Source organism: Scardinius erythrophthalmus, assembly GCF_964197995.2.
Source record: "Scardinius erythrophthalmus genome assembly, chromosome: 14".
Classification (NCBI taxonomy): domain Eukaryota; kingdom Metazoa; phylum Chordata; class Actinopteri; order Cypriniformes; family Leuciscidae; genus Scardinius; species Scardinius erythrophthalmus.
The window spans coordinates 30,067,811-30,139,899 of NC_138234.1; the positions used below are offsets into that span (position 1 = coordinate 30,067,811).

Here is a 72,089-nt window from a genome sequence, read left to right on the forward strand (position 1 = left end):
AATTCTGATGTAGATTTTGATGCTGTTGCTGATATTGTTACTTTTCACACAATAAACTCCTAATTCATCAATGGTGTTATTTTTGATTAACAGAACTGTTTTTGTGTTTAAAGATGCTGTTTTCATATTTAGCTCTTTCATATGTAAGTGCGTAAGATCAACACTGGAGGATCTGGTAATTTCAGTTTGTACCAGTAAATCTCCTCTATATTAAGATCACAGGTTATATTCACATCAGATCCTAAAGTTACTGGTGTGTTTGTTAGACTCTCTGTGGCTTGATACAACATGAACAGATCTATGAGAGAAAGAAAAACACATTTATAAAGATATAAAATCAAAAGAAAACTGACTAAATCAAATGTGACGTGAGAAACTCACAGATCTGCAGCTGTATGATCTTCATTGTCTGATCCAGATGAATAATATCTGCTATATGTGATCATTCTAGGGTGACCACCTGCTAATAAGCCCAAGGGGGGACAAGGGGTATGTTTCTGAGGGACAATGTGGGACACTGCCTGGCGCGGCGGTGCCCACCCCACTGGCAGTGATAGTGATAGTGGTTTACCCATTTCTAACACATACCACCTTACATATTAATAATGCCCTATTCTACTAAACATGTAATTGCTGATGTATGCTCATGAATAGGCCAACCAATGTGTATTTTTTTTCTAAATAAATATTTTGAACATTCAATGAATTGACAGATGTACTTCCACTTAAGATTTACTATTTAATTTTATTTATTTTCCATTACAATGTATTCACTTTATACTTTGATTAACAGGAATTGTAGTTGCTCAACACCACAGGAAGAGTAAAAAAAAAAAAAAAAAAAAGTATTTACAAAAAAAAAATACGACTGACATCGTATTCCCCTCCATGTCCGATTGAGAAGGACGTTTTGCAGGTCACAAAAAGCCCTCTCTGTATCCCCCTCAACACCTTTGAGCCACAAATATTCATTTTCCCAGTCTTTTTAATTGATGATGGCGGTGCCTCTCAGACTCAGCCTCTTTATCCATTTTTCGAATTGGAAAGCGCGCATCTAAAAGTTCCTTCCCAGTGTGTCTAGTACTATGCGCGTGCGTGCGCTGTCATGACAACAACGAAAAAGTTGACAACAACCTCAGCAGTTCAACTGAGGGGTGGGTGCTGAAATGTCAAGTACCGTAATGTTCGTTTGTCTGCTTGGGGCTCGAGGATATAGAGCGACCAACTTTTTTTTGAGCAAGCATAGATTATGCGTGACACGGTCTCAATTTGCGGGACGCATGAATTGGGCTTCAAACGCTGTGCGCGCACGCGCTACGCGGGACGGGTGGTCACCCTAGATCATTCACACATCTCGAACTGTGAGTGGAAACACAAACCTCGACCACACAGACAAGATCTGAACTCATTTTTCACTTTCACTTTTATTCATTCAGGTGTTTGGTGTTTTTAGCCCCCAACGGCGCCTTCCAGGCAGCGAGGGGATGGGTAGGTTTAAGGTTGAGGTTAGGGTTAGCTGCCTGGAAGGAGCCGTTGGGGGCTAAAAACACCATTGAGCATTAATTAATTTGTGTGTGAGTGTTAGATGCACATCATAGATGTATATGTCTTATATTGAACAGCTTTGTTACTATATCTTTCAATTAGGGATGGACCGATACCAGTTACTTCGGTATCAGGTCCGATACTGCGCTTGTGTACTTGTACTTGTACTCCAGCAACAACAGAGCAAACAGAGAGCAGAATGGATATGTCAGAGAAGGCTGTCTATGAAGTAAATGTATCGAATTAACACAATATAAATAATCACACTATAGCCACTGTGCAAGAGCTGATATTATTACAGGTAGGCGATACAGTAATTACATTTCAATAAGTTTTCTGTGCACAAACATCCGAAGAGCGCGCCCAAATAGCATATTAAACAGACTTCTCTTTCATGTCTTATTGCGCATAAACAGGCACAGTAACCTTGTGAAACGGTTGGTTATGTCTTAAAAGGATTAGTTCACTTCAGAATTAAAATTTCCTGACAATTTACTCACCCCCATGCCATCCAAGATGTTAATGTCTTTCTTTCTTAAAGGCAGGGTAGGCAGGTTTTTTCTAAAAAACTTTTTCCCAAATTTGTTTAAACTGTCTTTATATACCAATACATAATTAAAATGTAAGTACTCTGAAAAAGAGAGTATAAAAATCGAGTGTCTGTAGTCCTCTCAGGGCTGCAATAAACACAGCTCATTATTTCCATTCACTCCACCCCCTCCCTTCTGGGCTTCTTCCAAAGCCACGCCCCCAAAACACATGAACACGCGACCGCTCAGCTGGAGGACGCGTTTGCCAGCGCCGAGCGGAGAGGAGCACAGTGCATGTAGTGACATCATGTCAGAATCACATGTAATAAAATACCTAACTTTATCATTATGAATATAAACAACTAACATGGCTATTAGTACTCACTATCAAGCTAGCATATCGATACTGGTAAAGTTTAAATATTCATAAGCCAAGCCAAGCCATAGTAGGCTTTGTTTGCGCCACTTCTTCTACTGTCTTCCTTTCTTTGCCTTGTTTGCCTTCGCTGACTGTATATGCAGGTACTGGGAATTTTGACTGCTCTTTCTCTGCCATAATTGTGATTCTTCCTAGCTTCCGTGCCTCTTCCCCTCCTCGAGTCAAACGGGTGCGCGCATGTGGGCAGCTCCTGTAGCAGCAGGGGTGGTAGCCATGGTAGCGAGGGAGAGTGACAGTCGCCCAGCCAATCATTTCATTCGTTCCGAATGGAAATAAGTAGCTGTGTTTATTGCAGCCCTGGAGGACTCCAGACACTCGATTTTTATACTCTCTTTTTCAGAGAACTTACATTTTAATTATGTATTGGTATATAAAGACAGTTTAAACAAATTTGGGGAAAAGTTTTTTAGAAAAAACCTGCCTACCCTGCCTTTAAGTAAAAAAGAAATGAAGTTTTTGAAAGAAAACATCCCAGGATTTTTCTCCACATAGTGGATTTCAATGGGGTTCAACCATAGACTGTAAAAAAAGATGGACGACGCCCCTTCACTCTTTTCCATCGGTGAAAAGTGAAGCCGCCAAAGTCCTAATATGGCGATGACATCTTGCGCAGATTTGGGACCCAAAAAGTTTGCGCAGTAGTGAGCCGGAAATAAAGCCGCGATATCAAGGTCCCGCCATCACTCTCGTAGAAACCGTTACTGCAGAACAACTCATTATGTCGGTGTGAAATAAACAGTTACCGACATGTAGAAATTAAAGTTGAAGCTCCAATAAAAAAAATCCCCCAAATAAGTCAGTTGGTGCCTCAGTGACTACTTCCTTTAGAGAAGCTGTCAATCATGACGTCACATTCCCGTTTTTATAGCATCAAATAATTAAGTAAGACTTATATATAAAAAACGAACACTTAAACTTACATCAGGGTGATAAAAACTACCTAAAATGACATAAAACATCTTCAGAAACAATTTATTTGAAGTGTAATTTGATTGTTTAGTTTCCATCGCGTCCATTAGACTACATGGAGAGGGTGGGGTTAATGACCTATACTGGGACCAACCACTGGGGGGGCGATCAAGACGCTTTGGCTTCACTTTTCAGGACTCGTGCGGTACGCTTGGGTCAAATGGGTTGAAGGTCCAAATTGCAGTTTCAATGCAGCTTCAAAGGGCTCTACACGATTTCCATTGAAGCTGCAATTTGGACCTTCAACCCGTTGGTCCCCGCTGAAGTCCACTATATATGGTGAAAAATCTTGAAATGTTTTCCTCAAAAACCTAAATTTCTTTTCGACTGAAGAAAGAAAGACATGAACATCTTGGATGACGTGGAATTATCAGAAAATTTTACTTCTGAAGTGAACTAATCCTTTAAGTGAACGTGAACAGTTGAGAAAGAAAACGCGCGTGTAACAGTGTGTTGGACACGTGCAGCTCTTAAAGTGACAGCAGCCTGATAAACCTACTGCTGTCTTTGTTCTCAATGTTAATCTAACAACAAAAGACAGAGAAAAATCACTCGCTGCTCTTGACTGAATGACTTTTGTAACTTTAATAATGATTAATCTAGATTTATTTAATACATTTATATACACCAACTCTGAATCAACATGCGCCAATGCTTAATTTTTCTATATATCCTAATCATTTGTTAACAATGTATATTCATTACTTCAGTGAGCTCATTGTTACTGCCTGAACTTATTACACTGTTAGCTAACTGAGTGATTTGTATATCTGAAATACATAACTTGACACAGTCACCTCTGATAACAAATCACTCTAAATTGTAATGTTGACACATGCATTTTCTGTAAAGCTGCTTTGAAATTATATGTAGAGCAATAATAGAACCAGTGAAATTAACAGTAGCTCCTACAATACATTTTAACAGACATTATTTGGCATGAAAATAACTGAAGAAAATTTATATTTGCTGAGCCAACAAAATTGATTCATATCCTTTTGGTTTCTCTGCCCAATATTTTTAACCCTTTCACACGCAAGTTTAAAATATTGCAGATGATCCCCCCAGCGTGAGTTAGGGCGACTGTTATTTTAGGACGGATCCCCTTATTATTTCCATGGTGATGCATCATGCTTGTCACAATAGCACTGTATGACAACACAACAACAAAGATTGTTATTGCGCTCCCATAGACAGTGTGTATTTTACAAACTATAAATGTGTTGTATGTGAACAGCAGACAAGATGGCCCAGATGGCCCCACGTCACAACAGGAGTCCCTTTGTCCCACTTTGATGAAAAGTCAAAAGGGTGTGATAAGACCCTATACAAAGGAATACCACAAACAAGTGATCATTTTTTTATTAAAAGATTTATTTTTTATTGTGATAGTACAGAGTGGACAGGAAGCGAGGTGGAAGAGATACGGGGGACAGGATCAGGAAAAGTCCACGAACCGGGATTCGAACTCGTGTCGCCCGAAGCGCAACAGCGCTATATGCCGGTGCACTGCCCACAAGGCTATCAATGCTGACACAAGTGACCATTTTGACCAGGATTGTCAGAGGTGAATAGCAAAAATGAGGACATCCACTTCCCACTGATCACAGACTGATTTCATCACCATTTGCCCATTGTTCAGCTCAGCTCTCCATTCCTGAAACCAAGGTGTGAATGACCATGTACTGCCAAGGGCCACCTAATCGATTCTGGCTAGAGCACAGTAAGAACAAAGAAAGGCCCAAAGATAAATACAATCTCTATACTAACATTGGCTTGAAACCACAAAAAAGGACAGAAAACTGTAAGGAACATGTCATATACATCTCCTTATTCATCCAGGGAACTGTGCGCACTCAGTGGAAACCGCTCCTGGAATAACCGCCAATGTAATCTCACCCACTGACACAGAAATGGACATCTGGGTGATCTACCTCAACCAATCTGCATCAAGTTTGGACTCTACGAGTTCAGAACACTGCCACAAGGGCTTTGAGAAAGGTTTGGAAAATAAATAAAGCATTTCCAAGGTTCTGAAGACACTGTTTTATTTAACTGTGTATTTTGGGATAATGCAACAAGCTCCACAGGATGGAAAGGTGGGACGTTGATGGGCGGACACTTGGAATGCTACGACCCAACCACAGCATTAAAGTAGAAAGGCGGGAATTAGTAATCCCCTCCCCAACTGGAAGGAATAAAAGCTTTCCCAAGCGAACACACCCTCGTTCTGAGTTTCTGACCTGACGAGGGAAGGAACAACAGCACGACCGAGGTTATACTCTCGCAAGTAAACCTTCAACCGCACGTACCTTCAAGCAGCCCAACCGCATCTGCAGAGGACTCCAACATTCAACATCTGTCCTGCACGACTCTTGCCTTTGTAACCTCTAGCCTGCAAAGGATCCGGCAGATTGACCACCGCTTGACCTACAGTTCTCCGGATTACACAAGAACCAGCAACGAACCTCCAGTACTCAGTGCGGCTCTTCAACGGTTAGAAAGCGATCCAGTCTACTGCCACTGTGAGCGGAAAGATACACTGATCAACTGACCACCTGAAACGTAAATATAAGCCAAGTTTGTTGCTATATGAGATTGCTTTTTGTGTAGAGACTGTTTATCTAGGGTCAGAATATACAGATACTTTAGACACGTTATCTGTATTCATAGTAAATGCTTATTTACTATTTCATTCCAGCATCCAGAAAGATTGCAATTGACACCCCCATAGACTTCTAATTACCCATTCATTGCTTTGTCCAATCCGTTGCTCATCTACTTGGCATTCATTTGGTAAACGTCCATTTGTGTAGTAGTTTCTGTTTGATTATTGATTAAATTTTCTTAGTAGTTTAGTTATTTTCCTTAGTAGTATTTAGTGTGTGATATTTTACTCTTGCATATCTTTTTGTTAATAAATTATTTTTTATTGCAAACTGTGTCATTCTTGTGTTGATAATCAGAGGCTCTACAAGCGCGACATAATCTCACTAAATCCTTCAGATTGATCAGATGACAAACTTACAACAATTTATTTAATTCTAATTTAGTCAACAATCTTCCATGATTGTTCTTTATTGTCAAGGTGAAATTCCTTGCCTGGTGCCTCATAATATATGAAGGAATCATCTGACACTCTTACACTCACCTTAGGTGACGTGCGACCAAAAACTCAATATTAATACTAAATTTTAATATTTAAGACCATAAATCACAACAGTATATTTAAATGTCTGAAACCTAAAATAAAGATTATATGGTTGAGAACACTGAACAGCCAAAGCCCAAAACCACATTTGAATTTAGCAGTTGATCATGTGATGCACTGAATGTTATAGTCACACCTTTGTGATCGTACGCTCCAGGGACCAGCCGAGACTATCACACCCAGTCAAAATGAAAAACAAAAAACAGGTACTCGGTATAGGCAAGTACTAAAAATTAAAGTATCAGTATGTTCTGAAAAAAGTGGTTTCAGTGCACCCCTACTTTCAATGCTTTATCACCATTTTATCTTTATTTTGAACTTTAAATAAACATGAATTCCAAATATACTTGCATACAATTCTCACATAACACATAAGCAGCTCTCTTCACAACATCTGCAGCTCTCATTACAATTTCTTCACACGTCTGAGGTGTGCTTTCCATGCAGTCAAAGAACTTCCTATTATGTCCGGCTACACTTACAAAACAAAGGTCAATTACATCAGAAAAAAAAAAACCCCTGTTTAAACCTATAGTCTTTTAAATTATATGACAAAATCATGCATCAGAAGTGAAAGGGAAGTGGGCAGTGAAATAAAATATAAGCCATATTTAAGCAAAATCACATAAGCATGAGTAATGTTGCTAAAAAAACTTTGCAAAAACAATGACAATTTAGTAATACATTATACTGACGCAGTAATGCAGTAATAAATCTGTCCCTCTGAATTTCTTTTTATTGAAGTCTCTTGAAACTGAATAGTATGTAACACACTTAGGATTTTGGCAGTTTTACAGCAGCATACGTGCAGTCGACTTGACTGGGCCTGAACGTTTTACGCACCTTTGAGAAGTTCACGTCAGCATACTGAAAGAGCAATGAGGAAAATAGTATTAAAAATTGTAAAAATAAGAAAACACATTGCAGTTGTCTTGTACACTCTTGAAATTAAAGGTACTAAAAAGAGGGGATTTGCAGTGATTTCATAGATAGACGAGCCATTTTTGTTCCCCTAAGAACCTTTCAATGAACAGTTCCTAAAATATATTGTTTTTCTTAGTGTGAAGAACATGTAAAAATTCTTCACTTTTCAACCCTAAAGAACATTTTCTATGATGAAATTATTGCATGGATGTTAAAGGTTCTTCATGGAACCATCAACTCTTCATTTTAAAGTGTAATAGAGAAAATGAATCTATAAGTACCAACTTTTTTGTTTTCTTGTTTTTTGGAAATGAGAGATGTCACATGTAATTTACCAGTGGTTGGTGTGATTCTTGAGGTTGAACTGCTTGTGTTTCTTGTGTTTGCTGTAGATCAGTGGTATGAAGTTCTTGTAATCGTCCTCCAGGTATTTTATTTCCAACAGCAAACACCTTTAATAGCCCTAACAGTGAATTCAGTTTAGTAACAAAATATGTGACACAATCTCAACAAATTAGAACTTAAAGGGGACATACACACACAGTTTCTGCCAATCTCATGTTAATCTTGAGTACCTATAGAGTAGTATTGCATCCTTCATATCTCTGAAGAGTCTTTAGTTTTATCAGATTTATAAAATACAGATACAGCTGTAGCGCTTCTTTCCAAAAACAGCCGAGCTCCTAAAGGGGTGCTGTGGGCGGAGCTAAAGAGTCACGCACAATACATCATCGCATCATAACCAAATAACTTTTGATTCACTATACGTTCGTGTTGTTTACATTATATGCACTTGCGCACTGATTGACAACAAAACACAGACATTTGATGCAGCCTTACTTGCCGCATGTGGTTCCGACTCATGACCATCTTTCAGTTTCAAAGGATCTGCAAATCCAGCGTCGAACTGGGCCTTGTTTATAAAACATTCGTCACCGACTGTCTAAAAAATGCCAAAGCGCAGTGCCTTGAACGCACACTAAACACACATGCCTTGTCCAAATACACACACTTGTGGTCTTTGCACTTGACCACTTGTTGCATGACGCAATTCCTCTGTTTGGCCCAAGTGTTCAAGCAGGTGTAAAGACTGCAAGTGTGTGTAGAACTTTTGATTACTCGATGGGAAACACTTGTAGTCTTGCAAAAAATGCAATTGTTTACAGAGCTTTTATTTATTACATTTTCAATACTTTGCATTTTAAAATAAACTTCTACATGTCTGTTCAGTAGTCGCTATGTAACTAACAGAAGACACATTTAAAATTGCAGTGCTTCTAATTAAGTGATTAAAACAATTGCAAATGTTGAACAAAATAGGCCTACACATGCCATACTCATCTTTGCACCAATAAAATGTGCAACACTTTATGTTTTTACTACCAAATTATATGTATCTAATTAATTAAAATTACAGTGGAATGCTTTCCTCGATATCTAGCAATTTTCAGGGCACATGAGTTCCTGAACATAGTGCATGATGGGATACGCTTAGCTTCGGAGCGGTATTCGAGATAGTGTGCATTAAGGACTCTGCACTTTGGCATTTTTAAGACACGTCACAGTCTTGCGCACTTCCTTCCTGTCACGTGCACGCGCTCTCAAGTGGCCAAGACCGCAAGTTTGGGTATTTGGACAAGGAAACACCATCCGAGGCTAAGCGTAGGATATCCCATCATGCATTAGGTTTGGAAAATTGCATGCCCCGAAATTGCAAGGAAAACATTCCACTGTACGTTTAATTAATTCAATATTACATGTAATTTCGTAGTAATTAACAGTAATTAACAGTAAGATCACAAGTACGCTCTCTCTCTCTCTCTCTCTCTATATATATATATATATATATATGTATGTATGTATGCGTGTGTGTGTGTGTGTATTTTTTACAACATTTGCAACTGCTTTTTATCACTTAATTAGACGTACCACAATTTTAAATTGTGTCTTTTGCTAAATAGTGACTACTGAACAGACATGTAGACGTTTATTTTAAAATGCAAAGTATTGAAAATCAAAATAAAGCTCTGTAAACACTTGCATTTTTGCAATACTATAAGTGTGTCCCATCAGGTAATCAAAAGTTCTACACACACTCTCAGTCTTCAAGCCCACTTGAACACTTGGGCCAAGTACAGGAAATACATCATGTAAGTAGACAAGGGGTCAAGTGCAAAGACCACAAGTGTGCGTGGGTATTTGGAAAGGCCCATTTACGAACCCTGAATGAGTGTATTTGGCAAAGAAATACTCCGTCATATGTCCAACTCGTCTTTTGAAACTTTGGCCATGTTTAGCGTGAGAATCCAACTCTTTAACAGTGTAAATAAGTCAGAATGCATGCATGAAACAGCATTAGACATTCCCTTTAACTGTAGAAGCTTATTATATTTGTATTTTTATGGAGTCACACTGTTGTAACTTAAGTTTAGGAAAACAAACTCACCAATAACCACAATGACCAGAACAGCATTCAGCAGAGCAGAGATGATAGTAAATGTCCTCCATGGTGTCTGATTCTGCTGAATGTCCTTCACTGCGGTGTGATTCTGCTGAACGCACTTCACCTCGGTGTGATTCTGACACTCAGTTAACTCGGTTAATTGAGTTGGGGCTGTAAATAAAAATCAGTTTAGAGCAACTATTGAGAATCTTAAGTGTCTAAAAAAGGTATGCAATGGATAACAAGTATGAAGCAATAATTGAAAGATCACTCACCAGTGATGTGCAGTCTGGTGCCGCTGCTGAATCTTGTTCTGTCTGAGTTCATGCAGTAATAAACACCTAACTCATCGATAGTGATGTTATTTATGATCAGACGATTTGATTGCACAGAATATTTCTGTTTTAATATTTTGTTGTAGTAAAACGCTGTTGGTGGGTTTGGTGGGTTTGAGAAGGAGCGTACTATCATAACCGGAGGATCTGGTAGATTCAGCAACAGCCATGTCACCTCTTCTAAACCAAGTTCACAGTTTATAGTCACATTTTGACCCAAATCTGTAAACTGTGTCGTCAAAGTCTCTGCAGCTTGACACCATATAAGTAAATCTGCAGGAAATAAACAATCATACACATAATTATTAGGGTGTTAAAACATCATAAATATACAGTGACATGATTACAAAGTATATAAAAGATATTTATCATTTGTAAGACTCACAGAGTGGAAGTTGCATAATCCTCATTTTGTTTAATCAACTGGCAGAGCACTTCCTGATGATGCTGTCTTGTTTGTTTCACACCTCTTTGGAGATGAACTTCACCTCAGACTAAGAGCTTCATTTTACCCACATCAAGAGGAAGTTAAAGTCAAGTTTAGACTGTCCACAAGTGCAGTCTTTTATTCTATACGTTCATACACTTAGATAATGCATATAATCTCTTGCCTTGCTGAAAGTATGAATCTCATGTGTAACTGTAATAATAATAATAATAAACTTTATTATAAATAGCACCTTAAAAGCAGCTTCTCAAGGCACTTTACACAATAAAAAAATACAAAGAGAGAAAAACAAATAAAAATAAAAAGATAGAAATACAAAACGTAAAAAACAAACAAACAAACAAACAAACAAACAAACAGAAGAACACACTGGAATACAAAATAATTAAAACCATCAAGGAAAAGTTAAGCTAACCAGCTTGAGAGGAGCACAAATAACGCTTGGGAATTTATATAGTTAGGAGCGCAGACAGATACTGAGGGGCAAGACCATGCAGTGCCTGATGTGAGAGCAGAAGGATTTTAAAATCCTGGACCTGACCCGGAGCCAATCCAGTATTGGAGTGATGTGTTCATTTATCCTGACTCCAGTCAAGATCCTAGCAGCAGAATTTTGCACGAATCAAGCGAGCAAGTGGTGGCTTTCATATGTGACACCTTCCTAGTAAGCAACTCTAAGTCAATTTGAGGTAAAAACAGTAAAAGATGTGCCAGAGAAACTAGGCAAGCAGAGTGTTGAAGAGGAAACAGGTGTGGCATGAATTATGGACATTGTCAATTTTAGAACTGAAAAAATGAAGGAGATTATTACACAACTGATCTGAAACAGGCAGAGAGGTGCCAGTGTTAACTTTGAGGAGTCTGTTTATAGTCTATGACATGTACTGTATATTCGGTTTTGGTTTGGTTTTATTGTTTCTGTTCCCTGCATGTGTGTGTTGACTTTGGGTACATTTACACGACAACGATGTACTAAAAACTGAAAAGTTTTTGCTTTGCTTTTTTTTTGCGTACAGACGAAAACATTGTAAAAATGATCCCATTCACAAGGATGCACGAAAATGACTAAAAAAGCTGTATCATTCATGCCAGGCCAGTAGATGGCGATGTCACTTTGTAAAGAAACACTACGCACCTTTTTTTTTTTTTTTTTTTATTGACATATTTATAGAACATTAACAAAAAGGCATTCGTAGTTTCATATTTTACAAACAAACCTGAGCGTACATACAAATATTACAACACAATATACATATGATTCCCATCAGCAGGTTAAGTAAATTGAAGCCAAGGTAAAACATAATAGTAATAATAACAAAAAAAAAAAAAAAAAAAAAAAAAAATAGAAGAACAAATAAATATATAAAGTAGGGGAGTAAGACATTATTCATTTTATAAAATCAAAATCTTCCAATAAGGAGTACAAATACATTGCTTTAGGACTTTTCATCCTTCTCACGGTCTCCAAATATACTCTAAAAACCAATAATCTTGGAGGGATTTTGAAAAATTTACATTTGTGTATATAAAATTTCAACAGAAGCAACACATTATTAGTTACAAAAGATATCTTTTTATCCTTTATTAATAGTCCAAACTTAACAAATTCCCACGACAATATCAACCTTACAGGTATTCTTTGTTGCATCCATCTCAATGCATCATTCCAAAATTTGTTTACCAAAATGCACTGAAAAAACAAGTGTTCAACCGTTTCTATCTCTACCTTACATAATTGACATAAATTTGAATCACTACGCACCTTTAAACTGAACATATAATACACATGCGCATGACATCACCGCTTTCACAAATTCTGGATTTTGTAGATTACATGAAGGCAGTGGCGTGCACAGACCTCCTCAGTCAGGGGCAGGGGCGGAAGGACCAAAAAGGGCACTTTTAAAAAAAAACATTTATTTTTTAAATAACTCACCTGTATTTAAAGCAGTACCCGTCTGTCTGTTGTGTTTTTATATATTTTAATGACTTCCTCAATTATTTGGAATATCTCGCTCGATGGAGAGCAGCAGAGTCAGAGAGCCTCTCTTCATTACCAATGAAAAGATGTTGATACAATTAGAATGCATAACACATCAAACAAAAAATAAAAAAATAAATAAATTGGGAAATGTTGATAATATTACTAAATATTATTTACTTTACCAAACAAAACAGAGAATTAAGAAGGTAATTATGAGGAATTCATGTTTAGTTATGTTGATGTTATAAATTTTATGTATGTATGCATTAAAGTGTTAGCTATCATGAAATCAGTAACACTTTACAATAAGGTTTCATTAGTTAATTTGTTAACATGAACTAATAATGAACTGCACTTCTACACCATTTATTAATCTTAGTTAATATTATTTACTAAAACTATTAAAATCAAAAAAGTTGTATTTGTTAACATTAGTTAATGCACTGACTGTGACATAACATGAACAAACAATTAAAAGTTGTATTATTAATAACCAAGATTAACAAATAGGCCTACAGTAGCCTAACAAATGTTTTGCTCATGATTAGTTATTGTTAGTTAATATGGATAATAAACAAATGAACCTTATTGTAAAGTGTACTATGAAATCAAAGATATAAATTCCTTACAATTTAGAGCTGGACATGGACTTAAAGTTTCCTTTCACTAGATGTATTTCCCCAAGCTAATAACACTTGCTATGGCCTTGGATAAAAACGAATGACATTGTCAGACTCAGAATGCAGCTGAAATTGAGTTATACTTTTATGATTGTTAAGCATAACTCACATACTGCCGCAACTTTTACAGTAGCACGGTATGTAACTTTTCCGTTGTGAAGGCGACAATGGTATCGTCAAAAGCTTGTGTTTTCTTAGACCCCCAAAACGCTGTTGTCATGCAAATGAACAGCAGAAACACATAAACAGTCAGTAGGGGTTCAATCTTCAGCTGGCTGGCAGGAGCCGCCACTGGCATGTCACGTGACCTGTCAGTGGCTGGCTAGTTGTCTGGCAGTCTGCCTTTGGCAAGTTTCAGAAACCATTGATTTTTGGGCAATTTTTGTGTTTTGTGTTCCTCCCTCTCTAGCTCATTTATTATGCATGTTGATATGATTATGTTGTTTTGCATGATTGGCGTTTTAGAGAAATTAATCTCATGCATCTATTCTTTAGTATGAGTGATGTTTTGGGCATGGTTATCGCAAATTAAACCAGTCAAATGGCCGTGATCAGACTGGCAGTTTACTGACGCTTTGGTGGACACTCAATCCAGTCAGCGCGGCTGAACTGAGAGTATAACGCGTTGCCTGACACTCTCGCTATAAGGAAATAAATTGTTTTCTTATTATGAATATAATCTCATGCCTACGGTGGCCGAGAGAGCTCAACGCGCTGCAAATGAAGAAAACACATGCAAACAGAAAAAAACGCATGCAAACAGAAAAAAACACATGCAAATAGAAAAAAAACACCAGCGAATAAGAAAACATCTTCATCAGTTTTACAACTCACGTGCGTCCCAATACTCACAAAACAACCAAATACGGAAACGCGCTGCAATTACAGAAACGCGCTGCAAAAGTTCACAACAAAACCAAATACAGAAACGCGCTGCAAATAGAACAGAACACAACGGAAATGTTTCCGGGGAACCCAGCCTGCCGGATCCAGGCCGTATCCAGATCTGATGAAGGACCTGCGCCTGGACCCGATCCAACGCAGTGCTGAAGTGCCAACTAGTCTCTCCCTATGGAGGATCCCTTTACCACTCCAGATAAAGCGTTGTCGGGAAACTCAATTCGCGTACCTACCCCGAATTGATATAATTTTTGATACAGAATTTTATTTTATTTTAAGGAAACGCCAGTACTTTGTTCAGGCTTGGTTTGTAGGTTTTTTTGCAAACCTGCACACATATATTCAAACGCACATAACTATAGAACCAATTCTAAATGCGCATGTGAACGCCATCAGCGTTTCTCACAGGTTCGCGTTTAAAGTCTGTGTAGAGAGAATGGTGTCGTCTTAGCGGCCCCAAATTTAATAACAAATGATCATTGCGACGGAAGCGAATCAATCAAAACTAACTTTAGCTGGAAAATAACTTTATTAAAGAACCGCTATAAAGCTAAAACAATCTCTGTTACCTTAAATTATACGTTTATCTTTGTAAAGCTGCTTTGAAACAATCTACATTGTTAAAAGCGCTATATAAATGAAGATGACTGACTGACTGACTGACTGACTTTCCTCACTGAGTTCTTGGTTAAAAGGGAGCCAGATTTGCCATGTCCGTTTAGTGTAATCGACTATTAACCTATTAGTTATTTAGTGTTTGATGCTGTTAATGCCATGGCAATATCGCTGATCTCTCTGTTTGAATTAGCGTTGTGGTGTCAGAGGCATGTAAGGCTGCGCCAAAACTGCGCTATAGTATCACAGCTGCATAAGCATAATAACTGACTGTAAGTTTTTTTTTTTTTTTTAACCAGTCAATTTTTTAGACTACGTCACTTTCTCTAGCGAAACTTGGCAACATTGAAGACAGCACATACTACAGGAAGAAGGTGGGACATGACATGCCAACACTCCTCAGTCCTCAGCAATAAATGCTAGAATCATCATATTTTTAAACCAACAAGACGGGACAAATTGAACAATAATTTTAAAATCCACTTCAAAAAGGCTGTTGTTCATGGAGGTATGAACATTGGAGTTATTTTTTAATATACAGTGGCAATAGATATTATTTTACATTTATGCATTTGGCAGACACTTTTATCCAAAGCGAATTGCATTGCATTTCAAGGTACACATATTTAATAGTATTCCCTTTGGAATTAGATGGTTTTCTGCATGATTTAACCATAACACATTAATTTATCTTCATTAACATCTAAAGGTTGCAAAAACAATGCACACTGAAACTTGAGCTAACAAAACACAAAGAATTATATATTTGTGTATTTGTATTTTGTTATAATAATATTTCATATCTATGAATGCATTTAATTATATCTTTTCAATTAAATCGTTTAAAACAAAGTCTTTATAATAACGTTGTTTTAAACTTTAAAACGTTACAAAACAATGCCTTGCCGCGCCCACTTCCGGCACCAGACTGTTAAGCTGGCGCTGTCGTCCTCACACTGCTATGAACCACACTGTAGTGATGGTAGAAATGAAGCTTTTCAAAGCTTCGAATCAATTGAACCAATTGCTTCGCAAAATGATTCACTGTTTTAAAGCGTTCGAAACGCCACACGCTGTTGACCCCTACTGGCCAGAACAGTGTGAATGCAACAAAAACTCAGGCCAAAGTGCAGAAAAACGAGAAAAACACGTATTGCAAACACATAGCAAACGTTTTATTGGAAGTAAAATCTATAAAATGCAATAAACTGTAGTTAGTCAAATCAGCTAATACAATTAAATATCAAGTGTCTGTATAATATGTGTCAGGGCTTGTTTTGTTTGTTCCATGGCTCAGCTAAATAGGTCAATAAGAGACTTAACTACTATTATTCCTTTTAATTACACTATGTCTATTTAAAACGTCTACAAATGTATAAAACTGATCAGAGATCAGGTAAAACCAAGGGTAAAAGACTTGATTAATGGGTTCACAGATGATCGCTCCCCTCGTTTACTGAAATCACGTGACTTGATACGCGCTCCGAACTACTGATTCGAAACAAAAGATTCATAAAGATCTTGAAGCTTCATGAAGCAGTGTTTCGAAAACGCCCACTAGATTTTAGTGAGCCATACTACTCGTGTACTGTAGTGAGGTGCTACTGGAACAATAGGCTATTCCGATGCTAGTGCTACAAAAACGGTTCAGTTTATTTCAGACTGGCGCCATCAACAAGCTCCTTTTTCGGATTACGTTAACCTCGCAAACATGACGGCTGTTCCTCGAACGTGATAATCGTCTCCGATATTTTTGCAAACAAAATGTTTTCTGTGGACACTTAACCTGAGCACGTGGCGCTGGTGATATGAGAGAGCCCAACAGGATACTTCAGAGAGAAATCCCCGTGCGACATATTTATTTGTCTGTGATTGATATATTAATGTGTAACGTTTTGTATTAAGCTTGATTTGATCTGTGAGAAAATGTTCCCAGCTCCATGTGAATTGAATTGTATGCTGTCTGCTAAGCATGTAGGCTAGCTAAGTGTAAAAATACTGCACACTACAATATTGTATTTGTATTTGTTCAAAGTTCTGTTTTTAAATTTAAGAAAGTATTGCAAATATTATGTACAATAAATGTTCGTTTCGTCTCATTTAAATTGGACACTGTCGATAGTAAAGTGCTACAGCATTCGCTGCGTCCGAAATCGCATACTAGAATTTGAGTTAACTTCAGGGCTGCTAAAAAAAAGTATGTTCTATATAGTATCATTTACACACCAGAATCTCGCTGGAAGTATAAGGTCATCAGGTACTTTTTTTGTCTACTATTTTATCAGTAATGTGAATTTGGACATTCTGCTTTTTGTCACATACTATTTTTAGTCTACTATATAGTAGGGAAGTATGCGATTTCGGACGCGGCTCTACGCTAGTCGCAGTCAGCTGGGCTTGCGTGATCACATAATATGTGCCCACAGGAAGAAGCAGCAATCAACATTTAGGGTAACGTTATAGAACTGTGTTTTACTTAAGTTGCCTAGCCTGCAGGTTCGGTTGGTCATGATGGCAATCTGGTATGTTTGTCTGAATATTTCTCTTGCATAACCTGTTTTCCCGGAAGCTAAGGGACAGGGTAATGCTAAAAACAAAACAAAAAAACTTGGCTGACTGCCAAGAAAATGCTAAGCATAACATCGCTACGTCATAACGCTATTTAGTGTTTTACAGTCTATGGTTTTAATCTATTCTGGGTCAGTGTTAGGGTAAATTGAATATGGATTCGAAACTGTTTTTCCAGTCATTCTAAAATTCTCCTTTCACTCTGCGTCTGCAGGACTATTTTTTTACAGTCTATGCTGCAGGACAACCGCCATATTGCTCTCATCGACATTTTTACTGCGTGATAAATATAAGCTGCACGGCAAAACGGTTCATATTGTCTCAAAATTATGACCAGAGACGGATTTTAAGTGTGCTGTTTAAAACAAATATTTGTGCAGTGTGCGTATGACAAAAAAACAATTACGTGCCAATCTTTTCCTCCTCTTTTCTACCTTATGTAGCCCCGCCACTTTTCAGCGCTGCGCTCGTTGTCTTTTGACTTTCGGTCTGTATTTTCACAGCGGTTCTGCGTGTTTATTAATGAACGGCTCGTTTTAAAAACTTCCCGACTGACGACTGACATTTAACCCTTTCATGCATGAATTATGATAACCTCAGTCAGGATTTTTTTCCTATGTGTTTTTATTGCTCTTAGGGCATGAAAAACAAGAATTGATTTTTATTTATTTATTTTTTACAAATTTTTCAAAGAGATCTTCAGATGTCCACTTGAGTGGACAGCATGCGGTTAAGGTTTAAACTGAAGATATACTGTATTAAATATAAGACAATAATCAAACAGATAAAGTATGTGAATTTAACAAACTAATTAATGCAATTATATCAAATAATGTGAAAACTATAAAATATATACAAAAAATATAAATGCAAAATATTGCAATGGCTTCATACAACTTCATACAAGTTGCACTTCGTGTATCTTTGATATCAGAACATGAGGACCGTGATTCCATCAGAATTTTCTACAGCCTGTCAAGGTACAACTGTGGAAACCACTCAGATGCTCCCTCCAGTGCACCAGAGTATGGAGATTTACCCTTATTAGCTGATAATTCTGATTATGTTCAAGATGGACATGCACATTTCTATCATAGCCCTCCTCTGAGAAAACCTAGCGATACGTTTTTTTCAATCTCATCTGAAATTATCAGTGTTGGGGGTAATGCATTACAAGTAACATGCATAACGCATTCAGATTACTTTTTTGATGTTACAAGTAAAGTAATGTGTTACAAGTAACATGCATTACCTAATCAGATTACTTTTTGATCTAACAAGTAATTAACTACAAGTAATGTGCATTACCTAATCAGATTACTTTTTGATGTAAAGAGTAAAGAAACGCATTACAAGTAATATGCATTACGTAATCAGATTACTTTTTGATGTTATGAGTCAAAAAACGCATTACAATAACGCACATTACATAATCAGATTACTTTTTGATGTTATGAGAAAGGAAACGCATTACAAGTAACATGCATTACGTAATCAGATTACTTTTTGATGTTATGAGTAAAAAAACGCATTACAATAACGCACATTACATAATCAGATTACTTTTTGATGTTATGAGAAAGGAAACGCATTACAAGTAACATGCATTACGTAATCAGATTACTTTTTGATGTTATGAGTAAAAAAACGCATTACAATAACGCACATTACATAATCAGATTACTTTTTGATGTTATGAGAAAGGAAACGCATTACAAGTAACATGCATTATGTAATCAGATTGCTTTTTGATGTTATGAGTAAAGAAACGCATTAAAAGTAACATGCATTACGTAATCAGATTACTTTTTGATGTTATGAGTAAAAAAACACATTACAATAACGTGCATTATGAAATCAGATTACTTTTTGATCTAACAAGTAAAGTAATACATTACAAGTGTCATACATTATGTAATCACATGACTTTTTTCGATGTCAATGAAAATTACATTCTAATAATACAAATACATTTATTTACAGTAGAAAAAGTCAATGCATATTAAGTTTTTAAGTTTTAAATTTCAAAAACAATATTCACATTATAATTATGAATTGTAGCTGAAATATAGCCATTGCATGCATGACGTCCACTACAGTGGACATGTGATTAATCAGAGTTTTCTCTCAATCTAAAATCAAAACTTGGAAAATTTTACTGTGATATGACTCATTAGATATTGCTTTATGCTGCAATATTTTTTTTACCTACAAGAGTCTCCTAGGATAGAAGGAATGGATGGATATTCTGGAGCAACTTGGCATGTCTGACTGACCCTTGGCCATCTTGGTTTGGAGGGGGAAAAAATCGAAACACAAAGGCTTGCCACTTGGTTGCAATTTATAGGATGATGCACCAGGGTCCAATGAAGAGATTGATGTGCAACTTTGCCATAAAAACCCGTGCAAATTCAAGAAAATGCTTTTTTAATAGCTGTCCACTGTAGTGACCACTATGCGTGAAAGGGTTAAGTCATCTGCTTTAAACATCACAGTCCTCGTGATAACTTTCGTTACATTTACATTAAGTAAATCCACTTCAAAATGCACAAATCACTATTCCAAGTTTTACAACCTTGCGTTGTAAATATAACATTCAGAAACTGACGAATCAGTTTAACGTTTCATTTAAGACAAGCTTTATGATATGCAACTATAGGGTGACGGAAAATTAGGAAATCGGCTACAATTAACCATGGAAACTTGCAATTAGCTTAATCATAATTTTAACTAAATAAAGTTATAATGTGATTATAAGAAGATGTTTATTATAACTATTATTGTTATTAAATTATTTCGTACATCTGTTTGGAAAATGACCCATTTTTGCTCTGCCTTTGGTTTATCCTAGGAAAGTTTACATTACCTTGACCCGTGTTTCATTGGATTATGTGTTGATAAATGTAAATTTAAACTTTTTTTGTGTTTAAAGTTCAGCGATAATTTTCTTTCATCTGACGGTCTTCTGGACAATTCAAGGTGAGCATTAAAGTTTAACAGTCATTCTATATATGTATGTATGTATATATATATATATATATATACATATATATATATATATATATATACACAGACCCTCTCCAAAAAATGTGAATATCATGGAAAAGTTGATTTATTTCCATAATTCCATTCAAAACGTTAAACTTCCATAGATTATAGATTCAGGGCCCACAACTTAAACGATTTCAAGTATTTAGTTGTTTATTTGTACATAATTTGGGCTTACAGCTCATAAAACCCACGAAAACAGGATTTCAAAAAATTAGAATATTAGGCTACATGAAATCACACAGTAATTACACAGTAATCCCATGGTCACTGAACCAGGTTTTGGTTATTTTGGCAGTGTGGGCCGGTGCAAATCCTGCTGGAGAATGAAGGAAGCATGAAGTGCTCTGGAAATGTCCTGGTAGACGGCTGCGTTGACTCTGGATTTAATAAAGCACAGTGGACCAAAGTCCTCTTTTCTGATGAGAGCAAATTTTGCATCTCATTTGGAAACCAAGGTCCCAGAGTCTGGAGGAAGAATGGAGAGGCACACAATCCAAGATGCTTGAAGTCCAGTGTGAAGTTTCCACAGTCTGTGTTGGTTTGGGGAGCCATGTCATCGGCTGGTGTTGGTCCACTGTGCTGTCCACTCAACGCAGCCGTCTACCAGGACATTTCCAGAGCACTTCATGCTTCCTTCAGCAGACAAGCTTTATGGAGATGCTTCCATCATTTTCCAGTAGGATTTGCACCGGCCCACACTGCCAAAAAAACCAAAACCTGGTTCAATGACCATGGTATTACTGTGTAATTACTCTGTGATTTCATGCAGGGTACCCGCGGGGTCTTAAAAGCATTGAAAAAGTCTTAAATTTGATAATCTCAAATTAAGGCCTTAAAAGCCTTGAATTTGGTATACAAAGTCTTGGATTTCGTTACAGAGGTCTTAATTTTTTTTATTTTTTTTTGCCTTTTCTATGATTAAATTCATACCGTAACAAAATTAACTGTTACTAATGTAGACTAATTAAAAATTAGTCGCGTAACGTTGAGTGCACCTCGCGCTTCACGTCATTAAAGAACGCGCGAAAGCGCGCGCACCCGTTACGATGGTTACTAAACAGAGCTTTTCTGTTAAAAGAACATGTTTTCTACCCGGTCTTTTCAGTAGTACGTTATCTGGCCACAGCCATCCACGCGCGCTCTCTCTACGTTGTTCAAGCAGCGCGGATGATCTGAAAACACAGACAAGCTGGAGTTCAGCGATCTTCATTTGAGAAGATCTGTCACGAGCCGCTTGAGCTGTTTGTGCGACTAAATCTGCGATCAAAATGCAGGCTGATATACAGCAGTGTTTTTAATGTTGATCATTATGCGAGCAAGAATCCAATGTTTCCCGACTATCCACACGATTTCAAATGTGACATTGATTTTATACAACAGTAAAAAAAAAAAAAAGGGTAACATTGAGTGATGTACTACATTTTAAACAGTATTGTCAGGCTTATTGCTCTATTTTGCAACAAAATCTGTGGCTTTGACAAAGACAATGAGTTACCGCCACCTACTGGCGATTTTAATATCATATTTTTATTAATATTAAACGTTTTTTAACATTGAATATTTATTGAACATTGTTTTATTTAAAGAATTATTTATTTTTTAAAGGTATTATAAAGGTGAAAAATGAAATGGAAAAATTGATTAAATGGGGCAAATATTGTCCCTTAATGGAAAGATGTGACTGCAGTCGTGGAAGAGAGGGGGTACGGCACTGTAAAAAATTGGAGAACTAAGGAAAAGGGATATGTAGAATTGCACAAGTGCTACTGCTAAAGAGTGCAATGTCAATACAGCCTGTTAGCTTAATTTTAATTTCTCATAAGCTTAATCGAATTGGCCTAAAGAGAATAATTATGACATTTTCTGTCTAAAGACTACACATAAAATAGCTACCAAAATTAAAGTAACTGCAGTTTGACTAAAAGTAATGACTAAAAGTTGACAAAAAATGCAAACACATTTCGTCAACTAAAACTATGAAAGGCAGAATGACTCAAATGTGACTAAGACCAATAAGCATTTTCGTCTGAAGATGAAGAGTAAGACTAAATAAAAAATGGCTGCCAAAATTAACATTGGCCTACACACGTGCACCCTACAACGCTGCTGCGTATGTATTTTATATGACTGATAATTTACATAAAATGTTTTATTTAATTCAAGTAGTCTACTTGTACATAATTATTTTTTAGGGTTTAAAATGTATACAGATTTGACATTTTCCACTCATACTTCTGTCGGAATTAGTTCGAAGTTGGCATTGAATTTCATTTGAAATGGTATTAAAAAGGTCTTAAAAAGCCTTGAATTTAAGTTGGAGGATCCTGGGGGTACCCTGTCATGTAATATTCAAATTTTTTGAAATCCTGTTTTTGTGGGTTTTATGATCTTTGTTTTTTTTATTTTTTTTATTTTACCTCTCTTGCCTGTTTAATTTATTTCGTCTTCTCTCTGTTTTAGTGTGCTCAGAGACCATTGTGGGTGTTATTGGTGGCTCCATTGTTATTCCTTGTTCTTCTGAAGAGCGTCAGCCTTCAATTCAAGACATCACTGTGCATTGGAGACAAAGCAGCCTGAAAGTGTATGACATAATTAAGGGTACAGGATCAGTAGAGGGGCAGAATCCAGCATTCAAGAACAGAGCTGAAACCTTTCCTAAAGAATATCTGAACGGAAACTTCTCGCTCAAACTCAACAGTATACGAAACACTGATGAAGGAGAGTATACATGCTTTATCATAGAGGAATCAAAAACGCGGGATGCCTATCTTAGCATTAAAGGTATGTAAAAAAAAATGATTGACACATTTTTTTTTTCTCTCAAAGAGTAACAGGATCTTAATGCTATAATTGCATGACCACACTAGTTATATTTCAGCATACTCTCTTATGGAGCAACATTCAAGGATGCATTCATGTTTTCATGTTGTTTTTCTTTTGAACTTTTCTAATGACAGAGAAACAACCAATAAGAGATAGCTTCAGCAAGGGAACAAAACCACAACCTGAGATGACTGTAATCATTATTTCCATTCTTTGTATCGGCTTTATCTTTTCTTCAGCTGTAAGTACATTCAGCATGAACCTCATATTGTAAGTAGGCTGCAGTTTCTAATTAAATATTGCAATGATGTATGTGTTCCAGAACTTCGCCACAGAACATTCTATGCAACTGCATGTGCCGGTCCCAAGCCCGAACAGAAGAAGGAGGGGCTGGAGAAGGATGCCTTTACACTGATAGTAAATACATGCTCAGAGTGTGCTCACTGTTTAAACTTCTTGTTCTTCTTCCGAGACATTTCTGAATAGTATCTCCTCCTTGAGCTTTCAAGCTACAGTAGATAAAAAGTCTACACATCCCTCTTAAAACAGATGTTTTTTTTTCATAAAATAAATAAAATCAGAACTTTTGCCCATTTAATGTAAAAACTTCAACCTACCATAATGCCATAGTGACAGAGAGAGAAAAAACTAGTACATTTACATTTTATTTTCATCTTCTGCTGAACAAATCTGAATGGCCTACCATTGCAAAAATTACTGTGTATAATTATTTTGTATATATTATACACACATATGTATGTATATATTTAACAAATATTTGCATGTGTATACTGTATATTTATACATCATTTATATTATATAAAAATATAAATATTTTATATATAAATAACACATTTTTCTTAAATATATACATGCATGTGTGTGTATTTATATATACAAAATAATTACACAGTACACACTTATGTTAACACAAATTTTTATTTTGGATGCTATTTAATTGTGATTAATTGTAATATAAAAATAGAATATTCTAATATTCAAATAAAACTGATATTATTACATTTAGTTGACTACATCTGGAGGGGTGTCCAGTCCTACCGTCCTGCAGAGTTGAGCTCCAACCCTGATCAAACACACATGAAAAGTCTAACTAAAGTCTTCAGGGTTACTTAGAAAATTAAAAGTTGTATCTCTTCAGCAGTGAAAAAATACAAGAAATATATATGCCTCAATTTTAGGACACTTAGACATGTCATACGTTCAGCATATTTAGCATATTACTTTTTTTTTTTTTTTTTTTTGCATCAAACAAATAACAGAAACATTGATGACTTGGGCCTTTTTTTTATACCCTAATAGGGCAACGTGTCCTGGGAGATACTATTCATAAAATCCAAACTACATCACATATTTAAAAAAAAAACAATTCTTTGGAAATGTTTTACTTAAGTCCAGATGATATTAAAAGTGACATGAAATAATTTGTTGATGATCATTTTCCACTCTTGCCTGTTTTAGGGTTAACAGGTTTCACTGGTTTTGGACACAAACAGATATCCTTTGACAGGATCTGCCGTCCGGGATCGGATCTGATATTTCTTATGTGAAAATCCATTGGCATAGTCGGCAGGATGTAGCAATCTAACAATTCGATCAAAATCTTTTGTGTGGTGTTTAAAACTCTTGTTTCAATTGCTTTATTACAGGACTGCTGTTGCTGTGTCTCCATTGATACAATGTATTTTGTTGTTCAATTATTTTCATGTCGTTGATAAAAAACATCTGCTTTTTAATATGAATATATTTTCAAATGTATTTAAATGACTATAAGCTAAAAAAAATTATTGAATATTTTAGAACTCAGTTTGAAAGTGTATAGGTTCAATGTATATTATTGTATATGTATATGTATGTATATAATGTATATGAGTGATTATAATCAAGGTATCAATCAGTATTTTTCCTTCTAAATATCAAATGAGTTGAATGACTTCTCTGGAGATTTTGCTTTGTTATAGAAGCCACCAGTGTGATTACTGAAATGTTCTTTTCATGTATTCTTTAATGTATGTATTTGATATCTGAATGCATTATCAGTGCTTGCTCATTTAGCCCGGCTTCCAGAAATGAAATATGGACTGGTTTTGTGTTTGTGTTTGAGAAAGATCTTCAACATGTTAAAACACATAGGGGTCATTGAAGCCAATAGTTTAAGGGAACATTTCTTTGTTAAAGCCTTAGCCTACTTTCCAGTTATACTAAAGTGTAGCTCTCCTTGAGAGAAAGAACGTATTATCTTGATGTTTTATGAGGACTCTCCTGTTTATAGTTAGAGCGATCTGGAAGGTCACGACGAGCCTGACTTCAGGGTCCGAGTGTCAGCCGCCTAATAGATGGAGATATGCTTCTGTGAAGTTCCATCTATCTGTATATGTGTGGAAAATTACTATGTTTATCTTTTTCTTAGCCAATCAGAAACTGCAACCTAGCTTAAACCTTGGTGAAGTGTATAATTGCTGTGACCTTTGTAATAGTAAGCGAGGTGGCCTACGAACTCCTGTGTGAGTCTTGAAGCTGAACTTCTGCTGATGAAACTGCAAACTATCTTCAGTAAATCTTTTCGTCAGTTTATTATAATTCTGACTCCGGCTCTTCTTTCTAACATCTGGTTCTTGGGTCCTAAACTGTTACCCCCTAACACTTGTGTGTAGTACAAATGATTTCATTGGTTGAATTATTTCATGTAGAAAACGTATTGATTTTTACTTCATTTTTACATCAATTGGATAACGACTGCATTACGCCGTTATGGTTTCATTCCAAATAAATGTGGTAACATGAAATACTGAGTTGAATTTTTTTATTAGCTTATTTGTAAATCAGACTAAAGTCAATTCAAGCCACCTAGCAACAAGAAAATGTATAAATATACAGTAGCCTATTAAAATATTGTGAATGTGAATCCAGATTTATATGGATAAACAAAACTGCTAACTCCAACTTGAGTGAGAAAAATAACTATTCCTTAAGAGTCAAATCCATCACTGCAAAAACCAGAACAGACGACAATATTCTTGTTAACAGTGAAAACACTTCAGAGGTAAGACAACAAACCAAGACCAAACTATAACTCAAAAAAAGAAAGAAATACAATACAGTAAATTACACTACGGTATTTTCATAAGAAATGACACCCAGCCCCAACAGCTCTCCATATGTGGACAGGCAGTTTAATTTACAAAAAATAAATAATTAAAAGATCCATTTATAAAATATTTCAGATGTTCATGTTTCATGTTAATGTGACAAGAACAAGAACTTCTGTTTTTAATGTTTTAAGTTGTGATCGTCCAATATTATTATTTTTTGCTAATTCAGTCCCCCCCCGCCTGCCCGCATTTTCAATTGTAAAACTATTATCATATTGTTCTGAGGAATCTTGCATGAACCTGCATATTTTTATTTTATGACTTTTTGTTTTCAGAATTAAAATGTTACAGGCTACAGCATGTGGTTAAACTCAACTGAAGCACAAACCAAAACCAGAAACAGAGTCTGTCACCTTTGTCTAGAGTGGAGGTTTAACCTTCGACTGCAGTTTCTAAAACCTCAAATGCAAGTAATTTGTTCAAGCCAACATGCTTTCAAAGCACAACTAAAAGGACATTTACTAACATTATTTAGATCTGAAGTGTTGCTCATAAATCATTGAGATGGTCTGATTGTTCTGTAAATCCTCCTTCATCTGTCATTGACTGTAGAAGAGAGAAGCTGCACTCGGTCTGACTAAACCTGCTTCCACTGAGATGCTTCAGCAAGACGCTTTCAGCAAACTTAAGGAGACAAGATATTAATGTTAAACTATAGTTAGCACAGCATAGTTGTAATTATAGATTATTTTCACATGATCTGAAGTACTAACCCACGCTTGTGATTAAAAACAGCAGTGAAGGTGTGAGATGACGGTAAGTTACCGTTTCTATAAATGTCTGTTCTCACCTGCGTCTCATTCACGTCTCCACTGTTACTTTCTTTACATGTTGAGTTTGAGCATATCTTCACCAAACCTGAAACAGCAGCGAATTAAACATCACACAGACTCATTAAACAAGTTATGAATGAAACATGAGCAGATTATTATATACTGTAAGACCAACAAAAGACGTGATATTAATCTAAAGAAAGCCAACAAAAAACATGTAGTTAGTGTTATATTTGTATAGATATATGTATGAGTTTGTCTTAACAGTAAAATAAGTAAAAAGTACCAATAACTGCAATGATGAGAGAAGCGCTGAGCAGGACAGATGTGATGATGATGGTCAGATTCCTCCAGGATTTCTGCTGTTGTGGAGCGTCATGTGACTCGGATTCTGGAGTCTGATTCCTGTGGACAAATTCTGTCAAAATAATAATAAAAAAATCTATTTAGTGTTGAGCCAAAACAATAAACCAAGTATTAAAACATTTTTATACTTTTACATGTAATATAGTAAATATAATAATAAATACTAAAATAAGTCATTTTAAATTACTACATTGACCATCAAAGTAAGAAAATAACTCACCGCTGATGTAGATTTTGGTGCCGTTGTTGAATTTTAGTGGTTCACTAGTTTTCACACAATAATAAACTCCTAATTCATCAATGGTGATATTTCTGATGAACAGACGACTGTTAGTTTTCACTGAGTATTTGTGTTTAAAGATGCTGTTTTCATATTTACCTCCTTCATATGCTCTATCATAAGTGCGTAAGATCAACACTGGAGGATCCGGTAATTTCAGTTTGTACCAGTAAATCTCCTCTATATCAAGATCACAGGTTATAATCACATCAGATCCTAAAGTTACTGGTGTGTTTGTTAGACTCTCTGTGGCTTGATACAACATGAACAGATCTATGAGAGAAAGAAAAACACATTTATTAAGATATAAAATCAAAAGAAAACTGACTCAATCAAATGTGACGTGAGAAACTCACAGATCTGCAGCTGTATGATCTTCATTGTCTGATCCAGATGAATAATATCTGCTATAGTGATCATTCAAACATCTCGAACTGTGAGCGGAAACACAAACCTCGACCACACAGACGAGAGGGGAAGTCAGAGATGAACTCATGATTGCAGTTATTTATATAATTTTGAAAATAATTCTTCCAAGCTTGATTTGTGTAATTTGAAGTGCAATTTGAAAATGTAAAGAATATACGTTTTTGAAATACTACAAAAGAAAGTTTAACACCAGTGTCTATGGGGTCAAACCAGTAATCCAGCATGATCTACAGGAGAGCTGCAGTTGCTCTGCTGTCCTCTAGAGGCGCTGAATGGAAGTTTCCCACTCAGTTTCACCGCTGGATGGCAGCTGTCACTCGTTGACTCTCTATTTTTCATGTTCGCTGAAAACATCACTCTTTCATAAGCACATGTGCATCATTCGCTCATTTATTGTATTTATATGTTGAGAGAACTCGATCTCGATCTGAACGGTGTCTGATTTGCGTCTGTTTTTGCTTCAGAGCTGCAGAAAACTTCATCTTCAACTCATATTGAAGTGTTTTAATCACGACAATAACATGAAGATCATTCAGCTTCAGCTCTGTGAGTTTATTACATGATATTTACACTAACAGTCAAAAGTTTAAATTAAGTAATCAAAATTAAGTGATTTATTAATATAAATCAAAATTAAGTTAGTTTTTGCTTAAAACAAGCTAATCTATCTGGGGTAAGAAAAATAATCTTGTTTCTGTTTCAATTAAGATTATTTTTCTTACCCCATGGACAGATCATTTTGCTTGTTTTACTCACGTAATTTTGAGAGAAAACAAGACATAATATCTTATCTAATTTTACTTATCTAGTAAATGCATCTTGATTTAAGAATTTTTAGATATTTGGACTGGAAACCAGACAAAAATACTACGTAAGAAAAGCATTTTTTGCAGTGTGCATTTATTTAATAAAAAGAAAACAGCAATATTGTGAAATATTATTATAATTTAAAACAGCTGTTTTCTATGTGAATAATAGTAAAGTGTAGTTTAATCCTGTGATCAAAGCTGAATTTTCAGCATCATTACTCCAGTCTTCAGTGTCACATGATCCTTCAGAAATCATTATAATGATGATTTGATGCTCAAGAAACATTTCTCATTATTATCAATGTTAAAAACAATTATTTACATTTTTATTTCAGGATCCTCTGATGAATAGAAAGTTTAAAAGAACAGAATTTATCTGAAATAGAAATCTTTTGTAACATTAAAGACTACCGTTCAAAAGTTTGGGGTCAGTAATTCTTTTTTTTTAAAGATTATTTTTTAGAAATAAAATAAATCAATACTTTTATTCATCAAGGATTAATTAAAGTGACCGTAAAGACATTTTTAATGTTACAAAATATTCTATTTCAAATAAATGCTGTTCTTTTGAACTTTCTATTCATCAAATAATCCTGAAATCATTGTACAAAACTGTTTTCAACATTGATAATAATAATGAATGTTTCTTGAGCATTAAATCATCATTAGAATATTTCTGAAGGATCATGTGACACTGAAGACTGGAGTAATGATACTGAAAATTCAGCTTTGACCACAGGAATAAATTACATTTTAAAATAGTTCAAATAGAAAACAGTTACAGTATTTTAAATTGTCATAATATTTAACATTACTGTTTTTAAAAAAAAATCAAATAATTGCAGCCATGGTGAGCAAAAGAGACTTCTTAAAACATTAAAAATCTTACCTATCCAAAACTTTTGAACTTATGACTTTTGATTATTAATCTTGCAGCTGTTTCATAAGTTGATATTTATATGACTTCACAGTTTTAAGTCAGCTATCTTCATTGTGATGCGTGTTTCTGTCTTATAGATGTATTAATCTGTTGTGGAGCTGCAGTCTCAGATCAACTCACTGATTTGGGATCAAATGTGACCATAAACTGTGATCTTGATGAAAATGAGGTTTATTGGATTTTACTGAAAACACCAGATCATCCAACTGTGATTCTACGGTCATTCTCAGATCCAACAGCACCTTTTTACTTAAATAAAACACTCAGAAAGAAATATTCAGTGCAGTTTAAACACCGTCTGGTTATTAATAATGTAACCGCTGATGAGTTAGGAGTTTATTACTGTATGAAAACAGGCACTCCTCCAAAACTCAGCAACAGCACCAGACTGCACTTCACCGGTGAGTTCATTTACTCTTTCAGGGATCAAGACATTGATGCTTACATGTGTCATTTACTTCATTCACTTTTTTCTTTCTTTCCAGAATCAACTCCACTGACTGAGTGTCACAATCATACAGCGGTGGAGTTTATTGATCAGAATCAGACACAATGGCAGATTATGATCATCATATCTGGACTGATGAACGGGCTTCTGCTCATTGTGCTGATCGGTGAGTGACTCTTCTTTAAGAAAAACTAAATCAGGAAATGAACAATATTAGTGTGTGGTGACATTTGTAACAATATAAAGATGATGCTCTTCTTCTCCAATAGGCAGGTGAAGATTTTTCTATTCATTCATTTTTTTTGACTATTATTTTGTTTGTGTCTCCATATATACTGTTACAATTTAAGGATTTTTAATCTGAATTCACTGTTTCATTTTTAGTTTTTGCAGTTACAAAAACAGAACGGCTGGAAAAAAACATTTATAATGCTGATTTACTGCTGACAAAAGTTATGTATCAGCCTCAGGACCCAAACCAGTCAGGTACATTTTATGAAATCATTCATATCAATACTAAAATGAATGACTGTAAGTATTGTGTAAGTTGATGACCTTTTATTACAAAAAAATAAAGTAGTCTTTTGTTTTGATTCGTTTTAGTTGAACTGCAGCTGAAATGCTAATATTGTTTTTCTCAATATTGTTTTCAGGATGCTGAGAGGGAATTTATGAGCTGCAAATATTCAGCATCCAAATGCATATACTGTATGTGTGACTATAAGACATGTTCATAAAATATCATGTGCTTCACATTGTGCTTCATGTCAAGAATATATAGTTTTACAGTGTAATATCAGGAGTATTGGAGAGACTGGGGCTGTTTTTTTACTTTTACACCAATAAAATAGTTGAAAATTGATTATAAAGTCTGCTTCTCTATTTTCACTTCTACATTTCTACAGTTATTGTCTGGGAAAAAATATATAGACTTATTTTATGACTTTATGATTCACACATTAAACATCATTGTCAGATTCATTGATAAATGGTCTTTCGATCATATTGATGTTTAGTTAATTCAGTCAGCATTTGCATATAAAATGTATATATGTGATTGTAATGAACAATAAATTAAATGGAAAAAAGAAAAGTGGTTGTTTAAAAATGGCCTGCCGTGAGTAATGTATTATAATAATATTTGTGAAACTTTTTTTTTTTTTTTTTTGAAATGAAAGAAACAAGATACAGGCTACATCGTGTGTTTAAACTCATCTGAAGCACAAACCAAAACCAGAAACATTTGGTCAGTTGACAGCCAATGATAAACAGAGCCTGTCACCTTTGTCTAGAGTTGAGGTTTAACTGTGAATCGAGTGTTTTTCCAGTACATTTATGTATCTCAGTTCTCACAGTTGTCTAAACCTCAAGTGGAAACAGCAGCATTGCTGTGTCTGTGTATCTACAGCTGCGTGTTTAGTGTAGACACTGACAAGTGTTTGAACCCAGCAAACATTGGTCTGACGGCAACGTCGTGTCCCTGGCCATAAATAGTCGCGGTAGGACGGCATAAATCGGTAAAAATATGTAACACAGAACATTTCCTAAAAATGCATTCAGATACATTTGTACATGTCTACAGTTCTCTGGGGTTGCATGTATAATTGTTATTTTGATTTTTAGCTACGTGTAGTTCAATATATAGCGTTTCGGGTGAGAGGACGTCACCTGGTGACGTCTTTTACACGTGCATTTACAGTCCATCATGACCCTCTATGAAATCCTTGTGAAATATACAAAAGCTGTGCTTAATCCTTGCATGGTTAATACTGCAATAATTAATTTAATTGCCCAGTTTTTAAGTCAAGTAGTTTTTAAGAGGTTGTGAAGACGTCCACTGACGTCCTTTACACGTCTAGTCAAGCAAGACAGAAAAAAAACAACAGGAATTATCTTTATGAAATACACGATTTGTATACAAAGTAAATATATTTACTTTATCTTGTTTAAATAAATTAGAATCACAAAGTGCCCAGTGTGGTTAATTGCAAAGCACTGCATTTTAGTCGTTTTAAGTGGACGTCCAGTAGGTGACGTCCTTTACACGTGCATTTATAGTCCATCATGACCCTCTATGAAATCCTTATGAAATATGCAAAAGCAATTATGCTTACACCTTGGTTATACTGCAATAATTAATTTAAGTGCCACAAGTAGTTTTTAAGAGGTTCTGAAAAGACGTACACTGACGTGCTTTACACGTTAAAACTGTACCACCGAGATGTTGTAGCAAATCTCGCGATATTTCAAAATCCCACGAAATGATATATTATCTCGCGATAAAGCGATAACGCAGCCATTTTCCCGTTTTTCTACAACCAAGATGCGAGCAGGATTTGAGGGAGCATTGTTGTGTTGCCGAATTACAAAAAAATCTACTAACAATTTTTTGGATGCCAACTGCCATAAAACCTAAAAGAAGAAGAAGAAGAAAAAAATCTGCTGTTGGGTAAGTACATTTTGTATTATAAATGTAACATTAGACATTCTCTGCTTCAACAGAGTACCCGCCTTCAATGAAGTTAACGCTTGTCAATGGCGAGGGGCCAGACTCTCTGTACAAATTAAATGTACGAGAGATTATTGGGAGAACCAGGCAAATTTTTTCTGCCGGTGAGACCAAATTTTGTTATAGGTCGCGCTGGCGCGACCGCAACATTGCCCAGCAGCGAATGGTTTAAAAAATAAAAAATGAAAGCGGAACGAAACTGCGCTACTCGTTTGTGCTTACGGACCGTTTATTAGTTCGGACCATTTCGGATATAGAGAGCCTAAGTCCCTCCCCTTCCGGTCGACCACCATGGGACCTTATTTCGGAAAAATATTGTATGGTAGTCAATGGCGAGAGACAACAAATATTTTGATCTCGTTTGAATTGTGCCCTGATTTACACATATGATGTTTGTCAATTTAAAAGATACATTTTAAAGTCAAGAAAGTCGCAGCTTGATGTAAAACTGCTGAGGTATAAGACTGTGAATATACGTAATTACAAAGACTACAAACCCAGAAGGCGCACATGCGACGTCATACCTTTTCTCTCAATGAATGAAGCTAACTTTACTGAAGCTAACGTCTGTCATGTTTTCTATAGTCTTACATTATAATCGTAACGTTACGCCGTCATGCCTGAGTGTTTTGAGCCAGAATACACACATACGAGCAACGGATCTTGTGACGTACATAGTGCGAGACGAGAGATGTAGTTCATTGAGCGATTTTCACATAAAACTAAACGTTACTCTTCTGTTTTATGACAAACTGCGACTTTCTTGACTTTCATAATTACCTTTTAAATTGACAAACATCATATGTGTAGTTCAGGGCACAGTTCAGACGGAATAAAAAGATAAGATATCTCTCGCCATTGACTTCCATACATATTTTTTCCGAAATAAGGTCCCATGAGCCGGAAGCGGAGGGGCGGGACTTAGGCTCTCTAATTCATGAGTCAGGAGGTGTTTTGCATAAATGTTAACATAATATCCCAAAACGTTTCTGTGATTTACTGTGTTTATATCTTACACTACCATAAAATTAACTATTTGTGCAGGTGAGGTTAATGCACAATGAAAATAGGCAAGTATCAGTTAGGAGACTACCTGATTCCTCACCTATGGCCTCAGCTTTAAATACTTAAGTAATGCTTTATGGCCGTGCCTTTTTGCATAATGAATATAAATTATGTCTGTATGCAAAGAACGAATCTTCTGTTTTTGATAATATTTGTAATGTATTGTGAGTGTATTATTGTCACTTGGAAGGCAGTTTGTGTGCTCTCTATATTAAGGCAGTTAATGGCTCAGGTTTGCTCTGTTACAAAGTTGCTCTCTAACCATACTCTAAGATTACCAATTTTGTAATCACTTCAGTGAAATTTTTAAAATGTGATTTTGTTTGTTGTACTTGACGAAATTACATTAAGATGCAATTTTTCTTTCAGGGTCACGTAACAAACAGCCATCTGTCAGACGTAGAATTCAGGAATCCTTCTCCAGGCCGTCTGGCAGAACCAAAGAGACATTGCATTTGTTTCTTGTTTAATGTCCTTCATAAAGGTGTTTTATTTTTTTTTTTTTTTTTTTTTTTTAACATATAGTTATGGTGTTTATTGATTAAGGTGTCCTTTCTTACCTTAAATACTTCTCACCCATTTGTTTTAATGTCTATTGTCTCCAGTTCCAAATTCTGCATTATCATCCCAGTCCCAGAGGACACCCCATTGTATGCGAGAACTTTGCGATTTGCATCTTAATTTATACACAATATACCTTAAATACAAACATACATTTTTCTAAATAATTGTTCATACAGTTACAAATATAGAGCCTAAAATGTCTGTCATTGCTCAAGAAAAAGCTAAAGTACAGCCAGCTAATGCAGTATTACACTGTGAAGTGTATATTTGAACAGCAGTCTTATCACTTCACAATTTAAAATATGTAGACCAGGTGTAGCCAACCCTGGTCCTCGAGAGCCACTGCCCTGCTTGTTTTCCAACTATTCCTGCCCTTCCAGCTTCTGACTGACAACACACCTGATCCATTATTAGTCAGCAGGAAGTAGGGCAGGGATAGTTTGGAAACAAGCAGGAGAGTGGCTCTCGAGGACCAGGGTTGGCTACCTTGGATTTATTTTGAATGATGGCTACAATAGTTGACTATGTCCAATTGGATTACAAGAAGTCTAAATCTTTGCTACATCCACAAAGTAGTTAAAATAAAACAATATTGTTTACTGTTTTTATTTAACTACCCTCTTATTTAAGTTTGTGTGTGTTTTGGTTTCATTAACAGAATTTCCTAATGTTGTCTTGCCTCTTGACCGCTGCATTCGGGAGAGAGCACAGAAGTGAGGGTATGTGTGTTAATGGTCTTTTCCAGCCATGGGGTTGTCCTATCCAAAATTGAATTTACATTTTACAAATCTTTACATTTTGAAATAGCTGGCACCAGACCCTCAAGGAGTGCTTACCCCATGTCAACTGAAAGTGAAAGTAAGAAATATTATATATTTCTAATTATTGTGAATTATGATTATTAATAATGATTATTTTTTTATTTTGTAAGATAAAATCAGAGATTGATTTGGTAAATATGGATGATGCTCAAAGACTGAGCTGGCTGTTCACATGTGAAACATAAATTAGCCAATTAACTTGAGAAAGCCTGGGAGAAGAGGAAAAAAGCTCTTTATCGAGATGATCTGTAGATGAGGATTTGTTTGTATATGCTGTGTATGTATATATTTGTATTCATGTATTTCTCCGAATGATTTGTATATGCGACCGGAAGATGTTTGCTAAATAAGTTTGTGGTGTTGTGTAATCCCATGTGGGATGGGCCAAATGTTTGGCATGACACAGATTTTTTTTTTTTGAGGTGAAGTAATCCTGTGTAATTTCTTTCACAGAATCATGTCAAATGCTTTAATGGCGATTTTCAATATGAGGAGTGGTGGCCAAATTGAAAAGAAGTCATTCAACGCTACACGAACGCTTTGTACGATATAATTCAAGGTAATTTTGGCCTTATAACATTAAAAAAAAAATCTCTTGTTCCTTGTCTAATATTAATTTAATTTTTATTGTTAACTTTTATCTATTCAGGGGACATTCTTTAAAAGAACACCTGTCTTTATCAGAAATGTCCTTTTCACTTTTCCAGTTACACACCTAGTGAAGGGTCTTTCTTAAGGGCTCAGTATTGAAGAGGTCAAATGCTGTTGTTTTTTTTCTTTTTCTTTTCACTATTCGAACACATTTAGTGCAGAACATCTTTTATTGGCATAAGATTATTATGCAGTAAAATAACATGGTTTTTTTCTGACATTTAAAAAAAAAAAGTACTTAATTTACCTGGAAATTAGCCTTTTTCTTTTTTTTTTTAACCATATTCTCTTTCCTCAGATGCTGTGATGTGGTGGAGCCCAAATGCTCCAGACTCAGACACTGATGCAGCAGTGGCGGAACACCTGAAGAACGCTCCAGGAACCGCTGAGGGTGGTGTATTTAAAAAATGAATAAACTTTTATTTATGGCTGTTTAACAGTAATGCAAGACTGTTAGTAACTGAAACTTAGTACTGCCACAGCTCTGACTTCTATTCATCAATGATGGCATATTATAGAAAGACTCTAAGAATAGAATGCGTTGACCATTCCTGTACTTTTGTTATATTCTGGTTTGATTAATGTCTGCTTAACCTTAATGTGAAACTGTTAGAGAAAATGCCATTACCACAGAATTTACCACATTGTACTATTTCTATTATCTTTTTTGAATAGTAGCTGTTTAACAACTGAAAGACATTTCAAATGTAATATTCACAATAAAATGTTGTGCTAAATTATGGCACTATTTTTTTCTTTAGTCCACAAATAATGTGTTCTGTTGATGTACACGTGATTAAACGGTTTTATAGACGTCCAGGTCTGACCGGACCGATTTTGGACCTTTTTAGAACTTTTGTCAAGTTAAGATGTGTAAAAATAGCCTAAATGATTGCCTTTCACGATGTTACACAATATGGGTGTGATTATTTTATATGCAGGATTATATATACACATACATTTGGCAGCAACACATCTTATAAACATCCAGAAAACCTAAAAAAAATAATAAACCCATTTAGACGTCCAGGGACGCGCAGAAAAGACGTGGAATTCACGGCCAGACGACGTCAAAGACGTCGGTTCAACTTCCATTTTGGAACTATTTTTCAACCATGACGGGACGTCTCGGACGGACGTCTTTTCAACGGTCATTAAACGTCCAAATATTTGCTGGGAATGCATGGAAATCACCTTTATACTTGTTACTGTAGTTTATATCACTGTGAACATACAACAGTTAATAGACTGCTACTGTCAGGGCCACTTTACATGAATTGAGAGTCATTCTCAGATGATTGGAGAAAATAAATATGCTATAAATGCTTAAACTATGGCCTCATGGAGAAAAGCAAAGCAAAAACAAAATAAAACGTTAAAAAGCATTAAAACATTCACATTCACATTGGAGTCTGTATAGATGTAGATGTATGAAACCTATTGTTGCAATTCACTTTTATAGACGTTTATCATGCTATAGTTTAGTGTGAAAAGGGTCAATATTGTGTACAAGAGCTCTGCTGCCCTCTGCAGGCCATTCATGGTAGACACACAGATTCCCCTGTACTTGTATTTTTTGTAAACTATTAAGAATAAACATTACATTAATAGAGAAAACGCAACAAAGATAACCCACTAACTAAATAAATAACATGACCTTTCTTGCGAATATATAATCCTCAACAACACAAGGATATACAGCTTCAAATGTGAGTATTAGCCTACACCCCACGTAATTTCATCTGCTTTGTAAACTTAAGTGAACTGTTTTATAATAAGACATTTTTTAGAGAGCTTTTATCTATGTTTAGTTGTTATCACATTAATGATAGCAGGTGTTAACCATGATTAATAACTAAAAACAGGGTCTGGGTCATTTGGGAGTCCTTTGATTATAGAAAATAACCACCATGAGAACATTTTCGTTACCATTTACCTATATTATCTGATATGTGAGTTAATGATAAAATAATAGACATGTATGCAAGAATGGCATTTTAAGGAAATGTGAAGCTTCCTCTGGTTCACGCGGGCTAGAGGACTAGGAGTGAGAAAACAAGAAGCATGCTGAAACATGAAAAAATTAATCTGAGTTCTGCACATGCGCAACATTTGGCTTCATTACATTCATCTGCCAGTTGAAGAGACTTTTTCAACGCGGAGGTTGACGGTAATTTTTTTGTATATATATTTCTTATTCTTGGTGTTTATACAATGCTGATACTATAAACAGTAAATAATAGTACTTTATAATTGTACCTTTTAAAGTTACTTAGCTTTTTTAATTACATTTCTGAAGGTGAATTACCGCAATGTTAAAATTGACCAGTCCAACAACCAGCTCTCTTCAACTCTCTTCATTTTTGAACTTTATTGGTTAACTTTATGTCTAAGACAGTAGAATTTTAACTTTTCATCTAGGACATTGCCTAACTAAAACTACAGACCATTTCTCACAAAGTTGCCTAATTCTATTATAAATCACAAAAAAACGTGGGTGATTTGTTTAAAATGTTTGCAGTGATTAGTGAATGAGACTGATTGTATGATCACAAAAGAGAACAAACATTTCCACTTATGTCATGTGACAGACAGATACACCCTGCTTCACAATATGTCCTCTGTTATAATATAGTATGTGAAATGGGCAGTATGTAGGAATTCACAGTATTCATAAAACAATAAAAAGTAACCAGGTGACCTGCTAAAGGTGTGTCCAGTCCTGCTCTTGGATGGCCACTGGATTATTTTTTTTATTTTTTTTAGATTACAGACATTTATAGGCCATTTTACTTATTAAACAGACATCAACACAGTATAAGTAATTGCTTGTATTAAGAATTAACAAGTTACATGGATGTGGGGTTTAAATGACAGATGGTTGGTCAGATGTTTTTAGAAAAAATACCACGTGATTTAATATACATCAGACTATGTTTATGTAAACTGCAAATCCTGTTTGACTGGATCTACACCTATATTTGCATTCACTCTAAGCAGGAAGAGTTCAAGTCTCTAGAGTTTCATAACAAGATGGTGAACAAGCTAAATATAAAGTGAGATGTCAAGAAAAGTAAACTCTTTAGAGTCTATCTTTTGCACATTTAAAGACTAAAGAGAAAATAAAGAAAAAACATGACAGTAAATTTACAATATCTTTTTCAGGATAATGAACAGCCTGTAGAAACAAGGAGCAAACTCCAAATCTGATGAGCGAATCACCTGAACTATCTGACTTCAATCCATTGCTCAGCAGAATGGGTAAGAAAACAAACAAAATCTGATTTTTCCAGCCCATTTCAATGGAAAAGTTTTATCCTAAACAGATGAACGTGAATCTGGCAACATTACATCAACATCAACATTGAGTGGCGGAAAGGTTAATGCACCATCGCTTTCTAAAATATGGGTCCGGACATGGACGGCGGTTCGCCATTTGAATATCACTGAGACAGATTAAAGGGGTCATGACATGGTTTTTGTTTTATTATGTTCCCTTAGGTGCAATTATAGTATTACTGTAGTTTTTTGGACAAAAAACTTTACAATTTGAGTGATTTATGACCTTTTCCCACCCTGTTTCTCATCCTCTGATTCAAACAGTCTGTTTTGGGGGTGTTTCCCCTTAACCCTTTCACACGTAAGTTTAAAATATTCTGGCTGAACCCCCAGCTTGAGTTTTTAAAGGCGACCGTTATTTACAATGTGTCACTTTATGGTTTCCATGGTGACGCGTCATTGCTTGTCACGTGACACACCACAGCAACAACAGTGCTGAATGAATGATGATCTGCTTTTATGTAATTTTTCCTTTTGTATTAAAAATATTCACAAATTTGTTAGCTATGGCATGAAATATCTGATATTCCGATTGTCAAATATATGCAAGTGGAAGTGTTTTGTTGTTTAAACACCTTTATAATGATCTCGTTAGTTGAGCTGTATGCGCGATGGGCGCCGCCATCTTAGTTTGTGCCGCAGACGCAGTTCAGAGAATCGGATCTGTTGGATTTACAACACGATTATTATTGCCTCTTCCATAGACATCAGTGTGTATTTTACAAACTCTAAATGTATCGTTTTTTTAGTACTTATGTGAATTTATATGTCTGAAACCTAAAATAAACATTATGTGGTTGAAAACACTGAAAGGTTGTGATATAAGACAGCTCTGAGCGCGCCTCTCTCTGGCTCAGCGCCAGCCAACGCACGAAAGCACATTTGAATTTAGCAGTTGGTCATGCGATGCACTGTCTGTTCTAATCACACCGGTGTGATCGTACGTGCGAAAGGGTTAAGAGTTCAGTGTTAACGCCCACTGTTATGATTGGCTAACGTCATTGGCTAAAAGTAGTTTTAAGATGAAATACATTACTTACAGTTTGCGGTGTCGTTGTTGGGCCCAGATCAGTCGGCACGGTCTGATCTTTAAGCAAAAGTTTTCTGGCAAAGCCAGCATCATACTGCGATTTGTTCTCAAAACAGTCATCCTTGAAGTGTAGAGAACACACGATTAAATTAACACTGCCGTGACTGGGACGTCTGCAAAAAATAAACTGCATCCATTTTTCCCTGACGTCTGGATCGTTCGGCAGCGTATTCAAACATTTGTTTGTCCACAGCCAGGAACAGCACATCTGCGTGGCATCGCAATCTTCTTCTAAACAGACCCACTCGCTGCACGTCGACTGGAGACCTGTGGGCGTGACAATGATGCCATGATGCGAAATGAGGCATAGTTGTCTTGCGCTGGAGGTGGTCATATGCAAACGACTGGTATGTCACTTCGTGCCGTGACGTCACTTCTTTCCATAGATCCCCTACGAGCCGTAATTAGAGCTTGATTATATAAATGCTTCATTTATAATGGGGAGGACGTCTTAAGCTATGAAACTTCCAGGAAGTTTTAATGGTACAAAGACCTCTTATATACCAAAAGATCAAGGCAAATTTGGTTTCTCATGTCATGGCCCCTTTAAAGGTTATGCGTATTTGGCGTGCTGTCCGAGGGGAGGGCTCCGAGCTTGGAATTTGGCCCAAACCCAGAGTACTCCTGCCTCCATCCCAGGCTGGAATAGGAATAGTTAGGATTGATGAGATGGTATAGGGGAGGGATGCTGGAAAACCGTTGTGGGACAGAGGTAAGTCTGCTGCATACAGTATATACCTCTTATCACGTTATTTGAGTTGATTAACTGAACGTGCTCCTCCCGAACTTTGTTAAAAAACTATTTATGAACTTCTGTGATGTTTTCTCAACATTTTCAGTTGTATTGACACTAGGGGATCTTTTTTACCTTAAAATATATGTTTCCAAAATCGTATCAGTGGTTCATCAAGTCTTAACAGGGTGAAAGGCACTTCTGGATTCGCTTTGCAGCCCTATATCTGCTATAACCACACTATGCAAGTTTGCCAAACTGGGTCGCATTTCTGTAGTTCGAATGAGACATAAGAAAACTACAAATTTGACTTGCTTTACGGCAAGCGTTACAATAGTCATTATTTAGTTTTTCTTCGTTTCTGATGTCGCAATACATCATACTTTCATGAAATCATGCAACATACTCTACCTTGTCTGTGGACATCGTTCATTCCAAAGCCGGTGCTAGATAAACAGCGAGCGTGCATGCGACGGTAGGTTGCGGGCGGCGAAATTATTTACGACAGCGGTAATGGACAACTCCGCTTCCAACCTGTAGGGCGACCGAAGAGGAAAAGTTCCTTAGTGTTGCTTTAACAACATTCAAGATGAGTGAATGCAACTTAAGAGAAGGATAACTGCAGAAGAGGGGGAAATGAGTAAAATTTAATTAAGATCCCATCCAAACTATCTTTTTTTTTCCAGACAAAATGAATTTTCAACTGAATTGATTCAAACAAATCAATTTATTTTAACTTGGGGTTTCTGAGTAACAAAAGTACAGTAAGCCAAAAGGCATTTAAGAAAAGTCAACTAGAAAACATTAGTTAGGTTTTACAGTGTATGTTGCAGCATATTAATGAATCTGAGAAAAGTTCTTCTGTGTTTATTCTAGATCACAATCTGACAATTGTGTTATTTGGAAGCTCTGCAGCAGTCCAGTTTCAACATGACAATATTCTTCTTGGAGAAATACAAGCAGATATTGGAAATGTAGAAATATCCTGGACCGTTCCTTTGCAGATGAAGATATCAGGACGTCGTGTCTCAGTGATCAACATGATTGGCTTACATGAGACTGCACTTGACCTGGATCCCCTCACTGGTCAACTAGTGAATGAAAATAAAATAATCTCCTTCATCTTTGTTGTGCGACTGGGTCAGCTAACAGATGCTGATAAGATGGGTATTGAGTGGCTTCAGAGAGTATTTGGTGACAGAGTTCTTCAGTTTGTGATGATTCTCTTCACCTATGAGAGTGAAGAAGAGTCTGACTCTATAATAGATGATCTGAAGAAAAACTCTGCTCTGGAGCGGCTGCTGAAGAAATGCGGTGGAAGATATCATACCTGCAGCAAGAACATGACCAAACAGTCAGAGATGAGAGACCTGATGAGCAGAGTTGAGCATCTGTTTATTGAGAATAACCAGCAGTGCTACACTAGAGAGATGTACAACACTGCGTTAGGAAAGAGAGAAGATGTGCAAGACAGGACATATCAAAGTGGTAAGAACACAGATTTGGTTTTGTGATCTCTGACATGTTTATTTACCCCTGATTTTTAACACTTCCATTCATAATTGACCAATTATACTATTATAGACTCAAATATGTTGGTATACATGGGTTGTTTTGTTAAAGTCTTGCTTTTGTTTTTGAGGTCTGCAAGATTTTCATGCTTGAATGTTCAAAAAACTGGTTTTCTCAGTTTGGAGAAAACTCAAAAACCACATTTCATACTGTGAGAAGTGATACAGGAAATAGCATAAGATCACATGAGTTCTTGCACGAGACTGGATTTCTTCCTGTTAAAAATGGTAGCCTGCAAGAAGCTTGTAATCCAAGTTGTCTGTGCACTGATTTGCAAAAATACACACTACACTATTGCCACTCGCATGAATTTGGACCAATTTGCCACCGATTTCAGACATTTGTCTGCAATTTTGACTCTACGTGTACTGAAATTCTTGACTCAGTAGCACCGCTAAAGAGCAAGAAGGCTAATTTAAATAGAGAGCCATGGCAAAATGACATTACTCGTGCTCTCAGAAGGGAATGCAGATGTGCTGAGAGGAAATGGAGGAAAGACAAGCTCTATATTTCTCTGGAGATTTTAAGAAATTGCTTGTCCAAATACCAGTCTGCTGTTAAAGCGGCAAAGACCCAGTACATGTCGAACCTTGTGCAAAACAACTGTCATAAACCCCAAGTCCTTTTTAGTGTACTAAATAGGATAATTAACCCTCCTGAACACATCGGCATTATTCCTAGCACCATTTTGTGTGACCGATTCTGTGAATTTTTTACTGATAAGGTGTCCAGTATTAGGGCATTAACATGTTGTACTGCACCAGATCCCAGTGTTACACCGTTATGCTTAGGCATATTTGAAAAGTTTATCCCAATATCGCTTTCAGATTTGTTAAAGACGGTCCAATGCTTAAGACTCTCTGTCTGTTCATTGGACTGCCTTCCTGCAAAGCTTTTTATAGATGTATTTGACACTGTTGGATTTTATATTTTAAATATGATAAATATGTCTCCTTTAACAGGTTCTGTGCCGGTAACCTTTAAAAAGGCCATTGTACAACCCCTCCTAAAGAAACACAATTTAGACCCCTCTGTCTTGTCTAATTACAGGCCAGTTTCCAAGCTGCATTTTTTATCTAAAATATTAGAAAAAGTGGTTTATAAGCAACTTCTACTGCACCTTAAATCAAATAATATATTTGAAAAATTTCAATCAGGTTTTAAATCAGGTCACAGTACGGAAACCGCACTTTTAAAAGTATTTAACGATCTCCTTTTAATTTCTGATTCTGGTAGCTCTGCTGTGTTAGTGCTTTTAGATTTGACTGCTGCGTTCGATACGGTCGATCATAAGATTTTACTGTCAAGACTTGAGTCCTGTGCAGGTATCAAATGCACAGCTCTGAACTGGTTTGAGTCTTATCTGACTGACAGATCTTTTTCTGTAAATTTCGGGCCTTTTTACTCTAAGAAAACTCCAATTAATAGCGGGGTGCCCCAAGGTTCTATCTTGGGCCCAGTCCTGTTTTCATTGTATATGCTGCCCTTGGGATCAATTTTCCGGAAACACAAAATTTCGTTTCACTGCTTTGCTGATGACGTCCAGATATATCTACCTCTAAATTCTAAAACCAATTCTATTGAAGCACTGAGTAACTGTCTGGGTGAAATAAAAGATTGGATGTCACTAAATTTCTTACATTTAAATGACAAAAAAAATGAAATTATAATTTTTGGGAAGCCGGATATCTCAGGTCTAAACAGGGCTATAGGCCCATTACTCCCTAATTACAGCCCATCTGTAAAAAATCTTGGAGTCATTATTGATAGTTCTTTAAGATTAGAGAAACAAATTAGTTCAGTATTTAAAACAAGCTTTTTTCAGCTTAGACTGTTGGGGAAAGTGAAGCTGTACCTGCCGCAAAGTCAACTAGAAAAAGTTGTACATGCCCTCATTACAAATCGCTTGGACTACTGTAACTCTTTATACTACGGCTGAGATCAGTCGTCTATTCACCGTTTACAGTTAGTACAAAACGCAGCCGCTCGCCTGTTGACAGGGAAAAAACGGTTTGATCATATTACTCCGGTACTGTCGTCCCTCCACTGGTTGCCTGTTGCTTTCAGAATCCATTTTAAGATCTTATTATTTGTTTTTAAATCTTTAAATGGATTAGCACCGTCTTATTTAGCGGATTTGCTGACTATGCACACCCCAGTCAGAGCACTTAGGTCAAATGACCAGCGACTTCTAGACTGTCCTAGATCTAGACTGAGAACCAGAGGAGACAGAGCATTTTCTGTTGCAGGACCTAAGCTATGGAATGCTCTTCCCCTCAATATTAAGGAAGCTAGCTCTATTGAGTCATTTAAATCGCTTTTAAAGACTCATCTTTTTGAAAAATCTTTTAATACTAAATGAGCTGTGACGTTGTGATGTTTGATTGTAAAAATGTTTACATGTGTTTTTAACTATTACTATTATTATTGGGACATTTTGCCTATGTAATTGCTCTCTTTGATTAATTAGTATGTTTTTATGTTTGACATGAATTTCTGTACAGCACTTTGTGGCAGTAATGACTGCTTGGAAATGTGCTTTATAAATAAATTTGACCTTGAATTTCCACAAAATATATTGTGTAGTGTGTACCTGGCATTACCATGACTGCCTTAGATCTGGGGTGGAAAGCAGTATCTCTTGGACATGGTGACAACACACCACAACTAATGCAACTCAACCAGGCCTCGTCCCCCTTTTGCCTTGACCGGGAATTATTTAAATGAGGAATATTTTAACATGTATGTTCCGAAAAAAAATGTAAGACTATAATCGTGGTATTTCAGTTTAATTTCATAAACAGTGCTTCAATAAGATTGCTAAGTGAACAGAGCAATTCAATAAGATTCCAGCGACAAGCAATTTGTCTGTCCACATCAGACACAACAAAATCAATCAAAAATCACAGCAAATCAGAAGAGTGTGTGGGTGGGCTCTCTCTGTGAGCGTACTGCACTTGCAACAAAATAGATGAGTACATAATTAAGTTATTATGAATAATCTGTCATAGAAGTTCAAAGTTTGAACGTTCTTGAAAATGTATTTACAAGATCTGAGGTGAATTGTCACTTTAAGTAAGTCTATAAAGGTCACGCAAAATGATACTCAAACTCACATTCAATTATTTTTACAAAAAATAAAGCAAATTGTTTACAAATTGTGTAAAGCAGATTTTTTACGTTGTTGTTCCAACCGTGATGTCACATAAATACAACTGTTTCTATAATAAAATCGTTGTATATCACCGTTGCGTCAATCTTTTCTGATTAATTGAGAATTTATATTTCATTGCGTGTTGAGGCGTCAGGTCATTTCTAGTTACCTAGGACACAGTGTAACTCCCTTTGGAGTGGACTTTGTGTTTTGTAATGTGCTTTGCGCTTTGAAATGTATAGCACATGTCGGGCAGACTCAGAGCTGCGCCTTGATTGGAAAACTTAACATTCATTCTAAATTATATTACATCAAGTAGTGCGGTTAAGTGATATCATTTGCCATGTTGTTGTGTCGATGTCAGGCCACTTTAGGGAGGCATTGTGAGTATCTTGCTAATGTTTCTTCTGTTCTCCACGTAAGCATCTACCAATAGAGATCTCCATTAAAAAGAGCTGCTTGCCCTGCTGAAAAATTCAGTGTTGAGAAGTTAACAGATGTAACGGTCATCAGCTGGAGTCCCCTTGAGAACCACCTGAGGGCACTCCACATCAGATTATCATGTTTCACTCACAAACTACATCTCCCATAATTCTGTGCCTGGACTCATCAACACTCATTATCACATTCACCTGTGTCTCATTATCTTGTTTAGCTCACCCCATATAAGCCTGGTTCACCCCATCACTCACTGCGAAGTTTTGTATGTTGTTACACTGCATTTCTGAGTGTTTCCACTGTTGTCTATGTTCCTGGTTCTTGTTATCTGCCTGTGTTAGGGATGTGGAAATGAAGCCTCATTAATCACTGAGGCTTTCCCCTGACTGTTCCGGGAAAAGATTCAAAGCTTCGAGAGTGTCGAGAACAGTGCCATCTGATGCTTATTTAAAATAAAGCAGCCAAGAAGCCTATGTTAGATGAAGCAACCACAGCACATGTGTACAAATAAAAGCCTTACATGTTTGTGTTTTATTTGTTCATTAAATAAATTAATTTTCTCTCCTCACAAACCCATCAACCAGACTGAGCCAACAATGACTCATTAAATAAGATCTGGGCTTCGAGCCTTCTGATACCCAAAGCGACACCCATGTGATTGGGCTTCATTTGTCGTCGATCACGTGACTCTAGTAAACCAATACACACCCCGATACGGGGCTTCACTAGAAATTGTGTCGCATGTGTGATACGCACATCGAAGCTTCAGTGTCATAAGTAACATCACTAGCCTGTGTCCTGGTTTTCCCGTTCCTGTCTTACCCTCTGGATTTGTTTGTTTGTATGGATGGACTGCCTGCCTGTGTATGACTCTTGCCTGGATTTTGGATTACTCTAATAAACTGTATTTGGATCCTCAACCTGCTTGTCTCGGAGCAGTTTGTAACAGAAAACTTTGCCCAACATGGATCCAGCAGTTTGTCTCTTCCGCCTCGGCCAAGGTAACTGTCCGATTGAGGATTATGTTAAAGACTTTTGTGAGCTTTGCCATGGGGTGGACTTTAATGATGCTGTCTTAAAGGACATTTTTCACCATGGACTTATTGAGCTTCTTAACTACCTCCTGCCTGACAATACCCCTCACTGGACTCCAGCTCAATATATTGACCTTGCCCTTTTGCTGTGCGGCTAATCATTTTCTGTGGGCTTTACGGATGAGGAGCCTTGCAAGCCACGGTATTCTCTAAGCCTGAGCCACTTCACGTCATGCCCACTCTAGTTGGCAACTCCAGTGCTAACACCGCTCACCAGCGCAGTCACACCAGAGCCTCATCCCGCCATACTGAGCCTGAGCTTCTTCACGTCAGTCCTGCCGAGCCTGAGCTTGTTCACGTCATGCCTGCCGAGCCTGAGCTTCTTCACGTCAGTCCTGCCAAGCCTGAGCTTGTTCACGTCATGCCTGCCGAGCCTGAGTTTCTTCACGTCAGTCATGCCGAGCCTGAGCTTGTTCACGTCATGCCTGCGTCATGCCTGCCGAGCCAGAGGCTGTTCACGTCATGCCTGCCGAGCCAGAGGCTGTTCCCGTCATTCCTGCCGAGCCAAGGACTCTTCAAGGCTCCAAGGCTCCGCCCTGGCCTTCCATCCTGCTGCAGTCTCCAGGTCCTCTTCCGCTCCACGGGCCTGGCCCTCCATCCCGCTCCCGGGTCCGCCTCCGCTCCACCTCCTTCCAGGAGAATTTTAGGAGCATCTGGAAGCCGCTCCTTTGAGGGGGGGCTATGTAACGGTCATCAGCTGGAATGCCCTTGAGAGCCACCTGAGGGCACTCCACATCATGTTTCACTCACAAACTACATCTCCCATAATTCTCTGCCTGGACTCAACAGTGATGGCCGCCGCCACGCCTGAACCTGAGCCCTCAGCAGAGATGGCCGCCGCCACGCCTGAACCTGAGCCCTCAACAGTGATGGCCGCCGCCACGCCTGAACCTGAGCCCTCAACAGTGATGGCCGCCGCCACGCCTGAACCTGAGCCCTCAACAGTGATGGCCGTCGCCACGCCTGAACCTGAGCCCTCAACAGTGATGGCCGCCGCCACGCCTGAACCTGAGCCCTCAGCAGAGATGGTCGCCGCCATGCCTGAACCTGAGCCCTCAACAGAGATGGCCATCGTCAAACCTGAGCCCTCAGCAGAGATGGCCGCCGCCACGCCTGAACCTGAGCCCTCAACAGTGATGGCCGCCGCCACGCCTGAACCTGAGCCCTCAGCAGAGATGGCCGCCGCCACGCCTGAACCTGAGCCCTCAACAGTGATGGCCGCCGCCACGCCTGAACCTGAGCCCTCAACAGTGATGGCCGTCGCCACGCTTGAACCTGAGCCCTCAACAGTGATGGCCGCCGCCACGCCTGAACCTGAGCCCTCAGCAGAGATGGCCGCAGCCACGCCTGAACCTGAGCCCTCAACAGTGATGGCCGTCGCCACGCCTGAACCTGAGCCCTCAACAGTTATGGTCGCCACCAGGCCTGAACCTGAGCCGTCAGCAGAGATGGTTGCCGCCACGCCTGAACCTGAGCCCTCAACAGTGATGGCCGTCGCCACACCTGAACCTGAGCCCTCAACAGTGATGGTCGTCGCCACACCTGAACCTGAGCCCTCAACAGTGATGGCCGCCACCACGCCTGAACCTGAGCCTTCAACAGTGATGGCCGTTGCCACGCCTGAACCTGAGCCCTCAGCAGAGATGGCCACCACCAAACCTGAGCCCTCAGCAGAGATGGCCGCCGCCACGCCTGAACCTAAGCCCTCAACAGTGATGGCCGCCACCACACCTGAACCTGAGCCTTCAACAGTGATGGCCGTCGCCACGCTTGAACCTGAGCCCTCAGCAGAGTTGGCCACCGCCAAACCTGAGCCCTCAGCAGAGATGGCTGCCGCCACGCCTGAACCTAAGCCCTCAACAGTGATGGCCGCCACCACGCCTGAACCTGAGCCCTCAGCAGAGATGGCCGCCGTCACGCCTGAACCTGAGCCCTCAGCAGAGATGGCCGCCGCCACGCCTGAACCTGAGCCCTCAACAGTGATGGCAGTCACCACGCCTGAACCTGAGCCCTCAACAGTGATGGCCGCCGCCACGCCTGAACCTGAGCCCTCAACAGTGATGGCAGTCGCCACGCCTGAACCTGAGCCCTCAACAGTGATGGCCGCCGCCACGCCTGAACCTGAGCCCTCAACAGTGATGGCCGTCGCCACGCCTGAACCTGAGCCCTCAACAGTTATGGTCGCCACCAGGCCTGAACCTGAGCCCTCAGCAGAGATGGTCGCCACCACGCCTGAACCTGAGCCCTCAACAGTGATGGCCGTCGCCACGCCTGAACCTGAGCCCTCAACAGTGATGGTCGTCGCCACGCCTGAACCTGAGCCCTCAACAGTGATGGCCGCCACCACGCCTGAACCTGAGCCTTCAACAGTGATGGCCGTTGCCACGCCTGAACCTGAGCCCTCAGCAGAGATGGCCACCACCAAACCTGAGCCCTCAGCAGAGATGGCCGCCGCCACGCCTGAACCTAAGCCCTCAACAGTGATGGCCGCCACCACGCCTGAACCTGAGCCTTCAACAGTGATGGCCGTCGCCACGCCTGAACCTGAGCCCTCAGCAGAGATGGCCACCGCCAAACCTGAGCCCTCAGCAGAGATGGCCGCCGCCACGCCTGAACCTAAGCCCTCAACAGTGATGGCCGCCACCACGCCTGAACCTGAGCCCTCAGCAGAGATGGCCGCCGCCACGCCTGAACCTGAGCCCTCAGCAGAGATGGCCGCCGCCACGCCTGAACCTGAGCCCTTAACAGTGATGGCCGCCACCACGCCTGAACCTGAGCCCTCAGCAGAGATGGTCGCCGCCACGCCTGAACCTGAGCCCTCAGCAGAGATGGCCGCCGCCACGCCTGAACCTGAGCCCTTAACAGTGATGGCCGTCGCCACGCCTGAACCTGAGCCCTCAACAGTGATGGTCGTCGCCACGCCTGAACCTGAGCCCTCAACAGTGATGGCCGCCACCACGCCTGAACCTGAGCCTTCAACAGTGATGGCCGTTGCCACGCCTGAACCTGAGCCCTCAGCAGAGATGGCCACCACCAAACCTGAGCCCTCAGCAGAGATGGCCGCCGCCACGCCTGAACCTAAGCCCTCAACAGTGATGGCCGCCACCACGCCTGAACCTGAGCCTTCAACAGTGATGGCCGTCGCCACGCCTGAACCTGAGCCCTCAGCAGAGATGGCCACCGTCAAACCTGAGCCCTCAGCAGAGATGGCCGCCGCCACGCCTGAACCTAAGCCCTCAACAGTGATGGCCGCCACCACGCCTGAACCTGAGCCCTCAGCAGAGATGGCCACCGCCACGCCTGAACCTGAGCCCTCAGCAGAGATGGCCGCCGCCACGCCTGAACCTGAGCCCTCAACAGTGATGGCAGTCGCCACGCCTGAACCTGAGCCCTGAACAGTTATGGCCGCCGCCACGCCTGAACCTGAGCCCTCAACAGTGATGGCAGTCGCCACGCCTGAACCTGAGCTCTCAACAGTGATGGCCGTCGCCACGCCTGAACCTGAGCCCTCAGCAGAGATGGCCGCCGCCACGCCTGAACCTGAGCCCTCAACAGTGATGGCCGCCACCACGCCTGAACCTGAGCCCTCAGCAGAGATGGTCGCCGCCATGCCTGAACCTGAGCCCTCAACAGAGATGGCCACCGTCAAACCTGAGCCCTCAGCAGAGATGGCCGCCGCCACACCTGAACCTGAGCCCTCATCACAGATGGCCGTCGCCACGCCGCCTGAGACCTCAGCAGATATGGCTGCCGCTAAGCCTGAGCCCTCAGTGAGTGCAACACTGGCCATTATGGCCACAGGTGCCTGTTCTTCAGCCGGTGTCTGTCCCCGAGCCGAGTCAGTGTACACCATAGTTTGGGGGGGGGGGCAGTGGGTTGACTACACAGCCTGCTCTGCCCTGGCCTTCCATCCTGCTGCAGTCTCCAGGTCCTCTTCCGCTCCACGGGCCTGGCCCTCCATCCCGCTCCCGGGTCCGCCTCTGCTCCACCTCCCTCCTGGAGAATTTTAGGAGCATCTGGAAGCCGCTCCTTTGAGGGGGGGCTATGTAACGGTCATCAGCTGGAATGCCCTTGAGAGCCACCTGAGGGCACTCCACATCAGACTATCATGTTTCACTCACAAACTACATCTCCCATAATTCTCTGCCTGGACTCATCAGCACACATCACATTCACCTGTGTCTCATTATCTTGTTTAGCTCACCCCATATAAGCCTGGTTCACCCCATCACTCACTGCGAAGTTTTGTATGTTGTTGTATTTCTAAGTGTTTACACTGTTGCCTATGTTCCTGGTTCTTGTTATCTGCCTGTGTCCTGGTTTTCCCGTTCCTGTCTTACCCTCTGGATTTGTTTGTTTGTATGGACTGCTTGCTTGTGTATGAACCTTACCTGGATTTTGGATTAATCTAATAAACTGTATTTGGATCCTCAACCTGCTTGTCTTGGAGCAGTTCGTAACAACGGAGTTGTTTCCATCCTTTTCATCAGATCCATTCCTTAGGAATTGAAAGATACACTTTATACATTTACTCACCCTTATGTTGATACTGTCTTTCTTCTAAGGAATACAACATAAGATATTTTAATAGACATTAGGGTCCAGAGCAACATTGGAACCAACTGGCTTTCATCGTAAGGAAAAAAATTAATAAAAAATATATAAAATAAAAAATAGATTTTTCAAAATTCACTTTTTGTGTTCCAGAGAAGAAAGACAGTTATACAGATTTGGAACAACATGAGTGTAAGTAAATGATGTCATTTTTGGGTGAACTATCTCTATGCCGAATGAGCTACAGCCTAAAATACATGTTATATTTTTGTTTATTCATTGATTTTTTCCCCATAATATTCTCTCTCATTTTTTCTGTCAAAAGATCAACCCACAAGAACTGAAGAAAGCCTTGAATCAACTACAACAACAGAAACAAGAGAGAGACTTGGGGTACGTGTTGAGTGAAGTGCAAAAATAGAAGAGGAACAAGAATTTAGAAATCCCTCAGGCTTATTATTTTATTTTAGATCCCTTTACACAAGAAAACGTCTTTATTACAAAGTAAGTTAATACGCTAATCCACAGCAAACTTTCTTTATTTGTGCTGTTTTGTTTCTTAGGCAAAATTGGAAAGTCGTTCAGAAGATGGTGCAAGACTGAATCCGAGCAAAGGAAATGGAATCAGGGAAAAAATAGAGCATCTTTTTCAAAGACTCTGTCTTGATAATAGGGATAACTGTAAACTAAGAGCTGCAGATGTTCTTCAACTAACACGGCATTCATTACAGTCTTATGAGTCTTGTGCAGAGGAGGACCTCATTCAGACTTTCCTACAAAGACTGCTGATGATGAACTACAGAGCAAGATACATTAAAACTATTGATTTACAGGACGACAGACAACAAATAAACAATGACTTAATTGAAGATGAGGGTGATGCCGATATTTTCAGAGAAATATCTTTGTGTCCAGCAGAAACAAACAAAAGAGATGCTATTCACCCAATGGATGTTCAGATGGCCACGATTTATTATGCTGATAGTTTCCTAAAACAGTTGATGGTGACTAAACTGTCTCAGTGTCAGTACGCTCTGCCTCTGCTTGTTCCTGATCCATTCACTCAAGAGATTGAGTTTCCTCTCTGGACATTCAGACAAATCAACAAGAGCTGGAAGATGAAAGATATCAACAGTGAAATCATCAGTAAAATCCAGCCAGTCTGGAAGGCAGAAACACCTATGGTGTCTTTCTTCAAGTTTGGCTCATTGTCCTCATCCAAATCTCAGCTGATGAACAGTCTGATTAATGAGAAACACAACACATTCTTCCATAGGAACTGCACAGGCAGCAGCAACACCAGAGTACTGATGGATGGAGTGGTGGAGATCGCCTGGTACAGCCCTTCTGGGAAAGACACAGATAAATTTACTCAATGTGTTGCATTTTGCAACCTTCACGGTGATGCAGGAGCCAACGAGAAACAGCTGCAGATCCTCACTGAAATGTCCTCTGTCAATGTTGTTATCCTACCACGACTTGACAAGAATGACAAGAGTGGAGTACAGATCCAAGAGCTGTACAGGGACAGAAAGCCACTAATTTGTCTTTTTACTGAAGATGAATCAAGTTTAACTGAAATGAGGAAAGGAAAATACAAAACTGGACTAAATAAGAGAAATCAGTCAGATGTATCTGAAGAACTCATACAAGCTATCAATAAATGTCTCTCATTTTTTTCATCTCAATCACCTTCTATTTTCAGACTTGAAGATGTGTCAAAACACTCAAGTATCAGAGTAGATGAGGATCATGACAATGACTGCAGAAGAGGGAAAGAAGCAGCCCAGCAGATGATGGGTTTACTGGAGAAAAAAGATCTGACAGAAATCAAAGAATTATTTCTGCCCTGTCAGGGGAAACTGTGGCATCAGTGGTGTGAAAAAAACAAAGAACTACATCGATCTCAGGGGAATGAAATAGACATGGAGATAAAACAGAAACAAGAAATGAAGATAATCCGTGAACAGCAGCATGTGCTGAACATTGGTGAGTTCATGAATTTGTTTATTACAAAAATTAATTCACAATCTCCAAATGAGAAGACATTTTTTCTGAAATGGCTCGCAATCCTCCTGGATGAATATACCTCAGCTGACCTTTCTGCTCTACATTACAAGTATAATGAAAAATGGTCAAAAGTCTTAAAACTAAAAGGGAAAAATTACATACCTGAGCAACAGATGGCAACAAATTTAACAGATGAACACACAGAACTTGATAGGATATCAGAAGAACTTCAAGCTGCAACCTTTGGATTGGAGCACATCCTGAGAGAGATCGGTCAGATCTATGAATCATGTCAATCAGTGAATAAGAACAAGGAAGGACTACCATGTAATTTCTCTTCTCTCCCGAGCCTTGCCGCAGACATGATGATCTCTGGATTTCCACTGGAGCTGATGGATGGAGATGCAGCTCATGTTCCTGTGGTCTGGGTTACTGCTGTTCTACATGAACTTATCAAGAAACTGGGAGACAAGAGAGTCTTTGTGCTGTCAGTTTTAGGGATTCAGAGCTCAGGGAAATCCACTATGCTGAACGCCATGTTTGGACTGCAGTTTGCTGTCAGCGCTGGCAGGTGCACCAGAGGAGCTTTCATGCAGCTGATCAGAGTGTCAGAGGAGATGAAGATGAAAGAAAAGCTGAAGTTTGACTATATTCTGGTTGTTGATACTGAGGGGCTTCGTGCTCTAGAACTGTCTGGAAGGTCAACAAGACATCAGGACAATGAAATGGCCACATTTGTTGTTGGTCTTGGCAATCTGACACTGATCAATATCCTTGGTGAAACCCCATCAGAGCTGCAGGACATTCTTCAGATCGTTGTTCAGGCCTTCATGAGGATGAAGAAGGTCAGACTGAATCCCAGTTGTATGTTTGTGCATCAGAACGTTTCAGACATCACAGCTGGAGAGAAGAACATGGAGGGAAGGAGGCGGCTACATGACACGCTGGATAAGATGACAAAACTCGCTGCTAAAGATGAAGTCTGTGACGCAGAATGTTTCAGTGATGTCATCACTTTTGATATACAGAAGAATGTGAAATATTTTGGACAGCTCTGGGAAGGCAGCCCACCGATGGCACCACCAAACCCATCATACTGTGAAAACATCCAAGAGCTAAAGACAACGTTTTTTGGCCATGCTTCAAAATCAGATGGTTTAGAGCTGACACACCTTAAAGTTCGTATTAATGATCTCTGGGAGGCTTTATTGAATGAACGATTTGTATTCAGCTTCAGAAATGCTCTGGAAATTGCAACATACCGAAAACTGGAAACAGAATACAGCAAGTGGTCTTGGAGTCTTCGCAGTGCCATGCTGGAAATAGAGAATAAACTCTACAACAACATAGAAAATGAAACCATTGATGAGGTGTCAGAAAGTGATCTTCAAGGAAAACTAAAAGTGAAAAGTGAAGAAGTAGAAAAATCAATGTCAGAATTCTTTGAGAAAGACAAAGATAAAGATACACTTATACAGTGGAAAGCATCATTTCACATCAAAATCCAAGACCTTCAGGAAAACATTGTGAGAGAAACAAAGAGGAAATTAAATGAGATTCTTCAGCAGCGAGGTATGAAGAAAAAGATTGATACTCAGAAAACACGCCATGAAAATACTCTCTTGGAAAAAAGCAAAGAACTTGCAATAAAACTCAAAGACAAAGCCAATGATGAAACAATCCTGAAAAAAGAGTTTGATTCCTTTTGGAAAAAGTGTGTCAAGAAGATTACCAGAGAAACTCTTCCAATCAAAGACATTAATGTATTAAGAGACATGAAGCAACTCCTCAGTGATATCCATGAAAGTGTCCCTGTAGACATCTGGACAGAGAGCAGGGATGTTTTCGCTGTGCTGAGTTATTCAGATTATGTACAGTTAAAGAAATCCAGTGGATTTACAGGACATGCTAAAAATGATATCAAAACAGACAAAGAGAAATCAAGTTACACTCTATCTAAGGAAGATGAAACCCAAATAAAAAACTTAGTCAGTGACATTGCTCAGGATGTAGATAAAATGATCACCTCATATAACATTTCAAAGATGGGCTACAACAAAAGCTACATTCAAGAACTTGCAGATCACATCAAGGTAAGAGTAATGCTTTATGAAGAAGGTCCTGTAAAGTATGTGTTCACAAAGGAATTTTACATGGTTTTGGTCATGTCCATCTGTAAGAGAGAAAACAAGTTAATCACTGACCAGCACAAAAAGTTCAGGGAAGCCAACGATCCTGTTTTCTACTTTGAAAAGAAGAGCAAAGAGTACTACAGTATTTTCCAGAAATACTGTCAAGGTGCAACATCAGCTGCCATTTTTGCAGAGATCATCTGTCAGAAACTGAAAGAGCCCATTCAAAAGAGTGTCTACAAAGACACTGCCAGAGATTTGACTGATGAAATTAAAACAAACTGTGAATCGCTAAATGGAAACAGATCTAAACTAGAGAAACATATCCTCAAAACACTGGCCGAAGAGGAGGATTTTGACAAATACATTAAATACTTTGACAGTCCCAGAGATCACTTTAAGAGTTTCATCAGAGATGAAGTCAATCGGTACATAACTGATAACTTCAGAGTCAGTGTTCGGCCCAAGATGAAGGAGAACATTAAACTCCTGCAGCAGAAGATAATGGCAGCGGCTCACAGAGCAACTACACTGGTCAACACAACCAGCGGAGATGTTCAGAAGTGGTTAGATTATTTCACTCTGCAGCTCTCAGATGTGCTGATATTCTCTGTAAAGGACCTCAGTGGAGTGAGTCATGATGGTGTTGATGATTTCAACGTCCTAGAAGATGTGATACACGAAGAACTTGGTTCAGTGTTATCTGAAATACAACATAAATTCCGCACAGAGACATTTCCAGAAAATCTGGAACACAAGGACAGACCAGATGAGATTCTGGTTGATCATCTCAGTCAGTGCTGCTGGGTTCAGTGTCCGTTCTGTGCAGCCACTTGCACCAACACTGTAGAAAACCATACTGGAGATCACAGCGTTCCTTTCCATCGAGTAAATGGTCTCACTGGGTGCTGTTATGAGGGAACAGAGTATGCAGATTTTCTCAGTGCAGATTTTTGCACAACATTAGTGAGAACTGGTAAAATGTTCTATACAGGTCAGTGGATTCCATGTAGAGAATACAGAAAAGCAGGACATGTTTATGCAGAGTGGAGCATCACCCCTGACTTCTCTGAGCTGCCATACTGGAAGTGGTTTGTGTGCAGATTTCAGAAAGATCTGGAAAAACGCTCTGAGAAAACGTTCCACAGGTGGTATAACATTTCATATGAATGGAGCCAATACTCAAAAGAGCAAGCTATCAAGAGTTTAGATAAATACACCCAATGACAGATGAAAATGAGTCATGTGTAGGTCTCTGATTCATAGACCACAGTTTGAAATGAGTTTCTGTTTCACACTGGAACACAATTCTGAATTCATCTATACCTATATACCTCTATATACCTATATACTTACCCTCTTTTGAAACAAGATATTGTGAAGAATCTCTGAATTGCTCTTGTTACATACAATGCATATAAAGATCTCATCTTAAAATCTTCCCTTGTATCTCTGAAGTATCAATACAGTGCATTAATACAAAGTTTCAAAATTGTATAGAAAAGTACATGTTAACAAGGCAAATATTTAGATGAAACAACAACAACATGGAAGAGATTTTTTGTATTAATGTAGTACCTCTGAAGAAGAAGTACAAAAAGATTAAAGAAGAATAAAGAAGAATAAAATAAAAGAGAGCGCTGCTGCAGTGATTGCTTCTTTAACAGTGTATTGATTCTGAATGACCAATAATAAAAACCTACATGTATAACAAATGCTCAGTACATTACATTATCAGTGCATATAACACTTTTCTTACAAAGTAATGACTAGCTGTAAATAAGTAAATTCAAGCATGTCTCATCCCACTAGAAACATTTACAACTGACACAGTGACACTTGTTCTGTACAAAGAGAAAACACATTTTCAGACTAAACATTTACCTGGACCCACTAAATGACAGTATGAAATTGATGACAACAATGCAGATGAGATATCAATTACATGCTCATGTCTAACTAATGTTCACTCCATCGTGTCCAATGTATTTACTACAATAAAGTCACTTACAAGATTGATGAAAACTATGGAAATGCATAACTTAACTCAATTCACAGACATGAAGGAGTTAATTACCCAAATGTGCACGTTTCAGATAACTCATAAAACTGAAACAACTTAATAAACTCTTATATTCAAACAATGTTGACATAAATGACTTTCTCTCTCGTGTATAGCGGGCTAACGCGCTGATCGCGAGGCATCCATGCTAACCATGTGCTCAGAAATGCTAACACATGACACACTATCACTAAACTAAAATAAACTACTTTCAATCCGTACAACTCATCAGTGTTGCATTAAACAATGTTACTACTCAAGACCGAAATGTTTAAGTTACCTGAAGAAGAAGTACAAAAAGATTAAAGAAGAATAAAGAAGAATAAAATAAAAGAGAGCGCTGCTGCAGTGATTGCTTCTTTAACAGTGTATTGATTCTGAATGGAGCGTATCACGGGCGCGCGCCACATACCGAAGTGTGCGATGACGTCACCACGCTGGTATGCCAAATGAAAATAATTAAATGGATTAATGCACATAACGCTCTTACTCATTTCGTTTACCTAAAGCACACATAAACATTCAAACAATATTAGCAATATCAAGAAAATAACATTGAACAATTCTATAATGGATTTGAAGAAATTAATAAACATATAAATCACTATATCACATTAACATTTTTTGCTACTCCCACTAGAGGGCAATATACTGTTTGTGGTGGGACAAATGCACAAGGGTAGTAAAGTAATCATGTGATAAGGGCCTGTGTAATCAAACTCAGGTAGCCCGATGCGGAACCGCTCTATAGTTTGTCGTATTGCTGCCCATGAGGCTATCGGCTCCGACATTGGTTTATTTTTTTTTAACACTTTTATTGAAGAAGGAATTTCATGACACATTTATCTACAGTAGTGAAGAGTTATGAATATGCAAATGTTCCTCAATATATTTGATTCATAAATATCAGGCGCGTTTCCTCCGAGGCAGTGTTTTCTCAAAAAAAATGGATGATAAAATAACCGATATTACAAAAATAAAACGACGCAAATATTGCAAAATATGACATAAAAAGTTTAAAAGTTTCTGGTTTTTCTAAAGTAACAGTATCAAATAGTGACACTAGCAGGTAAAGTTACAGCGGGAGTCAGCGTCTTTCTTGCCTCCCCTGAGTCCATTGAGTTTTAACAGCCCTAAATGCGTGCGGTTGGTTTAGTGGGGGGTAATTGGGATGAATGGGGAAAAGTCATGTGAGAGGAAATGCCTCCATGTCACATGCCTGTCCTGTCTTGTGCTGCACATGGGTGTTTTGTTATTTTGGGCCATGTGCTCGTGTCTATTGTCTAGCCCCTCCCATCTTGTTATCTAATTATTGATTATTTGTTCCACCTGTTCCCTCTTGATTTATTCCCTTTTTAAGTCCCCTCTTGTTTGCTGTCTGTGTTGGTTCGTTGTCAAATGTTTCTTGTTTCCCCGTGACCCTGCAGTTAGTTTCATGTTCTGGTTTTGTTTGGTATTGTGTTTACTAGTTATGTTTTTCCCCCTCGTGGGTTTTGTTTTGTGTTTGTTCTTTCTTTATTAATAAATAACCACTCTTCCGCACTTGAGTCCTCGCACCTTTTGTACTTCCCCAAGTCGTGACAGAACGAACCAACCCAAAGATGTGGATTCAGCGGAGTGAGTTTTTTTCTGGCGAGGATAAGGGGTCTCCAATCTCCTTGTTTGAGTATTTCGCCAGGTGTGCTCAGAGGACTATGGAGGAGGAGAGACTCATGGCAGATGGCGGTCAGCAGAAGGGCAAGCCTTCACCGCTGGTCCCGAGACGGAGGAGAGGAAGGAAGAACCCCTCCGTGACTGTTCCGGTGGTCCCGAGTCCGGTGGTCCCGAGTCCGGTGGTCCCGAGTCCGGTGGTCTCGAGTCCGGTGATCCCGAGTCCAGTGGTCCCGAAACGGAGGAGGAGAAGGAAGAATCCCTTCGCTACAGTTCCGGTGGTCCCAGTTCCGGTGGTCCCAGTTCCGGTGGTCCCAGTTCCGGTGGTCCCGAATCCGGTGGATCATAACACGGAGACCATCCCGGAGGTGACTATCGTCCTTAATGAACCTCCCAGACGTCGTCCTCTGCCCAGGCGTACTGTTCTGCCGGTCCCGCCCGAGCTGCTCGCCCTGCCGGCCCCGCACGAGCTGCTCGCCCTGCCGGCCCCGCCCGAGCTGCTCGCCCTGCCGGCCCCGCCCGAGCTGCTCGCCACGTCGGCCAATCCAGAGACTGTTCACGTCACGCCTGCCGAGTCTGTGTCTTCGGACAAGATGGCCGCCGAGCCTGTTCACGTCACGCCTGCCGAGCCTGTGTCTTCGGACAAGATGGCCGCCGCCGAGCCTGTTCACGTCACGCCTGCCGAGCCTGTGTCCCCTGACAAGATGGCCGCCGTCGAGCCTGTGTCTGAGCCGGTGGTGTCTGTTCCTGAGCCTGAGCCCTCAGTGACCGCGACACTGGCCATTATGGCCACAGCCATGTGGTGTGTGTGGGCTACGCACACACTTGAGCCGGTGGTGTCTGTTCCTGAGCCGGTGGTGTCTGTTCCTGAGCCGGTGGTGTCTGTTCCTGAGCCGGTGGTGTCTGTTCCTGAGCCGGTGGTGTCTGTTCCTGAGCCGGTGGTGTCTGTTCCTGAGCCGGTGGTGTCTGTTCCTGAGCCGGTGGTGTCTGTTCCTGAGCCGGTGGTGTCTGTTCCTGAGCCGGAGCCAGAGCCAGTGTCTGTTCCTGAGCCGGAGCCAGAGCCAGCGTCTGTTCCTGAGCCGGAGCCGGAGCCAGCGTCTGTTCCTGAGCCGGAGCCAGCGTCTGTTCCTGAGCCGGAGCCAGCGTCTGTTCCTGAGCCGGAGCCAGCGTCTGTTCCTGAGCCGGAGCCAGCGTCTGTTCCTGAGCCGGAGCCAGCGTCTGTTCCTGAGCCGGAGCCAGCGTCTGTTCCTGAGCCGGAGCCAGCGTCTGTTCCTGAGCCGGAGCCAGCGTCTGTTCCTGAGCCGGAGCCAGCGTCTGTTCCTGAGCCGGAGCCAGCGTCTGTTCCTGAGCCGGAGCCAGCGTCTGTTCCTGAGCCGGAGCCAGCGTCTGCTCCTGAGCCGGAGCCAGCGTCTGCTCCTGAGCCGGAGCCAGCGTCTGCTCCTGAGCCGGAGCCAGCGTCTGCTCCTGAGCCGGAGCCAGCGTCTGCTCCTGAGCCGGAGCCAGCGTCTGCTCCTGAGCCGGAGCCAGCGTCTGCTCCTGAGCCGGAGCCAGCGTCTGCTCCTGAGCCGGAGCCAGCGTCTGCTCCTGAGCCGGAGCCAGCGTCTGCTCCTGAGCCGGAGCCAGCGTCTGCTCCTGAGCCGGAGCCAGCGTCTGTTCCTGAGCCGGAGCCAGCGTCTGTTCCTGAGCCGGAGCCAGCGTCTGTTCCTGAGCCGGAGCCAGCGTCTGTTCCTGAGCCGGAGCCAGCGTCTGTTCCTGAGCCGGAGCCAGCGTCTGTTCCTGAGCCGGAGCCAGCGTCTGTTCCTGAGCCGGAGCCAGCGTCTGTTCCTGAGCCGGAGCCAGCGTCTGTTCCTGAGCCGGAGCCAGCGTCTGTTCCTGAGCCGGAGCCAGCGTCTGTTCCTGAGCCGGAGCCAGCGTCTGTTCCTGAGCCGGAGCCAGCGTCTGTTCCTGAGCCGGAGCCAGCGTCTGTTCCTGAGCCGGAGCCAGCGTCTGTTCCTGAGCCGGAGCCAGCGTCTGTTCCTGAGCCGGAGCCAGCGTCTGTTCCTGAGCCGGAGCCAGCGTCTGTTCCTGAGCCGGAGCCAGCGTCTGTTCCTGAGCCGGAGCCAGCGTCTGTTCCTGAGCCGGAGCCAGCGTCTGTTCCTGAGCCGGAGCCAGCGTCTGTTCCTGAGCCGGAGCCAGCGTCTGTTCCTGAGCCGGAGCCAGAGCCAGTGTATGTTCCTGAGCCGGAGCCAGAGCCAGTGTATGTTCCTGAGCCGGAGCCAGAGCCAGTGTCTGTTCCTGAGCCGGAGCCAGTGTCTGTTCCAGTTTCTGAGCCGGAGCCAGTGTCTGTTCCAGTTTCTGAGCCGGAGCCAGTGTCTGTTCCAGTTTCTGAGCCGCTGGAGTCTGTTTCAGTTCCTGAACCGGTGACTGTTCCTTGGCCGCGCGAGGGGTCGTCTCCGCCGTGGCCGCCCGAGGGGTCTTCACCGCCCTGGCCGCCCGAGGGGTCTTCACCGCCCTGGCCGCCCGAGGGGTCTTCACCGCCCTGGCCGCCCGAGGGGTCTTCACCGCCCTGGCCGCCCGAGGGGTCTTCTCCGCCCTGGCCGCCCGAGGGGTCTTCTCCGCCCTGGCCGCCCGTTGGACTGTCGTCTCCGCCCTGGTCTGTCCCGCCCTGGTCTGTCCCTCCCGTCCCTCCCTGGTCTGTCCCTCCCGTCCCTCCCTGATCTGTCCCTCCCGTCCCGCCCTGGCCTGGCCTGATGGAGCGTCTGGTAGCCGCTCCGTAGGGAGGGGGTAATGTCACATGCCTGTCCTGTCTTGTGCTGCACATGGGTGTTTTGTTATTTTGGGCCATGTGCTCGTGTCTATTGTCTAGCCCCTCCCATCTTGTTATCTAATTATTGATTATTTGTTCCACCTGTTCCCTCTTGATTTATTCCCTTTTTAAGTCCCCTCTTGTTTGCTGTCTGTGTTGGTTCGTTGTCAAATGTTTCTTGTTTCCCCGTGACCCTGCAGTTAGTTTCATGTTCTGGTTTTGTTTGGTATTGTGTTTACTAGTTATGTTTTTCCCCCTCGTGGGTTTTGTTTTGTGTTTGTTCTTTCTTTATTAATAAATAACCACTCTTCCGCACTTGAGTCCTCGCACCTTTTGTACTTCCCCAAGTCGTGACACTCCATCGGTCTATGTTTGGATATGATTGGTTATGATTGGATATGATTGGTTTGTGCGATAAATTCCTCCTGTTCTTTTCTTGCGCATTCTCGAATCGGCCTGAAGACTATGAGCAAACTATGAAAACATAATGTCATTGAGATGGCAACTGAATACAATAGAATCAAAACATTAATACCACAAATTTAATATTCATAATACGAATTTGTACACATTTGTACGTCTGTAAAGCTGCCAATACGTAAATAATTTAGTTGTAGTGCTGTCAATGTCAGTACGTTTTAGTGTGTATGAAAACGTAAGTAAATGTACATGTGGTAGAACCACACTTTTCATGAAAGTACACACAAATACTCATACTTCTGCCCTGACAGCATAGCCCTATACACTAAAAATAACAGTGTTTTGAACCTATATTGGGTAACACTTTAGAATAATGGTCCGTTGTTAACAAGTAGCTATGCAGGAAGTAATAGGTAGTACTATAACATTTTTAACCAAACTAAATACTATTAACTATATATGGAAGCAAAATTAACTAAGCAGTAAGTAATAGCAAATTTAGTACAAAGGTAGTTACTTATTAGGTATTTGATTATTACTAAATAAATATATCCACATTGAGAACTAGGCTACTTGTGAACTATGACCAATTAATAAAGAATAACAAATTAATTATCACAAAAGTAACATGTCTAAAAAGTGAACAATTTTCTTTTTTTACTCTTAACATGGTCATAACATTTCAGAAGATTGTGCCTCAAATGGGTTTGTTGTGGAAACCAGTTTTTTTGAATATTATATCCCCCCAAATACGTTAGCTACATGTTGAGATTGTGACTATACTGTTACCAAAGAATGGACGTATGTTCTCTGTTTATTTCAAACTTAAACATAGAATAATTGTTACGGGCGGACGGACACCACCCCTAACATAAATGGAGAGACGCACACAGACCAGCTCGTGTCCAACATAAGGGGTATGTTTATTTAGTAAGTTGTTCAGAAACAGAGGCAGTAATACTGAGGCGGAACGCTTTTGTTTCCCGGGGTGGACTCCTAACGCTTCAACGACAGCACGGCAGTGCATAGGCTCCTGCTCAGGCTCAGTGTGCGCCTCCAGGTGTGCTTCCGGAAAGCTTTTGTAGCTCCAGTATACGGCTGCGCTCAGGTGTGGCTCATCTGTAATTAAGAGCAGGGGAAACTCAAACACATAATTAGAACACAGCGGAGCTGAGGGACGTAACACCCCCACCCCGAAATGGTGACCTGTCGCAATACTCTAAACATGGGAAATACTTATTTTTACTCTAGCCTTCTGTGTTCAGCTTTCAGGTATCTGTATAGGCCTATGGAAACAAAATAGAATTACACAGGAATGTAGTACTTTGGTGTATAAGGTCAACTCATAGGCAATACACACTTATGTGTAAAAAAGAAAGAAAAGAAAAAACATTGCTAGAGAATTATATTAGATTAGCAGGCTCAATAAACTAAAGTAAATCTCAGAGTAAATAACGAGTATATACGAGTATATATATTTTTTAACAAGAAAATTACTATTAAGCATCCACCCTAGACAACGCATCTGCGACAATATTGTCTACTCCTCGGATATGTACAATTTGGAGGTTAAACGGTTGAAGCAACAAACTCCAGCGCATCAACCTGCGGTTAGAATTGTACATGCGACTGAGGAACTTGAGTGGATCATGGTCAGTATAGACCTTAACTGGATGTATGGTAGAACCCAAGTACACTTCGAAGTGTTGAATAGCCAACACTAGAGCCAAAGTCTCTTGCTCGATAGTGGAGTACCTTCGTTGGGCAGAATTAAACTTCCTAGAGAAGAAACTCACGGGATGGTTTACATGGTCTGCACCTGACTGCAACAGTACGGCACTGGCGCCTACGTTGCTAGCGTCCACAGTAAGCTGAAACGGTCTGTTAAAATCTGGCGCAGCGAGCACGGGAGTTGTCAGTAAGAGAGCCTTGACGTTTTCGAATGCTTGGTTACAGGACTCCGTCCATTCAAACTTAGTTTTGGGGCTCAATAGGTTTGTGAGGGGACAAACCACAGTCGAAAAGTTCTTACAAAAACTGCGATAGTAGCCTACCATTCCTAAAAATCGGCGTAACGCACGCCGGTCGCAGGGCACAGGAAACTCCTGAATAGCGGCTACTTTAGCCATTACTGGCAAAACATGTCCTCTACCAACTATCCGCCCCAAGTAAGTGACAGTGGCTTTTCCGAATTCACATTTTGCTAGATTTATCGTGAGCTTCGCACTGGACAGTCTACGGAAAAGCTCTTGAAGTTGTGTCATGTGTTCGGACCAGTGTGTACTATATAGGACTATGTCGTCCAAATACGCCTCGCAATCTGCCATTCCAGCTAAAACAATATTTACTAAACGCTGGAATGTGGCAGGTGCATTCCGCATTCCGAAAGCCATAACCTTATAATTCATAAACGCATCGGGGGTCACAAAGGCTGATATCTGGTTTGCTCTTGGTGTAAGGGGCACCTGCCAGTAACCTTTTAGGAGGTCGATTTTAGTGACAAACGTAGCCGAGCCAACACGGTCCACACAGTCATCCATCCGCGGTAATGGATAGCAGTCTGGCACAGTGATGGCATTAACACGCCTGTAGTCCGTACAAAACCTGTAAGTGCCATCAGGTTTTCCAACTAAAAGGCACGGGGAACTCCACGGACTAGAGCTAGGTTCAGCAATATTATTCTGTATCATGTACTCAACTTCCCGTTTCAGGATAGCTCGCTTCTCTGGGTTTACTCTATATGGGTGCTGTTTAATCGGGCCCTTATCACCCACGTCTATGTCATGTTCCAGAACGGTGGTCACAGTCGGAACATCTCCGAATAATTCAGGAAAATCATCTATCACAGACGATATGTCAGTTGCTTGAGAGGGTGTTAAATGTGGCAAATGATTTACAATACTGGACAGCATAGCGGAGTTTTTAAGTCGACCTTCAATCACGCACCGCGACGGAGGAGTCACCTCATCATCATCATCGTCTACCAGTGAAGACGGCAACACGGGGACCTCGACAGGACCGGGTACGTTAAGGTCACACGAGCTATTTTTAACCTCTTCACGTGTATAATATGGTTTAAGCATATTTACATGGCAGACGCGAGAATGTCTTCGTCTGTCTGGGGTCACAATTACATAATTCAGATCCGATATTTTTTTTTCAACAGTATATGGTCCACTGAATCGAGCTTGAAACACAGAACCGGGCACGGGTAAGAGAACCAACACTTGGTCTCCAGGTTTAAACGAACGTGCTCTGGCTTTGCGATCATACCATGTTTTCATGCTAGATTGGGTCTTTTCTAAATTCTCTCTAGCGAGTTCACGCGCTCTGTATAGTCGGGTGTGAACGTCACTTATAAATTGTACTGCGCTACGAGAGGTAGGCTTGCTCATCCATTGATCTTTTATGACGCTCAAAGGCGTGCGAACATCATGAGCAAACACTAGTTCTGCAGGGCTGAAACCAATTGACTCTTGCACGACTTCTCTAGAGGCCATAAGCATCCAAGGAACCGCCTCTTCCCAGTCTGTACCCACCTCCAAACAATATGCACGCAGCATAGATTTTAGCGTCTGATGGTAACGTTCGAGAGCGCCTTGGCTCTCCGGATGGAACGCGCTAGAAATGCGGTGCTTAATTTGGAGCGATTTTAGGACCTGAGAGAAAACACGCGAAGTGAAATTGGTTCCTTGGTCCGTTTGAACGATTTTCGGTAGCCCCACAAAAGCAAAGAATTTTAATAGAGCCCTGGACACAATTTCTAGCAGTGATTTTTCTCAGAGGCACCGCCTCTGGGTAACGAGTAGCAGTACACATGATTGTTAATAGATACTGATATCCACTTTTCGACCGTGGAAGAGGACCGACACAGTCAATGATTATTTTCTCAAAAGGCTCACCTACGGCAGGTATGGGGTACAACGGTGCAGGTGGAATCATCTGGTTTGGTTTACCACTAACCTGGCAGACATGGCACGTCTTACAATACTGCCGCACATCACGCTTCAGCCTCGGCCAGAAAAAGTGACGAAGAACGCGGTTGAATGTTTTAGTCACACCTAAGTGACCAGAAACACAATCATGCGCAACACTCAGAATAGCGCGTCTGTTTTCAGATGGCATAACGATTTGTTCAATGTCATTCCACTCATTACTTTTCTGAGGTCTCCACCTCTGCATAAGTAAGCCGTCTCTGATGAAATAGGTCGGACTCTCGCTTGTACGGTCTGAAACAGATTGAACTGCATTAAAACATGAAACAAGAGAGGGGTCGTTTTGTTGAGCACTAACAAGTTTCTCTAATGACAACGAGACATCTGATTGTTTGTTCTCTCTTTTCTCATCGGTCACTATAGGCACAGGACTACTGCCGCACTCTGTGAAAGCGGGTTCGAAGAGCCTCTCACACTCTGCAGGGTGAGCGACGAAACTGTCACTCAGGTCAACGTCACTGGGAGGTGCTGCATCCTTCAACCTCTGAGTCTGCGACCTAGTGACGACACTAGTGGGAAAAACTTCTGGGAATTTTTGTGCGCACTCATCGGGGCACTCTTGAATGAGCGGTACAGACACAACCTCGGGTGGGACATCGCCACGGCTCCACACGTTCCCACCGGCTAGGTCATTGCCAAGGAGAAACGTGACACTGGGAATTGGCAAAGAGTCTTGAACACCAACAACCACATCACCACACACCAAATCTGAATCAAGACGCACGCAGTGTAACGGCACTTCAAGAAAACCCATCTCGATTCCTCGAACAAGGACACTACTACCAGTTGCAGTCTTTTCAGACAACGGCAACAAGCCACGCAGGTGGAAAGACTGCGCAGCTCCCGTATCAAGCAAGATGCGCACAGCGACAGCCTCCTCACCAGGCACAGATACGGTCCCATTCGTCAGAAAGGGCTCGTACATGGACTGGGGTTTCTCTGATTTTAACGCTGCATGAAGGACAGGCGACATTTTCTTCGAAGAACTAACGAGACCCATTGGTTTCGTGGACTGTTTTTTTTTTAAATATTAAACAGTCTGCCACAACATGCCCGGGCTTTTTACAATAAAAACAGTGTCTGTCTTCTTGCTTTACTGCATTCTTTTTCGTGTCTACATCAGTGGTCGTAGAGGGGTTAACTCTCAAGCGAAAACGTTCCCTGGAAATGTTATGCGTTAAGAAATATTCGTCAACAAGTATAGCAGCTTCAGAAATAGACTCGGCCTTCTTCTCAGCTAAATAGGTTGCCACGGCGGTTGGCAGGCAGTTCTTAAATTCTTCTAAAAGAATTAGTTCACGCAATTTCTCCTGACTATCAACACGCTGTGATGAGCACCAACGATCAAACAGGGCTGCTTTATCTCGACCAAATTCAACAAAAGTTTGACGCTCAGCTTTTTTTAAGTTTCTAAACTTCTGTCAGTATGCTTCAGGGATCAGCTGATAGCACCTCAACACTGACGCTTTCACAACATCATAGTCACCGCTCTGCTCCACTGTCAGCGATGAGTAAACCTCCTGCGCCTGTCCCACTAAAACGCATTGCAGGAGGAATGCCCATGCAGTTCTCGGCCAATTTAAATTAGTCGCGACACGCTCAAAGTGGGGAAAATATTTTTCCACATCTCTTTCCACAAAAGGGGGCACAAGTCGGATGTGGCGAGTGACATCAAATGAATTAGGGTCAGAAGGAGCGACACCTTCCCTCTGAGCCGCGATTTCTAATTTTCTCAACGCGAGTCGGTTTTCAAGTTCATGCTCACGTGCCTGTGCTCACGGTCGAACTCAATTTCCTTCTCTCTGATACCTAACTCTCTTAACCGAATCTGCAGTTGTAATGCTTCTGTAGACACAAAGGATTGTTTCTCTACAGGCAGAATGCCCTTACTAACCAAAGCAGCTTGTAAGACGGTCTTGATTGTATCTTTGGTGCGCTTTTCAGCAGAAGTGAGCTCAACCTCGTAAGTTGCAGCCAAGTTCAGTAACTGCTCTTTCGTAAATTTCAAAAATAACTCGATAGAGGGTTCTTTAACGAATACTTCCTCTGTTGCCATTTTAACGCGTAATTTTAAAGCGCTTGTTAACGTTTAATTTTAGATGTAAAGACAGTTAAAGCACGCAAAAAAAAAAAAAAATTACAAAAATTACAAATAAACACTCACCAAAGCAGTTTAACTGCGACAAAGCTACGAGGTAGCGAATATCTAAAGTGGTCAAACGAAAAGCACAATATAGGCTACAAATGACCACGCATTTTAATGTCCACCCACAAATTAATCAATACGCTAGTACAATCAGAATTCCAGCGCTCACTAAATAGGCGGTATGCCACAATATATCACAAGCTATACAACTAAACTAAAAGGTATTCTGATAGGCAAAAATGTTGTCCAACTTCTCTAACTAACTATACACAAAAACCAAAACAAAATCCTAAATACCTACGCAATCTTCAGTGGCTTACTCAGCTCGAGGCATCTCCTACGTGCCCCCTCCTGAGATATCCACCAAAATAAAATAAACGTCAACTAAACAAAGGAACAGACAATCATAATTGCTCACCAGAACACTCACCAAAATGTTGTAGCCTTCAAAAGTTCCGCAATTCACACTAAAGTCCGACTTAATCAAAATTATTAATCCCGGACGAGCCTCCAATATGTTACGGGCGGACGGACACCACCCCTAACATAAATGGAGAGACGCACACAGACCAGCTCGTGTCCAACATAAGGGGTATGTTTATTTAGTAAGTTGTTCAGAAACAGAGGCAGTAATACTGAGGCGGAACGCTTTTGTTTCCCGGGGTGGACTCCTAACGCTTCAACGACAGCACGGCAGTGCATAGGCTCCTGCTCAGGCTCAGTGTGCGCCTCCAGGTGTGCGCCTCCAGGTGTGCTTCCGGAAAGCTTTTGTAGCTCCAGTATACGGCTGCGCTCAGGTGTGGCTCATCTGTAATTAAGAGCAGGGGAAACTCAAACACATAATTAGAACACAGCGGAGCTGAGGGACATAACAATAATACTAAAAATGATAATTTGTTTAAATTTTTTAAATAATTAGGAAGTGATGCTGATGATTGGATTAGTTCACTATTATCACTATATTGACTTCCATAGTATATTTTTTTCCTACTATGGAAGTCAATGAGACCAGAAACTGTCTGGTTACTGATATTCTTCTAAATATCTTCCTTTCTGTTCAGCAGAAGAAAGAAATTCATACAGGTTTGAAACAACATGAGGGTGAGTATATGATGACAGAATTTTCATTTTAAAGTGGAGTATCCCTTTAATGAAGACATTGGCTGCATTTATGTTGCATTAAGCACAAAACCACATCTTCCAGATTGAAGATCTAACAGATTTGTAATAATATCACTAGTGCCTCACAGAAATGTATGCCTGTACAGTATGTCAAATATAAAATTAAATAACTTATTATATTACTTGTGAAAAACATGTTAACTCCTCACTAATTACTCAAGCGTTACCTTGTCATCCCGCAGGAACTACTAGTGATGAGGACCATTATTTTTAAAATGAAAAACATGTTAACACCTCACTAACATATCACCCCGCAAGAACTATATACAACATAAAACAACTGCAGTGATTGGGTCTAATATTTTTTTTATTATACGCACGGGAAGATTTCCATGAAATCGTAAAAGAAAATAGTGCATTATGCAAAAAATGCACAACTGGGCATGCAAGAATAAAGCACTGTGCAAAATATAATGTCTGAATTAAACATTCTAAATTAAATACAATTTGGCACAATGGTGAAACCTAGCCATAAACTAAACAGAAATTCTGTACTTTGAAATGACATTCAATACATTCAACACATTCAACAAACTGTGAGAAACTGAGCCAAACATAATGGCTCAACAACAACACTTTCAACACAATTAGATTGTGAGGATAAACAGAATGCACATAAGATTGTACATACAGCCACTGGCAACATGTTATTTATTCTTTTGTGGAATGTTTATTAGCTCTCCACTTTTCTTTTTTTCATCTATGGCACTGCACACTGGTTCCTGTGTACACAACTGTCAGCAACGGTCTGCAAAGTCGCAGCTTCTGCCCTTTTTGAAACGCAGCACATAATTTATTGTACGCTGCATGTTACAGGCTTCCAACTCAGCAATGGCAGACTTATCAACAATCGTTTTCCTATCCACACCATAGACAGTATATAAACAAATCCACACCACACTTTGGTATGCCTCCATTTTGGTTGCTCCTTTTGACAGGTTGTTACGACCGCTAGGGTTCAGCCGCAACAGGAAAAAGAGAGTCACACATACCAGAGAGATGACAAATAAAAGGACTTTTATTTTGTGTTATTCTATGAAGGTAAATCAGTAGCAAAACTCGAGAGCACGTAGATGTGAACTTGAGAACTTGTACAATAAACATTCGTACTTGTACATGAACATTTACACTCACAGCTCAAATGTGAAAACCTGTAAAATAAAAATCTGAAGTTGAATGTTGAAATTTGCACTCGCAGACAATAGTCACAAACCTGTATTCTGAAGCTGCAGACAAGTAGACACAAATGTGTAAAATGCCATTCACAGAAATACAACGACAGACACAAACTTGTAATATATATTTTGCGTTTAATCTTACATTCACATTCGCGGAACAGCCTCAATTAGGCACTTGCAACTTCTCAAATCTGTCACTGCAAATTCAAATTTCGCGCCTTGACTTTTGCTACTCTTTTCGCGATATATCAGGTGCAAAACTAAC

At 39.8% G+C, this 72,089-nt stretch overlaps 3 protein-coding genes across 3 annotated transcripts; 2 read left to right on the forward strand and 1 right to left on the reverse strand.

Moving 5' to 3' along the window:
* Positions 1-6,980: 6,980 nt before the first annotated feature.
* On the reverse strand, positions 6,981-10,891 carry LOC308701931 (uncharacterized protein). The gene is made up of 5 exons (XM_081384409.1): positions 10,782-10,891; positions 10,337-10,669; positions 10,065-10,232; positions 7,954-8,081; positions 6,981-7,561 (listed from the first exon to the last, which is right to left on the reverse strand). The coding sequence occupies exons 1-5, from the start codon at positions 10,804-10,806 to the stop codon at positions 7,469-7,471; spliced, it is 747 nt and encodes a 248-aa protein (XP_081240535.1). The 5' UTR covers positions 10,807-10,891; the 3' UTR covers positions 6,981-7,468.
* A 17,914-nt stretch (positions 10,892-28,805) lies between these two features.
* Positions 28,806-31,541, forward strand: LOC308701631 (uncharacterized protein). The gene is made up of 5 exons (XM_081383986.1): positions 28,806-29,029; positions 30,310-30,633; positions 30,718-30,846; positions 31,065-31,166; positions 31,334-31,541. The coding sequence occupies exons 1-5, from the start codon at positions 29,005-29,007 to the stop codon at positions 31,339-31,341; spliced, it is 588 nt and encodes a 195-aa protein (XP_081240112.1). The 5' UTR covers positions 28,806-29,004; the 3' UTR covers positions 31,342-31,541.
* Positions 31,542-35,657: 4,116 nt separating this feature from the next.
* LOC308702211 (interferon-induced very large GTPase 1-like) lies at positions 35,658-58,044 on the forward strand (the record flags this gene model as incomplete). Its single annotated transcript, XM_081384876.1, has 4 exons — positions 35,658-35,676; positions 36,589-36,681; positions 42,329-42,940; positions 52,850-58,044. 4 exons carry the CDS (start codon positions 35,658-35,660, stop codon positions 57,631-57,633), a joined length of 5,508 nt encoding a protein of 1,835 aa, XP_081241002.1. The 3' UTR covers positions 57,634-58,044.
* Between the last annotated feature and the right edge of the window lie 14,045 nt (positions 58,045-72,089).

What these genes read in the sequence shown, in the direction of transcription:
- LOC308701631 (XM_081383986.1), top strand. Translation starts at nt 29,005, where the DNA reads ATGAAGATCATTCAGCTTCAGCTCT. An exon ending in CACCAGACTGCACTTCACCG is followed by an intron (nt 30,634 to 30,717) that starts GTGAGTTCATTT and finishes CTTTCTTTCCAG; the next exon opens with AATCAACTCCACTGACTGAG. An exon ending in TCTGCTCATTGTGCTGATCG is followed by an intron (nt 30,847 to 31,064) that starts GTGAGTGACTCT and finishes TTTCATTTTTAG; the next exon opens with TTTTTGCAGTTACAAAAACA.
- LOC308701931 (XM_081384409.1), bottom strand. Translation starts at nt 10,806, where the DNA reads ATGAGGATTATGCAACTTCCACTCT. An exon ending in GATTATGCAACTTCCACTCT is followed by an intron (nt 10,670 to 10,781) that starts GTGAGTCTTACA and finishes TATTTCCTGCAG; the next exon opens with ATTTACTTATATGGTGTCAA. An exon ending in TCTGGTCATTGTGGTTATTG is followed by an intron (nt 8,082 to 10,064) that starts GTGAGTTTGTTT and finishes ATTCACTGTTAG; the next exon opens with GGCTATTAAAGGTGTTTGCT.